The sequence below is a fragment of the Triticum urartu genome, chromosome 2A (assembly GCF_056163025.1).
Source record: "Triticum urartu cultivar PI428250 chromosome 2A, HENAU_Tu73, whole genome shotgun sequence".
In the NCBI taxonomy this organism is placed as follows: Eukaryota; Viridiplantae; Streptophyta; class Magnoliopsida; order Poales; family Poaceae; genus Triticum; species Triticum urartu.
This window is the reverse complement of record NC_141874.1, coordinates 55,033,899-55,105,987: the sequence shown is the minus strand read 5'-3', so window position 1 is coordinate 55,105,987 and position 72,089 is coordinate 55,033,899. Positions and strand designations below refer to the sequence as shown.

General features: G+C 45.3%; 3 protein-coding genes and 3 pseudogenes across 6 annotated transcripts; 2 read left to right on the top strand and 4 right to left on the bottom strand.

The window, feature by feature from the left end:
* Window positions 1-11,525: 11,525 nt before the first annotated feature.
* LOC147983688 (protein FAR1-RELATED SEQUENCE 5-like) lies at window positions 11,526-12,508 on the top strand (annotated as a pseudogene).
* Window positions 12,509-15,471: 2,963 nt separating this feature from the next.
* LOC125535506 (cysteine-rich receptor-like protein kinase 26) lies at window positions 15,472-22,131 on the bottom strand. 4 transcript variants are annotated; one of them, XM_048698567.2, is made up of 8 exons: window positions 21,973-22,130; window positions 20,825-21,033; window positions 20,441-20,690; window positions 20,079-20,301; window positions 19,730-19,850; window positions 19,290-19,331; window positions 19,079-19,169; window positions 16,332-18,955 (listed from the first exon to the last, which is right to left on the bottom strand). In XM_048698567.2, exons 2-8 carry the CDS (start codon window positions 20,984-20,986, stop codon window positions 18,933-18,935), a joined length of 912 nt encoding a protein of 303 aa, XP_048554524.1. In that variant the 5' UTR covers window positions 20,987-21,033; window positions 21,973-22,130; the 3' UTR covers window positions 16,332-18,932. The 4 variants fall into 4 exon arrangements, with proteins under 4 accessions (XP_048554530.1, XP_048554524.1, XP_048554527.1 ...); XM_048698570.2 differs by lacking the exon at window positions 19,079-19,169; XM_087543057.1 differs by lacking the exon at window positions 16,332-18,955 and having other exon boundaries at window positions 19,014-19,169; window positions 21,973-22,131.
* A 6,055-nt stretch (window positions 22,132-28,186) lies between these two features.
* On the top strand, window positions 28,187-30,612 carry LOC147983687 (putative kinase-like protein TMKL1 pseudogene; annotated as a pseudogene).
* A 6,258-nt stretch (window positions 30,613-36,870) lies between these two features.
* LOC125534902 (Nuclear transport factor 2 (NTF2) family protein) lies at window positions 36,871-37,335 on the bottom strand. Its single transcript, XM_048697952.1, has one exon. The coding sequence runs from the start codon at window positions 37,333-37,335 to the stop codon at window positions 36,871-36,873; it is 465 nt and encodes a 154-aa protein (XP_048553909.1).
* A 710-nt stretch (window positions 37,336-38,045) lies between these two features.
* LOC147983686 (uncharacterized) lies at window positions 38,046-67,825 on the bottom strand (annotated as a pseudogene).
* A 1,695-nt stretch (window positions 67,826-69,520) lies between these two features.
* LOC147983685 (ankyrin repeat-containing protein At2g01680-like) lies at window positions 69,521-69,784 on the bottom strand. Its single transcript, XM_087540831.1, has one exon. The coding sequence runs from the start codon at window positions 69,782-69,784 to the stop codon at window positions 69,521-69,523; it is 264 nt and encodes an 87-aa protein (XP_087396957.1).
* Window positions 69,785-72,089: the final 2,305 nt, after the last annotated feature.

Below are 72,089 nucleotides of genomic sequence, written 5' to 3'. Positions count from 1 at the left end.
TTCAACGATCCACCAGTAGAATTTGAAAAACACGAATGCATAGATATGATACACGAAGGAAGAAAACTCTTGAACGAACCACCGTCAGAATTGAAAATGACCGAAGTAAAGATAAAGAAACACCGGGAAGAATTATAAAATGAACGAAGATGCTTGAGAGGATTTAGATACCTGAGAACGAAGAGATCACGAGCCTATTAGAGATCACTTGAACGAAGCACCGGTAAGATAGGAGAATGATAACTGACAGCTGAGAATGAATAATCCTGAGTTGATGGACTCCGGATAACAGACTGAGAAGACTCTTGAATTGCTCCGGATAGGTGAAAAGAATACTCACAAACAAACTAAATTATGAGATGATGGCAACAAGCTAAAATCATGAAACATGAAGAGAATGGGGTAAGACATGGAGGGAAAAAAACTCTTCTTCGGTCTTCAAAATCTGAGAAATACGACGAGAAACACCACCAATAATTGTAGAGGCACTCCGGAAGAATCAAAAGCGAAGAGATTGAGCCAATGATGAAAAGAATTTTGAAAGATCTTGGAGAAAGACATTTGACTAATGGTAAATCATTCTTACGTCAAACTTCGAAAAGAATTTTTGAGGATAGCTCCAAGAGAATTAGAGGAGTCAGGTAAGATCCTGAGAAAAGACCTGTGGGTTTGGGCCCACTCAAAAGAAACATCGTAGAACGATTTAAAAGAGAGAAAGCAACGGTTGAATTAAAAGGCTTGAATGAGATAAACATCCTCAAAATAGGATTAACGGATCTTGAATGACAAGACGATCCTTCTGAGATATCTTCAGCACTCCGGAACAATTGAATAGCGAGAGGTGAATGATTAAGAATTGCACCGGCATGAGAAAACATTGAAACGAGGAAAGGATATGATCAACAAAGCTTGACTTGAAACCATCGGAGATGAAAAGAATGAAGAATGATGAACTTGAAGCTCTGTTAGAATCTTCATGAGAACCACTGGATAAGAACATTGACGGAAAAAATAATGGAGAGACTTCACATCAATAAAAGGATACTTGAAAAAGAATCTGAGTCCTCGAAGAAGAAGGGTGGGTGGGCAGGAACAACAAAGGCAACTTGGAGACAGATGAAACAAACACCGTTGAGAAGAAGTGATAATTGATCTTGCGGAAGTTGAAGTGATCGGATCCACTTAAAGAGAGACACACCGATTAAAAGGATTGACATGACACACTCGATGATCGAGAAAGGATTAGTATTCACATAGAAATATGAGAACACCGCTTGGAAAAAGGTATGGAATCAGCATTTGACTTCGAAGCAACTGGAATACCACAACACAAAACAAAACAAAGGATTGGCTTGCGGAACAAGCCGGAACAAACATATGATTGAGATTTCGTCCGAAGTTTTCATGGTGGGGCCTACACGGGCTCGATCGTACAGCACCATCATGTACAAGACAGTGCACATGACATACGAAGCGTCCTCGAGTCGGCATAGCCAAGGACTCTTTAAGACACAACGAGACCACTGTAAAACCAACCGTGAATAGGCGGACCACTAGACGTCGAACCCCAATTTCATATCATACATCCGTCGGAAAGATATCCTAAGAGCTACTTGAATTCCCACTTATAAACTCCTGAAATTTTCCCAGTTATGCAATCAGGTGTTGGGGATACAGGGGAAGCATAATATCTCACCCAAACTAGCAAATCCTACATCCAGCTGTATCCATCCTTCAACACATAACCAAGAAACCTTCGGAAATCGTCTACCTCAACCTTCAAAAAGCATCCGTTATACGAGTTATGGCAATACTCCCGAACTCCCGCCCCAGTACTGGGTGGCGTCGAGGTTAACTCACCAACAACTGCATAAAAGAGATTTTCGATGTCGGCGAACTAAACTCAGGTATTCCAGAACTGCAACGATATAATTGTGACGACAACACCTCAGAGCTCAACTCCCCGGGACACTGCCACAACCCCTAAATGACAGGAGGCACCAAGAACAATGTTCTCATCATGAATCGATCGGAACGATTCCATGATACCCGCGTGATCCTAAAAAAATTTAGTGAAATTTGAGAAGAGAAGAGTCAAAACTCTACGTCAGGATGCCTTACCAGAGCGATGAAGGGACTGGGGAGTAAAAAGAATTCCTAAACTCTCCGATATATAATTCCTAAATGACTCAAAACATTTTTCTAGACTCAACTTGTCAGCTAATTCGATTAAGCAGTGGGGGCTCCTAAGGTCGGGGAAGGCTCTGATACCAACTTGTAACGCCCTCGATGCTGCTATATCTCCCACGTGTCGAAGCATGACTTAGAGGCATAACCGCATTGAAAGCAATGTCGCAAGTGAGGTAATCTTCACACAACCCATGTAATACATAAGGGAAAGAGATACATAGTTGGCTTACAATCGCCACTTCACACAATTACATGAATAAAGCATTACAACATCCAAATACAATCAAGGTCCGACTATGAAACCAAAATAAAAGAAGAACCCCAAATGCGACAAGGTCCCCGTTCGACCCCAACTGGGCTCCACTACTGATCAACTAGAACGAAACAACACAAAGGGGCAAGATCTACATCGAGCTCCTCCTTGAGCTTGGTTGCGTCATCTGCACGATTCAACGGCACCTGCAAGCTGGTTTTGAAAGTATCTATGAGTCACGGGGACTCAGCAATCTCACACCCTCGCGATCAAGACTATTTAAGCTTATGGGTAAGGTAAAGGTATGAGGTGGAGCTGCAGCAAGCGACTAGCATATATGGTGGCTAACATACGCAAGTGAAAGCGAGAAGAGAAGGCAAAGCACGATCGAGAAACTATGATCAAGAAGTGATCCTAGAACAACCTACGTCAAACATAACTCCAACACCGTGATCACTTCCCGAACTCCACCGGAAAGAGACCATCACGGTTACACACACGGTTGATGCATTTTAATTAAGGTCAACTTCAGGTTTTCTACAACCGGACATTAACAAATTCCCATCTGCCCATAACCGCGGGCACGGCTTTCGAAAGTTCAAATCCCTGCAGGGGAGTCCCAACTTATCCCATCGCGAGCTCTCACGGTCAACGAAGGATAAACCTTCTCCCGAGACATTCCGATCAGACTCGGCATCCCGGTTCTACAAGACAACTTCGACAAAGATAAGACAAGTCCAGCAACACCGCTCGAATGTGCCGACAAATCCCGATAGGAGCTGCACATATCTCGTTCTCAGGGCACACCGGATTGTCCAAGGTACGGGTAGTGTCGTGGAATTGTCACGGCAGATGTCCTTAGTGTCAGGACTTAGTCGCGAGGCCAACGCATCTATGTGGTAGCTTGAGAGGGGTTGAGCGGGACGAGAGACGCGATGTTTTACCCAGGTTCGGCCCCTCACGGTGGAGGTAAAAGCCTACATCCTGCTTCATTGATATTGATGATGATGATCACGGTTACAAGAGTGCTCTATCTCGAGAGCTATTGTCTAAACCTAACTTGTCCCACTTGTGGCACTTGTGAATCTTGTCCCTCTTTGGGGAGCCCTGCCCCTCCTTATATATGTTGAAGGGGAGGATTACATGTGGAGTCCTATTAGGATTAGGACTAGTCTATCTCTAATATAAACCGGATATAAGTCCTGGTCTTAACTCCTTGTAAGGTAAATATTCCTCATGCCTTTCCTCTTAAACCGGCCCACCATAGTATGAACCGGCCTTCTGGGCCATGGGCCTCGTCATCCATCTGACCCGCCCGCCGGGTTACTAATGAACCGCCAAGACCGGGCGGTTAGCCGGTGAACCGCCAAGCTCCGGGCGGGTTACCAGTGAGTCATCTAGTCCGGCCGGTTTATACTTCCGGCCGGTTTACGCCACGGGGTATATCCCCGACATTAGCCCCCAGTTTAATTTGGATTTATCCATGTTAAACTGATCTGCAACATAAACTCAAGAGCAAATTTGACAGGTTATGCTCCGGGTTAAAAAACTTTGTAAACCGGTACCTGATCATTCTTAAGTCTTTGTTATTTCCTCCTTCTGGGAAATCCGGGTCAACAGACCAGCTTCATAATCAATTTGCCGACATTGGTTTGTCACCGAGAAATATTGTGAAGAATAACTCCTTTGACTCAGCTCCCAAAGCGTCGGTTTAAGAAATATGGGTCTTGGAATACTTATCTGATATTCAGCCGGTTTGAAGATGTAAAACTGGCCGGTTTAACATTACCAAAATGGCCGGGTTATAAAAACTGATGATCCCGGATTATGACCGTTGATAGACGCCGGGTTATGATTGCTGCCAACGCCGGTTCACAACGCCGGTTCATGATTATTGATGACGCCGGTTCTCCCCCCTCTACTCTCTTGTAATGGATTGAGTTTCCCCTTTGAAGTTATCTTATCGGATTGGGTCTTTATAGATTTGAGAACACTTGATGTATGTCTTGCCGTGCGTATCTGTGGTGACAATGGGATACCACGTGATTCACTTGATGTATGTTTTGGTGATCAACTTGCGGGTTACGCCCATGAACCTATGCATAGGGGTTGGCACACGTTTTCGTCGTGATTCTCCGGTAGAAACTTTCGGGCACTCTTTGAGGTCCTTTGTGTTGGTTGAATAGATGAATCTGAGATTGTGTGATGCATATCGTATAATCATACCCACGGATACTTGAGGTGACATTGGAGTATCTAGGTGACATTAGGGTTTTGGTTGATTTGTGTCTTAAGGTGTTATTCTAGTACGAACTCTAGGGCTGTTTGTGACACTTATAGGAATAGCCCAACGGATTGATTGGAAAGAATAACTTTGAGGAGTTTTCGTACCCTACCATAATCTCTTCGTTTGTTCTCCGCTATTAGTGACTTTGGAGTGACTCTTTGTTGCATGTTGAGGGATAGTTATATGATCCAATTATGTTATTATTGTTTAGGGAACTTGCACTAGCGAAAGTATGAACCCTAGGCCTTGTTTCAACGCATTACAATACCGTTTACGCTCACTTTTATCATTAGTTACCTTGCTATTTTTATATTTTCAGATTACAAAAACCTTTATCTACCATCCATATACCACTTGTATCACCATCTCTTCGCCGAACTAGTGCACCTATACAATTTACCATTGTATTGGGTGTGTCGGGGACACAAGAGACTCTTTGTTATTTGGTTGCAAGGTTGCTTGAGAGAGACCATCTTCATCCTACGCCTCCTACGGATTGATAAACCTTAGGTCATCCACTTGAGGGAAATTTGCTACTGTCCTACAAACCTCTGCACTTGGAGGCCCAACAACGTCTACAAGAAGAAGGTTGTGTAGTAGACATCAGTGTCATGGGAGGCGAGAAGTGTGTGAAGAGCGACGTTGTCAAACTCTTTTCCGTTATCAGTTTGGAGTGCGAGTATGGGGCGACCGAACTGGGTGGTGACATATGAATAAAAGGCGGTGAGTGTGGCTAAAGCATCGGATTTACAACGAAGGGGAAAAGTCCACACATAATGAGAATAATCATCTAAAATCACCAAGTAGTATAGATAGCCCGTGTTACTCGCAACGGGAGATGTCAAAACATCCCTATGAAGTAATTGAAACGGAAAAGTGGAAACGGAAGAAGACGCACTAAAGGGAAGACGAACGTGCTTTCCTAAGCGACAAGCCTCACAAGAGTGCTTGTCGAGCTTATCATATGAGAAAGAGAAACTCCTAATAATTTGACGTAAGACGGTGTGGTTGGGGTGACCCAAGCGAGCGTGCCAAAGGTCAACGCCGGCGGCAAGGGCGACGGGTGTGGAGGTGGTGGCGCCGGCGTTCACGGGATAGAGCTCATCGGGACTGTCACATCGGTGAAGGACCATCTGGGTATGGGCGTCTTTCACAGAAAAGCCAACACCGTTAAATTCAACAGTAAGTGGGTTCTCACAAGTAAGATGATGAACGGAAACTAGGTTCGTGACTAAATCAGGTGAAACAAGAACATTAGACATGGTGATGGGTGTGGAAGTGGAGGGAAAGCTAGTGGTACCGATATGAGTAATCGGTAAGGAGGAGCCATTGCCGACGGTGATACAAGTGGGTCTGTGAACGGGAGTGGAGGAGGTTAGGTTACCGGGATGATCTGCCATGTGCATAGTAGCACCTGAGTCCATGTACCAGTTGCCTCCACTGACAGAGCTACTCGGCGACGGCGCGGAGTGCTGGGCGGCGAGGAGAGTGGGGTCCCATGGCACAGGTACCGGCGGCGGCGGAAGGCTCCCATAGGGCGGCGCTGGGACGGGCGGTCCATAACCACCGAGGGGCGGCGACGCAAGGAGGGCCCCGTAACTAGTGCCAGTCGGCTGGAAGGGCGCGCCGATGAACGCCTGGTGGCCAGCGGGGAGAGCCTGCTGATAGTTCGCCCCCCCCCCCCCCCCGGCGTCCTGGGCCCGCTGCTGCTGCAGGTGGCGGCGACCGCCGCCACGCCAGTTGCGTCGGCCCCCTCCCCTTTGCGGGTGTTGCGGGGGAGGCGCTGGTGGCGACACCGGGTAACACCCGGCGGGTGCGGGAGGACGCGACTGGGTCGGCGCGGCCGGTGGAGCGGTTCCACCGCAGATGGTGAAGTAGCCTGGAGAGTCCATGGAAGGCGTCAGAAACGGCAGGAGGAGGAAGGGGGTGGCGGCGGCACGCGGGAGAGCGCAGCGGCGGCGCGTCGGGTTAGGGTTGCGGCGCGACGGGGCGGCAGCGGCACGCGGCGGTGGCAGCAAGTCAGCGCAACGGGTGGGAGCGGAAGCGGGGCGGCGGCGGCGTCAGAGGAGGACGCGGCGGCGGCGGCGACGCGCGTGAGGAGGCGCTGCGCGGCGGCGGCGGCGGTGGGGAGCGGCAGCGGCGTGCGCGAGGAGGCGTTGTGCGGCGGCGGCGGCAGTGGGGAACGGCGACGCGCGGGGAGGTGCTGCGCGGCGGCGGCGGTGGCGCACGGGGAGGCGCTGCGCGGCGGCGGCGCGCGCGGGGAAGCGCTGCGTGGCGGCGGCGACGGCAGTGGGGAGCGGCGGCGGCGGCGGCTTTGCCCTAGGTCAGGACCTTCAAGATGATACCATGTAGACGGAAAAGTTTGCAATACAATAGACGTTGTATTAATGAAGTGTTGGTACACATATATATAATACAAGGAAATGCCTCTACCTCGACTATAAAAGACTAGAAGATAGGCCACAACTCTAATACATATGCAATACAAAATAAATACTCAACATTGCGCACTGAGAGGCGATGGTTGTAGAACGCGTCGACATTATCCTTGGGTGGGCCGATGGGAACGTGGTCGGTGCACACAGCACTGACAATGCTGGGGATCCCATACAAGGCGTGGAATCTACAGGCGGCGTCCGCGGACGATCCAACTCCCAGCGGACGACCTCGGGCATGAGGACGTGGGTGAGGGTGTCGCAGACTTGGAGGACGATGTTGTGGCAGGTGGAAATGCCAAGGCCGAAGCGACGGGAGACCCCGCAGAGGGGCTCCCCGGTGGCGAGGCGCAAGAGGCAGACGGTGACACGCTAAGGCCAACTCCAGCACGTGACCCAAATCGACCTCAAATCGTCTGTTTATATCCGTTTGGAGTAAAACGGATAAATCGAACGACCCAACGTATGTGAGCATACGGACGTTTCGTCCGCTCTGTGTCCGCTTTTGTCTCATTTCTAGATCAAAATTGCTTTCGGTTTGGGGCCAAAGCGGATAGAAAGCGGACGTTTTCGCGTCCTCGTCGTCTGTCTATGTCCGCCCTCGACCCCACCTGTCACTCTTTTCTTTTCTGTACCTGACCCATCATACGGACAAAATTCGGATAAAATGGGTATAGATTTAGGATAGCAGCGTTGGGCGCAGCGAGTTTGTGTGGCCTCTGTCCGGCGTTTGTTCTTCCTATTTCTACCTCATACGGACAAAATCCAAACAAAATAGATATAGATTTAAGGTCGTGCGGTGGAGTTGGCCTAATGCACAGGGATGGCGGCTTGCGACAAGGTGTCCTCCTTGGTGACAGCGGCGCTGAGCTCATCACATAGATCGTTGAATATGGAGCGGCACATGCGGAAGGCCAGCCGGAATTCAGCTTCTGGGCATGCTGGGTCACTCAAGTGATCCCACCACTCCGTGCTCCGCCCTTGTGCCCACACCTGCCTTGCTGCCATCACTTCGTCCCCACCATTGTAGGCAGGCGAGGTGAGGGGATTATGTGATGAACTGTTGTTTGCAGTTTCTTTTTTCCTTTTCTTTGCAGGGAAGCTGATGGCAGTTTCTTCTGAATAGTCAGCACTTCTGTTTTATCAAGCATATCGACTATGTGTCTCGCTCTTCTTGGGGTCCGAGTTCATGCACTCTATCTTGGGGATTATGAGTCAGGATTTATTCCCATGATAGGTTATCTATAGCTTCTATAGAGAAAGGAGAGAACTCCAAAAGTAGTAATCTGATCATCTATTGAAAATACAGTCCCAATGCAAGTTCTTCAAAAGTTGAAACACTTGTATGTATAACTGCAAATTTTGGACAAAAAGGACATGTAAATTTGTACCAAAATTTCTAAGCTGCAGACTAAGGCATAGCCTACACGTGGAAAGGGGCTGATGCCTTCCCACCCACCCAGGTTCAAGGCATGATACTTGCAATTTGGGTTTGTTGCAACAATTATACTTTAAGGGGCCTCCCTTAAAATCTCTGTCAAAAAAAATTCTAAGCTTAAGAGTTTCGTATACTTGATCATCAAAGTCTTATATGATTTTGCATTCTCACCAACGCATTTATGCAGAGACTATACTACTCTTCCCAATTAGCTCCAATCTGCGTTGCAGATTAGAAGATATGCTCTTGGACACCTATTTCAAACTCCTAGGAGTATATGTGCACTCTCACCTTCTATATTCCACTTAAACAAACAAATTATATATACATACACTTTTAACTTCAATAATGATTCTAAAATAATCCTATATGAGTACCATGAAATTGAAGGCCCCTGCTTTTTGCTATGTATCCATATAAAATGGTATATCTAAAAGAAATATGATAAAATGTACCAAGTCAAATGCATACTTTGATGAGTCATGAAACTAGATTACTCCAGGTGGCTGCCGGGGAAATTTTCATTTCAGCTGAAATGTTTTCGTATAAGTTATATACACACCCCTTCCACGTATAGGGAAAAAGGCTATATAGCAAACTGAAAAAAACTACACTAACGGGTTTTACTGCATGTTAAAAAGCGTCAGTCAGTGGAGGGTCTATTTCCACAGAAGGGGGACTGCACGTGGCAAGGACCACCGGTCCGTCAATGGATCTATATATATATACAATATAGAGAAAATAAATTATTAACCTTTAATAATAGATCAGATTTTGATTAGGTTAATATGGGATTAGGTGGATAGGTATGCGCTTTTTATCTGAATAGTATTCACTGTTCACTAGGTAGGGCATTATTATCAGAAGTGCTTTACTATTCAATACACTATTTTGAATAGTATTATATTATTCACATCAATATTTAATTCTTTGGTATTATGGGCGTGTTTGGTTGCCCGGGTGACATTTCGCTGCATCGCATCTAGCATGCTGGCTGACTGTGGCCTGGCTGGGCTAATGCAATGATACAGTGAGATGTGTGTTTGGTTGCTTGTGTGCCGTGGGACTGGCCAGGCTGAATATGTGTTTGGTAGGTTTTATGAGATGCCACAGGATGAGCGAGATATTATTTGGTAAATTGGTCATACTGCTTGTAGCAAACAAGAGAAGCATGTCTGTTTCAGATAAAATTAACAAGCAATCTTTGTTTACAAATACAACAACAAACACAGGAGACATCAGCCATGGCGCTAGTCATCAGAATGTAGCTAAGAACTAAATTCAGTCAAAACTTTAGAACAGTTCAGAACTTCTTCAGAAAAATTGGCTGCCGCCAGCCCGCCATCGGCCGTTCCCTTCTTTTGCTATCGAGTGGTACTACTTCATACACAGCAAATAAATTCACAACCAACTGAATGGATCGTTGTTTACGAGGATGTTGACACGGGATCTCAGGCTGGAGATCAACACAGCAGAAACGAAGTATGGGCACAACAGGATCTGGTTGCTGTTGCCATTCCTTGATCTTGCGACCAACGCCGGCATCAGATCCAGATCACATGGCACTCACCACCGACCAGCGCCCCCACTGCAGCGGGATCGAGAAGCGACGACCGGGTCGTCGCGTCGCGGGATCCACTCACCGGAGATCGACGCCGAGCGCGCCCAGCTCGGCCTCAACCGCGCCGGGTCCGGCGACCCGTGCAAGGATTCATGGATGCCGCGGCAGATCGAGATCTGATCCTCCCATGTGTTATCTCCTGTTGACGGCAGCCAGCAAAAAGGGACGGCAACGGAGAGGAGGAGAAGGAGGCGACGGCGGCGAGGGTGGGGAGGCAGCAACAGCGGCGAGGGTGAGGAGGCAGCGGCGGCGAGTCTGAGGCCGGGCGGGGGTGGGAGAAGGACTGGGCGGACGAGGTGAAAAAAAAATGGGGAGTTGTGGCGGGACTGAGATCCAGTGACTTCAACTTTAGGCCTCCTTTGATTCATAGGATTGAAAAATCATAGGAATAGAAAAGTCATAGAAAATGAGATGACATGCATCTTAAATCCTATGCATAGAAATAGAAAAGGAGATGCCCTTTAATTTACACCATAGGATTTTTTCCATTAAATCTAGGCTAATGTTTATTTTCCTATGAAATGTGAAGGATAGGAAGAATTCCTCCATAGGAATAGGATTTCATTCCTACAAACCAAAGAGCTTTGAAAGAATTTTTTCTATAAAAATCCTATCCTATGAAAATCCTACAAAATTCCTCCAAACCAAAGGAGGCCTTAGGCTCTTCATCTCCATCCAAAACAGATCCAATGGTCCATATCACACAAAGACAAAAACCCTCAGCACTTGCAGTTTTGGACGAGTGCAGGCTGAAGAAAAGAGTTCGCGGGAATCTGCTCCGCTCTCCCGCGCCGCGCCGGCGTCTCGGATAGGGAGACGGCGCTGCTCCGCCGCATCGGAGAGGAAGGGGAATCGCACCACACCGCAACATCTGAGAGAGAGAGCAAGGGACTCGCGCCGGCCGCCGCATCGGAGAGGAGCCGCGTGGCCGCGCCGGCCGCCGCATTGAAGAGGAAAAGGAGCCGCGCGGCCGCACCGTCGCTGGAGGAGAGGGAGGGGCGGGCTGCCGCCGGAGGAGTGGGAAGGCCACGCGTGCCGCCGTCGCCGTCGGACCTCTGCCATCCCGCATCCGGTCGAGGTAATGTGTCCCCGATTCATACAAATACAGTAAGAGTTAGGTATGTACAGAGCAGTTCTTGTACAGGTTTAGTTGAGTTGCTTGGGTGCAGAATGGTAGTCAGTTTGGTTACTCATGATGCATGTACAATACAAATTGCTTGGAATAGTTTGCACGTACAATCTAATGAAATTTTGTCCTATGATTTTAGACTTTCATTTGGAATTTCTGAAATTGAGTGCTCTCTATTGTGCTATTTGACAGAATTCAGTGTTGTGCTTCACAATTGACTATTGTGAGATGGCAGAAATTGGCAAGGGAATACCTCAAGTTGGTATGAGATTCAGAAATGTGGATGAGGCTTGGGCATTTTGGGTTGCATATGGGGGTCACACAGGCTTTGATGTGAGAAGAAGATATGCAAACAAAAGCAGACTTGATGGTCAGGTTGGTTCATGTAGATTTGTTTGTTCCAACGAGGGTCATCGAAGAAAAGGGCAAACCGATCATGCAACAAAGCGTTTTAGAGCTGAAACAAGAACCAATTGCCAAGTTCGTATGTCTTTTCAATTGAATCGAGAGGCCGGAAATTATGAAGTAACCGAGGTTGTGCTGGAACACAACCACTTGTTGCAATTGCCACAAACTCGCCACTTGATGGTATCCCAAAGAAAGATTTCAGAAAGATAAGCTTTTGAAATTGAAACCGCCGATGATTCCGGCATTATGCCACAAGCTGCACATGAGTTTGCTTCTCATCAAGTTGGTGGACCGATTAACCTTGGATATACTTGCCGTGACCAAAAAAATCATTTGCGAATCAAGCGACAAAGGGAGTTGGCTTTTGGACAAGCTGGAAGTATGTTGAAATATTTTCATGACAAAACTGCTGACAATCCATCATTCCAATATGCACTACAGTTGGATTGTGAGGAGGATATAACCAACATATTCTGGGCTGATGCTAAAATGATCCAAATGTGCAGCAAGCCAATGACTTTCTTAGTTCTGCAAAACTGAAGAAAAAGAAGGTTTCATCTAAAAATTTAAGGAGAAAGCAAACTTGGTTTGATAAGTTACGCAAGGGGCGAAAAAGCAACCTAAATCAGCGGCAACAACAACAAAAAAAGCAAAGGTCAGCTGCAGTATGTATGTACTATTTGTTCTTATTCATTCCTAAACTAACAAAATGATTTTTCATTTACACTGGCAGCAACAACAACAAAAGAAAAAAGACAGTGTGCAGCCTCAAGTACAAGTGGAGAACAATGGCACAAACAAAGGAGGGAGTCCCATGGGAGGAAGTGAGAAGCGTCAAGAATACGATGCAATCGACAGCTTTACCAAGCTTTTGACAACTTCACGAGTTGACGATGATATCTTCATGATGATCTGATCTAGTATCTTCAAAGTTGCCAGGTAGTATTTTGGACAGGGTTAACTACAATATTTTGGGGATTAACTAGTCTTTTTTGGCCTAAGTGTACAAGTGAAATGGCCTACTTTTGTGTACTTGAATGATCACTCAACATTGGCATTTTTTGCTGTAGCATTTGGATATTCTATGATGCAGCCTTTCAATGTCAAATGCCACTCTATATCTGTTTCATGAGTATTGTCAGTCAAAAATATGTATGTGCATGTATGATCTTTTTAGTTCAGCTAAGTGGAAGGTATAGCCAAATGATAACCTTGCTTCATGTATGTTGAAACGGCTATAGACCTATAGTTTATATATTCAGAAATGAAGATTAGATAGTTGGCATGTAATCTGTTTTAACTGAATCCTACGATGAGTCTTCTGTCGCTGCTGGGCTGCAAAACTGACCAAGTGCTGAGGGCTTTTGCCTTTGTGTGATATGGACCATTGGATCTGTTTTGGATGGAGATGAAGAGCCTAAAATTGCAACGTAACTTCACCAAGTGAAGTCACTGGATCTCAAGCCGTTGTGGCGAGGGGGGCCGCGACCCTGCGCATGAAGCTGCACGCGTGATGCGGGGGTGGGTGCAGGCATTTTGCACAACTCGTGCATGCATCCAAGGAACGGCTAAATCAGGCATAGCTCTCAGCCTGGTTGAGAGGGTACTTTTTGCATGAGTTGGGCCAGGCCTATATGGCCATATAGTTTACCAACCAAACTGAAAATTACATCTGGGATGCCATGCAAGTGCAGCACGGGCAACCAAACACGCCCTATATGCTCGTTCTGTATTCACTAAGCAACTTATATCTTAGGTGGCCTTTGTTTGAGCTGTAGCCACTGATTTCAGATTCTAGGCCTCATAAAATCAGAAACTAAAACAAACACACAAATTCTCACACCAGCTTCCTAGAATCGCTTCTGGAAATCAACTACCAGGCACTCACACCAGCTTCCTAGAATCGCTTCTGGAAATCAAGCTACGAATCTGGTGATTCGGGCGATTCCCGAGCGGCCACTTACCCAAGTTAAAGTCCAGACCAAGTTATCCCCGTTATTACACCAGGAATGCCACTGCTGCCCTTATCCAAATCTCCCCACGACAGGTTCTCTCTCCCCTTGTTCTTTCTAGCCTGAGGGCACCTACAACGCGGCGCTAAGGATCTTAATCCTGGCCGTTTCGCTAATCCAGAGAATATTTCCCGGCGCCTTTCGGGCAGCGGTGCCAACTCTGACAGCGGACGCTTCAGTTCATTAGTAGTTGATTTGACCTGAGATTATTAGCGCTTTACACGTTCTGGGCATTGGAGGTTGAGACGCTTATGCAAACGCTAGACAATATCTTTTATATTTTTAATCCTTAAGCGTCTACACAAGCGGCTATGCAATGGAGATGCCTTGAACGAAAGCATGTATTCCGGTCACCGACCCCTGCCTCCTCCACCATCTTCCCCATGCCCGTCGACTCCAGGAAGGCCGGATCTGACGCCACCATGCCCGTCCCTCCCTGTATTCCGGTTACCGAGCTGCGTCTCCGCCGTTGCCCACGAGCTCCGCCAGCGATGCGCCGTCCCTGATCTCCACGTACACCAGCCTGCTCGCCTACAGGACGGCGGATCCTCCCACCCCGTATTCCGGCCAGCAAGCTCCGTCTTCGCCGCTGCCCATGAGCTCCGACCGCGATGCACATATGATACATCTCCGTCGTATCTACTTTTTCAAACACGTTTGCCCTTATTTTGAACTAACTTGTATGATTTGAATGAAACTAACCCGGACTGACGCTGTTTTCAGCAGAATTGCCATGATGTTGTTTTATGTGCAGAAAATAAAAGTTCTCGGAATGACCTAAAACTCCACGGAATATCTTACAATAAATAATAAAAAAATCATCAACAAAGATGAAGACCAGGGGGCCCACACCCTTTCCACAAGGGTGGGGGGCGCCCCCACCCTAGGGCGCGCTCCCCTACCTCATGGGTCCCCTGGAGACCTCCCGACTCCAACTCCAACTCTACATATCTGCTTTCGGGGAGAGAAAAATCGGAGAAGATTTCATCACGTTTTACGATACGGAGCCGCCGCCAAGCCCTAAAATCTCTCGGGAGTGCTGATCTGGAGTCCGTTCGGGGCTTCGGAGAGGGGGATTCGTCGCCGTCGTCATCATCAACCATCCTCCATCACCAATTTCATGATGCTCACCGCCGTGCGTGAGTAATTTCATCGTAGGCTTGCTGGACGGTGATGGGTTGGATGAGATTTATCATGTAATCGAGTTAGTTTTGTTAGGGTTTGATCCCTAGTATCCACTATGTTCTGAGATTGATGTTGCTATGACTTTGCTATGCTTAATGCTTATCACTAGGGCCCGAGTGCCATGATTTCAGATCTGAACCTATTATGTTTTCATCAATATATGAGAGTTCTTGATCCTATCTTGCAAGTCTATAGTCACCTATTATGTGTTATGATCCGTTAACCCTGAAGTGACAATAATCGGGATACTTACCGGTGATGAGAGTTCATGTATTCACTATGTGCTAATGCTTTGTTCCGGTTCTCTATTAAAATGAGGCGTTAATATCCTTAGTTTTCATTAAGACCCTGCTGCCACGGGAGGGTATGACAAAAGATGTCATGCAAGTTTTTTTCCATAAGCACGTATGACTATATTCAGAATACATGCCTACATTACATTGATGAATTGGAGCTAGTTCTATGTCACCCTATGTTATGACTGTTACATGATGAACCGCATCCGGCATAATTATCCATCATTGATCCGATGCCTACGAGCTTTCCATATACTGGTTTACGCTTATTTACTTTCCCGTTGCTATTGTTACAATCATTACAAAATACCAAAAACATTACTTTGCTTTCGTTACTCATTTGTTACCGTTACCATCACTATAATATTACTTTGCTACTAAACACTTTGCTGCAGATACTAAGTTTCCAGGTGTGGTTGAATTGACAACTCGGCTGCTAATACTTGAGAATATCCTTTGGCTCCCCTTGTGTCGAATCAATAAATTTGAGTTAAATACTCTACCCTCGAAAGCTGTTGCGATCCTCTATACTTGTGGGTTATCAACACACCGCCCCGATTTCTGCGTACGCCGCCCCTCTCCGGCGTCCTGCACTCCACAACATCAGGGGCGTTGTAGACACTTCACAACATTTTGTTTTTCCAAAACCGGGGTAAACAAACATTCAGATTTGGATTCTCAAAATCTACAGCTGTAGTGGATTTTCGGAATCCAAGTGGCAGCTGATTCTCAGCAATCTCTAGCCCAAACAAAGGGGGCCTTAATGCAGGATCTATTTAGGGGCTGGCGAGGCCAACAATACGTTTGATGATGTGCACAGAGGTGTAAAATTCTACTCGGTACTCACCATATTTTTCATTATGTTGTATCAGATGTAGCTAGTTACGTTCACTTAGTAGTTTTAATTACAAATTTACAGGATAAATTCCTATCGTCTTCCCAGGCAGTTCCACCCGAAAGGAACACTTCTCTACGGCCACAAGGTTCTCATTCAAACGCCACTTTGGGCTACACAGAGAACTACACACGCAGAGGTTTCTTCTATAGGATCCCTACCATAAGAACTCGTCCCATAAATTCATAAATAAAAATACCAAGTGAAACCAAGAAACTACATTATTTTCACAACATAACTTACATATGGATTTCCCTTTCGGGAGGCCCCGAAGGGATTACACAAGCTAAAGAAAATTACCTTCTAACTACCTTCTTGAGCCTTACAATACTCTAGATATTGTGACTCTTATTGCAGGATGAGGAACTACCACTACTACTACTACTGCTGCTGCTGCTGCTGAGCAACGAGCTTGCTAGCTGGGTCGCATCTCTTTGCTCTATCGGTGGCTGGTGGTTCTTCTCCATCTGGTGTCTCTCTTCGCAGCAAACGCCTCCTTTTATAGGCGAGAGATTGTGCCCCGACAAACTTCAATCTTCAGGAATCTTTCAAGTCATTGCTTTTTTCACGTGGGCATTGTCTCTCGGTGAATAATTGGCTGGCTCTTCTTTTCATCTTCGCTTTTCAGCGATGCAAATCTTCATGCCTTCAGATAGATTGCTTCTCCTTCAGGAATCCTTGTGCCAGTATATGCGTACATACATGCCAAGGCTGCTTAAATATTCAACATTGCTTATTCATTTATTTTTATTTTTTTACATGGTGTCTTCCCTGCCCATATGATTGATGATAATACCTTATCAATATTTAAAATATCTATTTTTAGAATTTCTATCAATATTCGGGTCGGGTATAGGTCCTCCACGCCCGAATAATTGATAGCAATATTAATATATGCAGCTTGGGCTTTATTCAGGCCGCTGTCCATGCCCTGCTATGTCCATATGATCATCGTCGTTTAACAGATTGAAATCATATTTTTGATCGCATTCTTTCTTTATTTTTTCAAATTTTTCATCCTTTTAATGCCTTAATTCTTTTAATATTTCTTTATTATTTTGAAAATTCTTCAAATCTTTTATCCATTTATTGATCCATGTATTCACTGTTTAAAGGGTCAAGTCCCTTTAGAAGGCATTCTTGATATGTTTGATATTTTGGAGACTCTTCATTCTTTATATTTTTCGAGCTTGATGCCTCCCCCTTTGTAGGAGTTGGTGAAGTAGGTATGCCTTTTCTCATTTGGATGTAGTCTTTAGCCTTTGTGTCAATATAATCATCTGGTCCGAATAACTTTCTTGCCCAAAATAAGGCATCATTTATACTATAATATATTTTGAATGTTAAATCTTCTTCTTTTCTTTTTGCATCTAATTTCTCAATCATAATGTTTTCCCATTCCAAATATATGCCGGGTTTATTTCCATCAAATATAATATATAATGTTTCTCTTTTTGGTATTTCAATCTTTTCTGGCTTTGGCAAATTTCTGTTTAATTCGTTAAAATATTCTGCCAAGCTATTGAGAATTGATAACAAATATCCTCTTTCATCTCTTTTAACGATTATATATCAATAGCTTGGCAGAATATTTTAACGAATTAAACAAAAATCTACCAAAGCCAAAAAAGATTGAAATACCAAAAGGAGAAACATTATATATTATATTTGATGGAAATAAACCCGGTATATATTTAGAATGGAAAAACGTTATGATTGAGAAATTAAATGCAAAAAGAAAAGGAGAAGATTTAACGTTCAAAAGATATTATAGTATAAATGATGCCTTATTTTGGGCAAGAAAGGTATTCGGACCAAATAATTATATTGACCCAAAGGCTAAAGACCCCAAATGAGAAGAGGCATACCTACTTCACCAACTCCTACAAAGGGGGAGGCATCAAGCTCAAAAAATATAAAGAAAGAAGAGTCTTCAAAATATCAAACATATCAAGAATGCCTTCTAAAGGTACTTGACCCTTTAGACAATGAATACATAAATCAAGAAATGGATAAAAGATTTGAATAATTTTCAAAAATAATAAAGAAAGAATTAAAAGAAGAAATATTAAAAGAATTAAGGCATGAAATGGATGAAAAATTTGAAGAAATAAAGAAAGAATGTGATCAAAAATATGATTTCAATAGGTTAAACGATGATGATCATATGGACATAGCAGGGCATGGGCAGCGGCCTGAATAAAGTCCAAACTGCATATATTGATATTGCTATCAATTATTCGGGCGCGGAGGACCTATACCCGACCCGAATATTGATAGACATTCTAAAAATAGATATTTTAAATATTGATAAGGTATTATCATCAATCATATGGGCAGGGAAGACCCCTTATAAAAAAATTTAAAAATAAATGAATAAGCAATGTTGAATATTTAAACAACCTTGGCATGTATGTACGCATACACTGGCACAAGGATTCCTGAAGGAGAAGCAATCTATCTGAAGGCATGAAGATTTGCATCGCTGAAAAGCGAAGATGAAAAGAAGAGCCAGCCAATTATTCACCAAGAGACAATGCCCACATGAAAAAAGCAATGACTTGAAAGATTCCTGAAGATTGAAGTTTGTCGGGGCACTATCTCTCGCTCTTATCAATACCCTAGAAAGTCACGCATGCATCCTACCAAATATAAAATAAAGAGGTGCATTCTCCCGGAAGCCATCCACAGAGCTGCTCTCTCGCCTCATCATGCAATAAGAGTCACAGTATCCAGAGCATTGTAAGGCTCAAGAAGGTAGTTAGAAGATAATTTTCTTTAGCTTATGTAATCCCTTCGGGGCCTCCTGAAAGGGAAATTCATATGTAAATTATGTTGTGGAAATGATGTAGTTTCTTGGTTTCACTTGGTATATTTATTTATGAATTTATGGGACGAGTTCTTATGCTAGGGATCCTAAAGGAGAAACCTCTGCGTGTGTAGTTCTCTGTGTAGCCCAGAGTGGTGTTTGAATGAGAACCTTGTGGCCGTAGAGAAGTGTTCCCTTCAGGTGGAACTGACTGGGAAGACGATAGAAATTTACCCCATAAATTTGCAATTAAAACTACTAAGTGAACGTAACTAGCTACATCTAATACAACATAATGAAAAATATGGTGAGTACTGAGTAGGATTTACACCTCTGTGCACACCGTCGGACGTATTGTTGACCTCGCCAGCCCCTAAATAGATCATGCATTAAGATATAAGCTGCTTAGTGAATAGAGAACGAGCATATAATACCAAAAAATTAAATATTGTTGTGAATAGTGTAATACTATTCAAAATAGTGTATTGAATAGTAAAGCACTTCATACGGTTGGGAGTATGTATTTCTAATTTTTCATATACAACTTAAACAATCTAATCATACATCTTTATTAGTTATGTAGAGTAATATTGTTAATTCATAAGCTCTACTTTTCTAGACTAGTGCTTCTCATTCACTACTCCCAAGTCTAGAAAAGGAAGGAATGTCATTTCTAATTCATAAGTTAGAGGGTAATATTGTTAAGAGGGTGATATTGTTAACTTATTATTTTATGCTTTAACTTGGAGAAAATGATTAAATTATTCTTACATTCTTATCTTCGGAGTAACCCTTTTGTCCAGTCATTATCTCCAGGATTATAACGCCAAGACTATATATGTCCGATGCAAATGTGACTTGCCCACTATAGAACTCAGGTGCCAAATATCCGCTGCAAGAAGATTTATAGAGTTACTTCTCACTTTCTGTAAAATACTCTCTCCGTCCCAAATTAGTTGACCTAGATTCGTCTAGATACGAATGTATCTAACGCTAAACGTGTCTAGATACATCTGTAACTAGACAAATTTGAGTTAACTAATTCTGGGCGGAGGTTCTAGAAATTAAATTCATCCTATACAAAATGAAATAAAGGAGAGCTCCCCAGAGGCTGGCTTACAGTGATCCACAAAGGTTTGAAGTAAAAACGTGGGTTTGCTCTTTCTCGAGGCACCTTGTAAGGCCAAAATCAGCAATTTTGGGTACCATGTGATCATCTATTAGAATATTAGCGGGTTTCAAATCTAAGTGCAAAATGCGCTTCTCATGAAGATGACATAGACCGTCACATGTTCCCTTAATTATCTCAAAACGCTCCCTCCATTCAAGTCCATGAGATGCATCTGTAGAGATAGGCAGGTAGAGATTGTATAATGTGAGTAATAAACTTACAAACGTCAGGCAACATAAGCATAGTTTACGTGGGATCCTTGGGCTCTATAATAAAGCAAATAAAGATGGAAATGAATGTCTTGATCTTACCAGTAATATACTTATCAAGACTGCCGTTGGGTACATACTCAAAACAGAGCAACCAATTTCGTATATCCGCCATGACCATCTTCCCCTCATAGTCCATAATTTTCCCTTGCGTGTCAGAACAATATCCTAGAAAACGCACTATGTTTTTGTGCTTGGCCTTCATCAAGCACTCGACCTCTTTGTGGAATTTACTCTCATGCATATTCCTGGATAGCCTCTTCACAGCAACTATCTCATTTCCGACCATTCCCTGCGGTCACAAACAAGTATTGTCATTGCAAACCTTTTCGGGCTTGTGGCGGTGTGACTTATGTCACGTGACCATATGCCAGTTTAGTTTTTAGACCAATTGTGATTAGATGGAAGCTTATTAGAGTTGTGTACCTTATAGACCACTGCAAACCCGCCACTGCCGATTTGCTGATCGTCAGAGAAACAATTTGTGATGTCTTGTAAAAGTGATAACGGCAGATCCATTGGCTCCGCACTTCCATCAATTAACATGCGCTCCAGAGCATTGTGTCCAGTACTAATTTCGTACTCCATTTGCAGATACGTAATATGGTGCAGTGCTCTTTAAATAAGAGCATTCACTATACCAGATGATGCAAATGTCATGAATTATATAGAGCAAGAGAATGAAGATCACATGCATCCCAACTCCCTAGTTACTTACAGGTATAATCATCAAAGACACAACAGGTTTGATAATTCTCACCTTAAAAAAATCTCAGTCACTTCAAAGTAGACAGCAAGTAAGCTAAAAACTGTAGCACAAAGAAGTGTTCAAATTTGGTATGTGCTTTACTACAATTAAGCTCTCCCATCTTGTTGCTAACGACAGTTCTCCAAATTTTGACTTGACGATGACTGATCCTATCTCTAGCGTCAACCTGTACGTCAGTTATTTTAAACACTCATTTGTGCTCTGATTTCTCAAAAGCAAGCGATGAGCTGGATTTCAGCAATAACCTTAGACCCCAAACACCAGCGGCAGAAGACAAAGGAGCTGCATCAGACACTTCAAATTCCAGCCTTCGCTCAGGAGGTCTTGTTTTTCCAGTAGAATTATATTCCTTAGATTTACTTACATCACACATGGTTGAATCTTAACAGTACCAGGTTTAGGATACAGAGTCACACTTTCCTTAACAGTTGATTTGGTACTAGCTAGCACATACACATATGGAGATCAAATTGAACATCTAATCCGGATAATATGTCTGAAACTCGAATTTATAGATTTATCACAGATGCTAGTAGCTAGTAATATTGTTTTCTGATTATTCTAATCTGACTTCCTTTACCGACGCTGATGGGTGTAAGGTAACAGAACGATAGTTAGCCTGATTTGATCTGGGCCATGTCGCAGGCACAAGACCGACTAGTTATCTTGGGAGTACTAGCAGGCAACAAGAAATTAGTAAACTCGGAGGAGGGGAGTTGGAGGTAGCACCAAGTTAACTAGGATGAATCAAATGAAAAGAGGGAGGATGGAAGAGATTTACAGAAAGAAAAAGGAACATCCGTACCGCGGCAGTCGGCCGGCCGGCCGGCCGACCGGTGAGCGGAGAGCGGAGACGAGATCTGGATGTCGATGGCCTGCGCCTCCAGGAGGACGGCGACCCCTGGCTGCCGCTTCCAGTGGGGGGTTGGATGGCTTCCAGGCTCCGAGTATGTTGACCTGCAATTATTGGTGGTCATTGCGTCAACAGTCAAGGTAGACCCTACTTTTTCTGAAGGAAAAAAAATAACTGATGGAGTTTATTGTGGAGTTGTCGATAATCCATCATTTCAAATTTTTAGGGAAATGCATATGCCGAAAGGTAAATATTTTGAGGATTCCCGACGAATGTATTTGTTGCCATTGGGTCATATGCACATATTTTTTTTTGAGGTAACAGATGTGCAGATGTGTTAAAGCAAAGGAAAGAGACACTCCAGCAAAACTAGATATCATCGCAAACGCCCAACTGGCTGAATTTCTTCTCCCACTCTGCTTTCTCTCTCATTGACGCTCCCCATTCCGCACCTCATCTAGTTGTGCCGCTTTCAATTTCGGCGGCAAGGCGGGTTGCGCCGGTGTCTAGGTGGGCGAGGGCAGAAGCGAGGCGGGCGGCGGCGGAGATAAGCTAGAGGCGGGCTGCGTAGGCGACGCCATCGACGAGGCGCGGGAGGAGGTGCGTGCCGCCACCGCTACCTCCATCGATATCCTCAGCGAGTGGCCCTTGTTGGGTCCGTGGTGATGCTCGGTGACCCAGGCCCTGCTCTTCTCGCTGGCTTGCGTTGCTGATACAACAGACCTCGAGCGGACACGCCCTGCTTTGTGCGTCCCTGGAGCTCTCGCGCCTCACCGACTATGCGGCTCACCCTCTATTCGTCTTGAGCTCACCTCCGGGCCACATATGTGAGCCGTCCCCAAGTCTCTTGTCCAGCACCGCCATCGCCAAGCACGCCGACAGACAGCTCCTCCATCATCACATGCGATCCCATGCCTAGATCCCGCCCCTCGCACATCATCATCGTTCACCAATGCCGGCAAGAATCACGACAACCCATTATTCAGCCATTTTTTGAGTTGGTTACAAGTTCGCGAGGTGCAAGATGGCAATTTTTTTGAAAGGAGGATGACCCCCGACCTCTGCATCTTGGTGATTCATGCATCTATTTTATTAATTATTCATAAAGACCTTATAAAGCAATACATCAGTAAGTCTAAATCCACCATCTTAGCAACACATGTTGCTACTCCTATCCACTTGACGAAGGGGTGTCGATAGTCCGAGCCGAGTACTAAACAGACCTTGTAGCAAAGCCTAACATCTAAAGCCGGAGACTCCACATCGTCAATGCATGACATGAAACGCCGCTCCATCGCTAAAACTGTCCAATGGTCCCTCGAGCCAATGCACACCTCCAAGAATGACGCCCCCAAGAAGGAAAAGATACAAGAGCGCCGCCATTATCCGATCAACTGATCAAGGGTTTCCCTCGGAGGTAGCGGGGTAGTTGGGAGCTTGACCTCGATGATGCCTTCATAAAGGAAACGATGCCAAGGGCATCACTATCGCCGGTTCCGGCCACCGTCCGAAGACCAGGTTTTCACCCGGATTTGTGCCAAGAAATCCATCCGACAACCTATGCGTCGTCCCGACCGCCTTCAAAGCCCCAGATCCAGCCGCCTAGATCCCGCGACCATCCATCGCAACACTGCCACCATGGGAGCCCTGTCACACCAGACACTGCATGTGTGTGCCACCACTGGAGCCTGGGAGGAGGGCCGCCACCCTACCACGCCAAACCACGAGAGCCACCGAGAGGGATCCCGCGCACCCGTCACCATCTCTCATCCAAATCACTCCGGAGCCAAAGCCACCAGATTGTCGGCGCAGATCCACCTTGGACAGGAACAACACCACGCCATGCCGCCACAGGAAGCCCGAGCTTCACCTGCCCCCTCCTTCCAGGGCCTCCACCTCGGGATCCATGCCGAACGACGCCACCGCCGCCGTATCGCCGAGACGCCATGGCAACCGTGACCACGTGGACGCGCTGAGCGGCCAGCACCACCCGATCTTCCACGTCGTCCTGCAGCTCCGTCGCTGCCGCGGCGACTCAAATCAGGGAGAAACGCCCCGGCTGTTGGGTAACCCGCCTCACCCGATCCCGACGCGGGAGGGAAGAGGTCCTTCGTCACCGTTGTCGGCTTCCTCCAACAGCGACGGAGAGGAGGACGGGGATGGAGGCTGCCCGACGGTGCGGTTTCATGGTCTCCACCATCCTCGCCCTAGCGGGGGGTGACGCGGGGGCTACGGACGGTTCCCATCAGGCCTCCGTGCAAGACCCCAAGTAGAAAACACTATGGTTACTAGTAGGGCATTGCGGCAAATATAGCTAGCTAAATGGAAAGCATGTGGCAACTATGAAGCATGTCTACCTAGACAACTAGGGGTTGTTTGGATTGTGCCCATGCTGACCCTGCCAACGCATGAGCGAGCCCAAAAATTGGCGATGCTGCACAACTTGCCAACGCGTTGGTGAGAAAATGAACCAAAGAGTTGAATCAAGGCTTGGGGAGCCCAATAACGGGCTTCAATCCAAACGCTGCCCATGTAGATGGTCAACGCCATATCTAGTGCTACCGTCAATTAGGTGATACGGTGCTACAGGTCTGCTGGGGCCGTTAGATCTGTAGGGAATGGTCTTGATCAACTCATCCTGCTGTTTACCTGTGCCCCTAGAACATTTGCATCCTGCCCCTCAAAAGAAGCATGTGTTTGCAAAATCTACTATATCTCATTCAAGCTGTGGTCTGGCTAAGTGCAGTACAGTATCGGTACATGTTGACCGACTAGGTGCTTGATAACTACTTCCTCCGTTCCAAATTATTTGTCGCAAAAATGAATATATTTAGAACTAAAATACATCTAGATAATTCGAAACGGAGGGAGTAATAAATACATCAAATATTCAATCGGCAACTCCAGAGGAGGTGAGAATCATTAACAGAACTGGTACATAAAACCAACGAAATCAAACTTACGCACTTTCAACACCTACAAGCGAGAATCAGTGTTTAATTCATACAGAGTTGAGTTCCAAAATGCTAGAAAAAACATTCCTGCACAATTTTGCCACATACATCCTTCCACGTCAAGACCAGGCAACAACGAATATTAAGTGAAGCAAATAAAATCCTACAAGCAAAACTAATCATGCTGCTTTGATTCAACTCAAATATAAGCAACAAGAGCATGCAAAACAGAGGAGATTATACAACACTAATAGCACCTTCAGGAAGCACGTAGGTGTCCAGTAAAGCAAACCACAGGCCTGGCCCAAAACCGCCAATACATTCAGCACCGCTGCTGGAAGATGCGGAATGAGCTCCAACCTCCGTGGCTGGCGCTGAGAAATTGACTTGTAACTCTAGATTGAGCGTGGTTGGCGGCGGCGACTGGAAATGTCCTATGGTGGCCGCCCGTGCCGGCAAGGTCGTCACCGTGGTACACTCGAGTGGCTCGGACAGGAATCGACCGAACGACACCGACTTCCGCAGCGCAAACATCCAATCCAAAAATCAAATAAGAAAAATCACGAAATCGAACACGAGAAAACGCCCCAGATGCGTACGACGAAGGAGGCGATGTCTCTTACCCGATCGTTGTTGCGTAGGGTCTCCGGCCCCCGCGATGCGGTCGGCTCCAGCGACGGCTCCCATAAAAATGACCGGATGTGAGCGAAGGAATCAACACGCGCGAGAGCCGAGAGAGCCCTATAATCTGCGCTGGATCGGAACTAGCAGGGTGGATGGGGGCATGCCATGGTGGCCGGCGGCGATGCAAATCGATTGAGGAAGAGGCGAACAGGGAAGGAGGATTTGCAGCTCGTCACTGGTTTGTAGAATAAACGAGGGTGCCTTCTGCATAATTTGCAACGCGAAGTGAGCCTACTCAATCCTGTTCCTCCAGTTCAGATCCAACGCTTACCATGCTCTCGGATCAGGGGAGCATGTACTGTAGCCGTATCACCAGATGTCTACCCTGGCCTCGGGCTCCCATCCAAACAGCCTCCTAGTTTCACCAATCCATAAAGCTTGACATTATGTTCATTTTTGTTTGTGCAAACGTAAATGGGTTAAGCTATGGTTACTTGTATTAATTTTGGCAAATTTAGGAAATGTTTTGTATTGCTCATATGGAAATTCATCACAAAGAATTGTCCAGCGAATGATGGCAAATTCTCACACATGCTACCATGCTTTTTGCCATGGCAAATTTGTTCTATTTCTATTGTAGGTACCATGGCATTTTTACTTTTCAGAGCGCAACAACTTTACTTACTAGAGCATGGCAGATTTATTAACTAGTTCATGGTAGCTTTATCGTAGGTAGCATGGCAATAAAGGTTTTCCCAAAGTTCAATTCAAGTTTGAACTATTTTATTTCTAAACATAGTTGAATTGAAATATTTATATTCAAGCTATTGTTATATTTTAATATTTTTCACTCCTCAAAGATTCCTGCCATCATTTGGAGTGTTGCACACTTACAAAAAACAGCACCGGGCGACGGGGGACAGGTTTGGATGACCGGCTCGTATCCGTATCCGAACCATTTCGCGAACAAATATTGTGTCTGTTTTAAATGTCGGTGTTGGATATGCCCTTAGCTAGGATATTAAGTTAGGTATAAAGAACATTTTTCTACTCCCTCGCTAGAGACTCCCATGCATCTTGTGTTTCCCTGCCTCCCCTTCGCACCGTCGTCAATCTGTCTTGTCTCCTGTGGTTTTACCGGAAAAGGCTTTCATCCCACTTTATATATAAAGCACCAATCAACAAGCACCCGGTACAAACACACGCCACACCACCGCAACACACGCACACACCCAGGGCAGGATACAAAGACGTTGAGCGCGGCAACACCACCCCTAGCACTACCACCATGCAGAGATGAAGCTACATATGACGAACCATGCGCACCAAGGCGGCGCCTTCAAGAAGGGAACGACACTGGCGCGCCGCCACCGCCCGATCCAAGGATCAGAGTTTTCCTCGGAGCCGCATGACGGGCAATGAGAGCCGCGACGACGCCTTCAAGAAGGGAACGATCTCTGTCGCCGGTCCGTCTGAAGATACAACAAGCTTTAGGACCATAGAGGCGTGGTGGATCTCAGACTTTGTCGGTGGGAGGGCTCCTACTTTATTTTTAGGTGTTTTTTTAGTTTCTTTATGATTTGTGTCCTGCTTAGGATGGCGAGACGGCAGCGGGTCCCTGAAGATGGAATAAGGTCCTCTCCACTTAGCATTGCGTGCAGGCGGTGCAACTTGCATTGTCGGAGGGCATGCAAAGGTGTTTCTCTAGCAGATCTTGCAGGATTCGATTGGTGTTTGTCTTCGTGGATCCGGTCTTCATTCGTCTATGTTTGTGTGTCTATGGATTGTTGATGTGGTGTGCTGGTCCTTTGAGGCTTTTTTGCATGGCTCCTGTGATGGAGAGGCGATGTTGACCGTGTTTGTAGTCGTTGCTAGATGGTCTATGGACATAGGTATAATAATTTTTATTACTCTTGAATTCCTGATGTTTTTTAACTGATATGATGGTTGATGAATAGATCATAAGTTTTTGTAAAATGAAGCTTGGATCGTAAGTTTTTTTCCTGCATTTGTAGTTTGTACTGTGTTAATTAATTGGCAAGCAGGAGCACGGGATGGAAGCACCGTGCAATTATGCGGTCGACACGGGAATCTTATCGTGGTCGGTTTGTTTGACTAATGGACAAGAGCAAGAACATAGATAGATCTTGATACAAGTAAATTACTCGCTTAAATCGGCGTGCGTGCGTGCACACTTGACTCTCGGCAACGTAGCTGCTGGATCACATGCTCCCATGCTCGTGTCGGAGCCACTCATGCATGTCTCGTCCTAACTAGCAATCCGTCCAGCGTAGTAGTACCACTACTACACGTGAGTCGAGTGTGATACTCGTACTGTTCCCCGGGCATTTCACACGCACGCACGAACGCAGCCGCGACTGTAGAGCGCGTAGCGGCTGCCGCCCACGCCCACGCCCTCTGCGCCTGCGATGCTGACCTTCGCCCCAAGGACGACCAAAGTGTGCCGTGGACGCCTCCGTTCCCATCACCGAAAAGAAAAGAAAAGAAAATTGTGCGTCTGTCAGTCAGCGCACTCAGCGCTCAGCAGGCCCGCTCGCCACTGGCAGCAGCAGCTGGTGTGCGTGGAAAGCCAGAGCCAGCCCGCCGTCTAAAGCGAGAACATTCACAAGGACGAGACGAGACGAGACGACCGACCAAGCTGCTCTGCCTCGCTTTCTTCTTTCTTGCTCCACTCCACTTCACTTGCCCACTCCAGCTCCAGCTCCAGCTCCATTCAGATTCAGCTAGCCGCTAGCTAGCTCCCCCTGCACAGAGTTTGTACGATGCGCACCACAGCGCGCGCACTGCCGCGCTGCCTCCTCCCCCTCCTCTTCGCCGGCTTCTTCTTCCTGCTACGCTCCCCGTTACCCGTCCTCGCCGCTGGGGACGTCGCCCTCGTCATCGACAAGCTGAAGCCGGCGCTGCAGGGCGCGGCGGCCGCCAACGCGCAGCTCGCCACCTGGAACGCCTCCACGCCGCTCTGCCTCTGGCGCGGCCTCCGCTGGGCCACGCCCGCGGGCCGGCCGCTCCGCTGCGACGCCCCCGGCGTGCGGGCCAACCTCTCGCTCGCCGGGGACGCCGCCCTGCTCCTCACCTCCATTCGCCTCCCCGCCGCCGCGCTCGCCGGCCGCCTCCCGCAGGAGCTCGGCGCCTTCGCGGCACTCGAGACCGTCTACCTCGCCGCCAACTCGCTCTCCGGCGCCATCCCGCTCGAGCTCGGCAACGCGCCCGCGCTGGCCGAGCTCGACCTCGCCGGCAACGCCCTCTCCGGCGCGCTCCCGCCCTCCATCTGGAACCTCTGCGACCGCCTCGCCGAGCTCCGCCTCCATGGTAACGCTCTCACCGGAGCGATTCCCGCGCCGGCGGGGCCTAACGATACGTGCGACCGTCTCCGGATTCTTGACCTCGGCGCCAACCGCTTCTCCGGCGACTTCCCGGCGTTCCTGACGGGCTTCCGTGGCCTCCAGCGCCTCGACCTCGGCGGCAACCGCCTCGAGGGACCCATACCGGAGTCCCTCGCCGCGATGAGAGGCCTCCAGATGCTCAACCTCTCGTACAACAACTTCTCCGGTCAGACGCCCCCGGGCTTCGCGGCCTCGAGCTTCACCGCGGAGTCGTTCCTCGGAAACAGCCCGGCGTTGTGCGGCCCGCCGTTACAGCAGCCGTGCGTGTCCCCTTCGGGCCTCAGCTCCGGCAGCGTCGCGGGGATGGTCATCGGCCTGATGGCCGGCGCCGTCGTGCTGGCGTCGGTGTGCATCGGGTGGGCGCAGGGGAGGTGGAGGAGGAACAGGGTGAGGCGAGCGGCGGAGGAGGGGGTGGAGACGGAGGAAGGCGGCGAGGGGAAGCTGGTGGTGTTCCAGGGCGGGGAGCACCTCACGCTGGAGGAGGTGCTGAATGCGACGGGGCAGGTGGTGGAGAAAGCGAACTATTGCACGGTGTACAAGGCGAAGCTGGCGGACGCCGGCGGCAGCATCGAGCTCCGGCTGCTGCGCGAGGGGAGCTGCAAGGACGCGGCGTCGTGCGGGCCGGCCGTGCGGCGCATCGGGCGCGCGCGGCACGAGAACCTGGTGCCGCTCCGGGCATTCTACCAGGGCCGGCGCGGCGAGAAGCTTCTCGTCTACGATTACTTCCCGCACCGGACGCTCCATGACCTCCTCCACGGCGGCGGTCTTGAGAGCAGGCCGGCGCTGACTTGGCCGCGGCGGCACAAGATCGCGCTGGGCGCGGCGCGCGCGCTGGCGTACCTGCACGAGAGCCGACACGGGGACGCGCCGGTGGTGCACGGCAACGTGCGGTCGTCGAACGTGCTGGTGGACGAGTACTTCGTGGCGAGGGTGACCGAGTACGCGGTGGTGGGCAGGCTGCTGGTGCCGTCGGCGGCGGAGGCCGTGCTGTCGGCGGCGAGGGCGGACGGGTACTGCGCGCCGGAGCTGCAGACGATGAAGCGGTGCGCGCCCCGGACGGACGTGTACGCGTTCGGGATACTGCTGCTGGAGCTGCTGATGGGGAGGAAGCCCTCCCCGGCGGCGAACGGGGGCGACGGCCTGCCGGCGCTGGTGAAGGCGGCGGTGCTGGAGGAGACGGCCGTGGAGGTGTTCGACCCGGAGGTGGCGAAGGGCGTGCGGAGCCCCGCGGAGGAGGGCCTGGTGCAGGCGCTGAAGCTGGCGATGGGCTGCTGCGCGCCGGTGGCGGCGGCGAGGCCGAGCATGGCGGAGGTGGCGCGGCAGCTCGAGGAGAGCCGGCCCAAGGCCAGCCGGTCGGCGCTGTACAGCCCCGCCGAGACGAGGAGCGAGGCCGGCACGCCGACGACCGCTGCGTAGCTGTATGGCTAGCTTTTACGATGCCCGGTGAATTGTCCATGATGCATGCTGGTCGATCGCCATGCCGACAACATTGATGGGTTTGTTTCTGCTTTGATGGATCAGTCAGGAATCCTAGGTGTTCCTACTTCAAGATGTGTAGGAGTACAACTCACAATTAATTAGAGAGAGAAATGCCGTGGCATGGTTATGTTCGTGCATTGACCAATTGCGCCCGAGATCACTGCACTGGCCGACAGTGGTAGTAGATTCGTAGAATGAAATGAAACCTTTTTTCTTTTGACACAGAAAAAGTATGTTTCTGTTCCTCAAATTTACCGATAGTCTATACTCTCTTCGTCCCATGAAAAGCGTACGTTTGACTTTAAAATATGTTTAAAAAAAGTGTACATCTATCTTACCAATGCACATTAAAATAGAAAAAACTGCTTCTCTCATCAGACGATAATCAAGACCAATAGCATTTTATGTATAGTCTTTTTAATTTTCCATGCACCTAGGTCTAGGGGTAGGATAATTAAAAAGGAGAGGGATATGATAAAAGGAGAGAGATGGTGGCTTCCACCTTTTTTTCACGGGACGAAGGGAGTACTTAGTCTCTTAAAAAGTTGGAACCTGATAAATCCCTAACATTCGGATTTTAAGCATGTCATCCCAAATGTTTTTTCATGGCAATTTTAGTTGACGCTAGGTGGCAACTTTAGTTCTTAAAACATGACCACTTTGTCCCATTTTGTTTTTTTTTGTCAGAAAATTGTCATGTTCGCCAAACTCGCATGAACTAAAGTTGCCATGAAAAATGTTTGGATTGCCATGCTTAAAATTCAAACGTTCGGGATATATCATTTCCGTAAAAGTTTTCCCTGCAATTAGTCGCCCATGTCTCAAAACTGAACAACTTTTGTCAAAAATCAGATTAGATTGGAAAAACTGGCCACGTGTCCACTTAAAATGACGTGAGCCTGGGCTGTCAGTTGCTTACCCCTTCACCTCTCTGGCTTACGGAAGGGGTCCATTGGCTGACTCCAGTCATCTTCAATCTCCAGCTCGGGGCACGGAACGGATGAGTTAAGGGTACCTGCATTACTCCGCTGCACGACAGCGCCCGTCGATGAAGATGTACTGACCGTCGCAGCTCACCGCATGCGGGGGAGGCGGGCTCGACACACAGTAGCCACGAAAAGAGGCAGCCCTGCACACAAGAGGTGTGGCTATGGCAGGGCATCGCCTGGCAAAGGCAAGCATCGCTTCCCCACTGAAACTGATGATGAGCGATTGTTTGGTCGGACCTCCTGGTGATATTGCCGTGAGGAATTGGAGGAGGATAGCCACAAGCACTCGCCATGGCTGGGGAATTGCCGATGGGTAATTTTGCCGGAGGGGAACAAGGGAAGCTTCCCTGCTAGATTCCTCTGACTAGGAGGTTGCTGGAGGATGTAGAGGAAGAATAGGAGGGTCAGTGGGTCACTACGGCTCAAGGTGGCTGGGAGGAATCATCTCTAGATCGTGTGCTAGGAGCAGAAGAGAAGGTGGTGCGCGACACCAGCCGCAAAGGGAGAATGGGAAGAAGTGCCCTCGTTGCAGGTGACTAAGGGGCAGCAGGAACACGGTGGTGCGGAGAGGCACACAACAAAGGTCGGGAGAGGTTGCTCGGGCGGCAGCCACATGATGCAGGCAAGATGCACAACAAGGGGATCTGGAGCTCGGGGAGAAAACCATAGACACGTGGCCGGTTTTCCTAGCAAATCTGATTTTGTATCCGGGTTTGAGACATGGGGACTAAATATCATCCAGAAAAAACTTGAGGGTCCAAATGTAGATTTTTGGTGAACTTGAGGGGCCAAAAACATACTTTTCTCTTTGGCAAATTACAGTTGTAGGTGTTTTTTTTGGACCGCACCTCCCATTTTCTATTACCCGACATAACGGAAATACAACCCTGGGCGGAAGATATGCGAGGCGAGAAAGGTATATAGAGAGAGTTTGAGTATTGCCTATAGACAACAATGCTACATCCACCAAATATTATGTTTTGTTATGGAGTGATAGTGACTTGCCAGGTTGGATTGGATTAAGGGGGAAAGAGATGGGCCCCACCCACCATGAAATTCGGGGGGTGAGGATAATTTTGAGGAATGGCCCGTAATATTCCCGTAACAAGCCCATTAGTTCACCATTTTTTTATGCACACCATAATCAGTTCATGCATTACGGAGTGAAAACATGACATCACTATCAGATTTTGCAAAGTGCAATGACCAACATCCAAAATAAAAATGTGCTCTGTTGTTTAAAGTTGATTTTGAAAAAGACTATGACAATGTTAAATGGCTTTCTGTTTTTTAAATGTTAAAATTAAAGGAATTATTGGTAAATGGATTGATTGGATTATGGGGACCATCAGAGGGGGTAATATGCGTATTAAAGTAAATGATAATCTTGGACCATATTTTCGAACTCATAAAGGGTAAGGCAGGGGGGTTCCTTGTCTCCTTTGATCTTTAATCTTGCAGCTGATGCACTGGCAATGCTTACGAATAATGCCAGGAAAAATGGTCTGATCAAAGGCCTGTTACATGATAATTTGGTGGGTGGTGTTAACATGCTGCAGTATGTAGATGACACCATTTTTCTTCCGTGAGGTGATTTTGATAGTGCACATAATTTGAAATAAATATTATGTTTGTTTGAGCAGATGTCTAGGCTGAAAATCAATTTTCATAAAAGTGAATTGTTCTTGTTTGGAAAAGCCATTGATAAACAAGAGGGGTATTCTGAAATCTTTACTTGCCCTCCGGGGGAGCTCCCTTTGAAATACTTAGGCCTCCCCATAGATAAAAAAAAATTAGGAATAAACATTGGAAACCTCCAGAGGAAACAATAGAGAAGAAATGTGGTACATGTTAGGGGAGGTTTTTAGCTAGCGCTGGTAGGATTACTCTGATTCAATCCTCGCTGACTGGTATTCCCTATTACATGATGCCATTCTATGGATTGGCTGTTGGGGTGAATAAGGGAATGATTTTTTTAGGGCTAAGAGGAAATACCATCTAGTTAAATGGTCTGAAGTGTGTAAACCTAAAAACATGGGGGGTTGGGGATTCAAAATCTGGCTTTGATGAATAAAGCCTTGTTATGTAAATGTTGGTGGAAAATTTACATTTCTCAGTTCTGGTCTGAGCTATTAAAACATAAAGAGTTCTTCTTTTCTTTGTGTAGATTTATTGTGGGGAATGGGAGAAATGTCAAATTTTGGGAAGATTAGTGGTTGGGGCCAAAGTCTCTGAAAGATAGCTTTCCTAGGCTGTACAATATTTGTTTAAAAAAAAACAAATCAGTTGCTGATGTGCCGGGGGAGGGTTTAGACACATTCCACTTTAGAAGAACCTTATATGGTGAGTCTTTGGAGCTATGGGAACACATCAAAGAGGCTTGTGGGGCATTTAGATTGAATGAACATTGACTGGAATGGAAAATACACTATGAAATCTTGCTACAGGTTTATGATACAAACTGGGATAGTTATCCACATAAATTATTGTGGAAAATCAAGATGCCCCCGCGCGTCAAAGTCTTTATGTGGCTAACCTTGAGGGGGATCATTCTTACTAAAGATAACTTGATTCATAGGGTTTGGATTGGAAATAATAGCTGCTCTTTTTGTGGGAGGGAAGAAAATATTAATCATCTCTTTTTTCATTGTTCTGTTGTGAGGATGTTGTGGATGGTTATGAAATGTGCTTTTAACATGCATGATATTCCTGATAACATACAACAGATGTTGGGAATATGGATAAATTTTTTAACAAAAATGATAGAGATCTTATGGCAGTTGGTGTTTCTGCTATAGTTTGGACTCTTTGGAAACTTAGAAATAAAGTGGTCTTTGAGAATAACAGGGTTTTCTGATCCCTGTGTTCCAGTTAATCTGATTGTGAAAATATTTACATGATTAAAATGTCTTGCAGAAAAACCCAGAAAGAATAAAGGAAATGACGGCGGGCGTAAGACAAGTTGAACAGGTCGCTGAGGAGGTCCTCAGAGTACACACGGCTAGAGAGCGGGGTTAGCAAGAATAGAAGGCCGAACATTTTTCAAATCCGTGAACATTTTTTTGAAATCCTGAACATTTTAAAATTCATGACAATCTTTTTGAAACTCATGAACATTTTTTTTGAATCGGTGAACATTTTTGAGTCAACGATTTTTTTTTGAAATTTGGGATTTTTTTTGAAATTAACGATTGTTTTTTGACTTTCGCGAACATGTTTAAAAAAATCGTGAACATTTTCTGAACAGGGGTACTTTTTCCTTTCACGATTTTTCTGTCATACTATGAACATTTTTTGAATAAGCAAGCATGTTTTACCATTCATGAACATTTTTGAAATTCACAAACAATTTTTAAATATATGATGTTTTTTATAATCACGAGATTTTTATATTACGAACATTAAAAAAATCACATTTTTCGAAATTTTACAACTTTTTTTAATCCTGAATTATTTTATAGAAGAATAAAACAAAAACAGAAACAAAAAGAAAAAAGAAAAAAGAAAAAATAATGGCGCATCCAGATCCGCAAATGAGCCGGCCCAAAGTGGTGCGCCGGTGGAAGGGAGGCCAGCTCGCAGGGTGCTAAATAGGAGGTCCCAATGGAGAATTTTTTTTGAGAAATACGTAGGTCCCAAAGGAGATAACGTGGACATGGTTGGCAGGTAGGCCAGTAGATGATGACAACGATGCGAGGCCACGTGGGCCAAACATCATGGGCATAGTCACACACTTGTCTCCGAACTGATAGATCATGAGAATGCACGCTGGAACACAGACCTCATTGAGCAAGTTTTCTTACCGTATGATGCAGCGGCCATATTGAGAAATCATGTGTGTACTCGGGCCATGAATGATTTTTGCTCATGCGGTTTTTGAAAAGAATGGAATATTCTCAGTTCGGTCGGTGTATAGGATGACCGTGGAAACGAAAAAGAGGAGGGAGGATTGGTTGGAGGAATGAGCTGGGTCCTCAAATAATTCTGAAAACGAGCGTTCCTGGAACACTTTGTGGAAAGTGACAGTCCCGGCAAAGCAAAATTCTTGTGGCGTTTGTCAAAAAATTCACTACCAACAAAGGATGTATGCAAGGACAGAAATATGCCGAATCACGAGGGGTGTTTTGCGTGCGGAGCACAAGACACTTGGAGACACAGTTTACTCGAGTGCAATATGGCGAGGTGTGTTTGGGCATTAGAGGACCATGACCTCCTGGAGCATATGATAGCCACGTCAGAACCTTCTGCCCGTGCTTGGTTATTCTCAATGATGGATGTGTTGAATCACGATTAGTTAACAAGGATGACAGTCATTTTATGGGCTATTTGGTATGCGAGGAGAAAACTCATTCACGAAGGTATAAACCAAAGTCCATATGCTATGCACAATTTCGTTATTAACTTCATAGCTGAATTGGATCAGTTGAGTGCGCGGCCAGAACCTCCACTACAGACGGTTCCTGCACAAGCAAACCAAAATTTCAAGTGGATCCCGCCAGTTTAGGGTTCCATAAAGATTAATGTTGACGTTGCAGTTTCCACCAACCATAATGTTGGTACGGCCGCTCCCGTGTGCGGGACAGTGATGGCGCTTATTTGGGCTCTTCCATGCTGGTCATTCACAGGTTTGTTGGATCCACCGATGCTAGAAGCTATTGCGTGCAGGGAAGGCCTTTGTTTGGCGCAAGATCTTGGGATGGTTCACCATGTCGCTTCAGATTGCAAACAGACAGTACATCATATACATCAGAGAGTTGAGGGGGACTACGGCATCATCATCAGAGAGATTTTAGATATTTCTCATTCCTTTGCATCTTGTAATTTCTTTTTTGAACCTCGAGCTGCGAATTATGAAGCTCACAGGCTAGCTAAGTTTGGTGTTTCTCTCCCGGTTGGGAGGGATCTTTGGCTGGGTACTCCTCATGACCCAGTTGTAATTCATGCAACCATTTTAGCTAATCAATAAAGCTTAGCAAGCTTTTCTCAAAAAAAAAAAACTTGTCCGCGTATTTGTGCTTTTTTTTAGAAACTTGTGTGCTTGCCCTTCCTTCTTTTCTCTTCCCCAAGCCCGCCCGGCCGCCCGCCCACCCAAATAGATGTTTCTTGTAATGTCGCGGTCCCTCTCGCTTCCTTCAAGTTTTACGGGTGGTCTGTTGGGTTAAAGACCTTTCGAAGAAACGAAGAAAATGTCTTATAAAACTATTATAGCTGCTTGAAATTTGCACTCATTCACAAAGAACATGCTAGCAAGTAAAAAGACCAACTCTCAAAAGTAAAACCATGATTTACATCATTTGTACACCATATCTTGCATGGTCAAAAACCAACTACCCGTTGTCCGGGTAAAAACAATATTTTTCTTTTTACAAAATATGTACATCACATACAAACTATGTAATGTCAGATGGCGAGCACTAGACCCGGCATGGAGCGGCTCTTGGGCCTGGGCGATTGGCTCTCCCATATGGCCCACACCACGTCTTCCTTAGCCGTCTGGCCTAGATTCCTGACGGTGACAGACGTGTTGAAGTACTCACGGAAGTTGGTGATGATGCCGTCGCGGAGGCACCACGCGTGCACCCAGTAGTCGTGCTCGCCGGCCCACCCCTCCGCCACAACCCACTGGCCATCCATGGCGCTGCCGACCTCCGCAACCCGCGTTGGCGTGAACCGAAACGCCACAGCACCCGCCGCCTCGCCGGTCAACAGGCGTCGCATGTGTTGGCACCGGCGCGGCCCATGGAACCACCAGTCCAGGTCCGCTGCCAGCAGTGCCGTCACGGCCGCCGCGTCGCCACGGGCCAGGGAAGCGTACAGGGACTCTACCACCTCGCGGTTGGACTTGGACGGCGCGTGCTTGCCCATGGTTAACTACAGTGCGAGTGCAAACATGAAAAATGATGAGTAGCCTAGTGTCCTGTACCTGAGATGAGAACTTGAGAGAGCTGAGTGTGTGTTGAAGAAGAAGGTAGGCATACGTATATATAGGCTGGTGTGTGCAACCTGACTGGCCGGCCGGGTAGTAGAGGGCATGAAATTACGTGTATACCCATTCTCTCGCTTTTATGCACGCACTGACGCACATGAACAATCTCTGGTTCGGTGATATCTATGAGTTGCTATTTGGTTTTTAATTTGCTGAACTGTAAGTCGTTCTCTCGATGGAGGACTGTGGGACGAGTACAGTATCAGAACGCCATATTTGATCTTCACAACCGAGCCATTTGCAGTTAATTATTCGGAATTTGATTTCAAAATTGTGCCAGCACGCAAGATGTAGTAAATGATGTGTATGTCTTGTACAATGCTATTCATAATTTTTATTGTATAGGCCTGTAAAAATATTTTGTTTTTGGTTTGGAGTGGAACACAAGACGCCTCGCGGCAGATATCCCTGTCTGTCGTTTTCTTTTTGAATAGAAAAAGTAAATGTCCCTGTATATGTCTATACACTTCCAACTAAAGCATGGGAGATTAGGGGTAAGAATCACGGTACATTTGCACATGCCACGCATACACAATATATGCCCTTTGTCATTTCACTAATCTTTCTTTTTTTCGGAAAAACTTCCAACCTATTCATCTTCAATCATGGCAGTACAACGAATACCAGAAATAAAAATTACATCCAGATTCGTAGACAACCTAGCGACGACTACAAGCACCGAAGCGAGCCGAAGGCGCGCCGCCATCATCGCCCCTCCATCGCCGGAGCCGGGCACAACTTGTTGTAGTAGACAGTCGGGAAGTCGTCGTGCTAAGGCCCCATAGGACCAGCACCCCAGAACAGCAACCGCCGCCGATGAAAAATAACGTAGATCGAAAGGATCCAAACCGAAGACTCACGAACGTAGACGAACAACGACGAGATCCGAGCAAATCCACCAAAGATAGATCTGCCGGATACACATCTCCACACGTCCACCAACGATACTAGACGCACCGCCGGAACGGGGGCTAGGCGGGGAGACCTTTATTCCATCTTCAGGGAGCCGCCGCCGTCTCGCCTTCCTGAGTAAGACACAAACCCTAACAAGATTGAAAAAAACGACTAAAAACGAAGCCCTCCCGCCGGCACTTGCCAGGATCCACCGCGCCTTCATGGCCCTAGGGCCACCGGAGACGAGGCGGACCTGCGCCGGCGCCGGCGAGAGGCACGGACCCTAACTTTCTTTCTTGAAGGAGGAGGAGGAGGAGGAAGGTCGGCTTATCACTTTCACTAATCTGCATAGTAAAACAAACAAGTTAGACTCACCGTCTGTTCGAGTTAGGAATTGACAAAGTGGGATGTAATTGTCATGGACGAAGCAGTGAATACTACGATATTAAGGTATCTCCAACGGCAACCTGCAAAAAAAAACCTGTATCCGTCTGCAGACAGGAGGGGACCAGTCCGCGAACACGGATGCGGGAGGCATCCATCCAACGTTAGCCACATAAATTTCAAACCGCATTTTAACTAACCGGACGGAATTCATGCAAACCGACCGATATTCATCAAAATTTGGATAGAAAATAGCATGAATCATCCACACATAGAATGTAAACTAAGTCTAGTACAACAAGGTCTCGAATTCGACTAGATCCCGGATATTCAACAAGTTTTTCAACGGATCATGTCCTCCCGCACATACTCTCCTTTCAACTTCATCCAACAGTGTGTGCATGTAAATGGCCGTCCCGTTGACCTGTGGTACAGCACGGCGACGCATGCGGGCTACATATAATGTGTAGATCAACATTGAGTGAATGAATCAATCAACAAGGTTAGCAAGAGGAAGTAAAATTTACCATCTCCTCCGCGTGCAATGGCCACCTTGCCTCGAGCTGACTGACCAAGTTGCAGAACTTGATGACGCTGACATGGATAGCGTGCCAGTGATAAGACAATACGACATGACGTTGCATGGTTGCATGATGTACACATTGTATGAAAATATATATTAGAGCACATGCACCCTGGCCCTCTCTATCTAGCCATCCATTTCCTGCTTTAAGATTCGCGCAAATACATTTCTCTTTTTTGTTTCTCTCACATAGAACATATCTTGAAGTTCAAATCTATGCAGCGTGGCAAAGCAAAGTAGAATCTAGGATAAATCTTTCAGATTTTTTTGTCAAATATAAATATACAAAACATGTATTGTTTGATTAAAAAAATCATATTTTTAGTATTTATGTCGGACAAAAAATTCTGAAAGATTTATCCTAGATTCTAGTTAGAAAGCTTTGCCACGCTGCATATGTTTGAACTTCAAGATATGTTCTACGTGGGAGAAACAAAAAAGAGAAAATTTCATATAGAAAGTTAGTTGTGTCGCACGAATCTTAAAGCGATTATGAAGAGTTAGGATAGCAGGGCCTGGGTGCAAGTGCTCTAAAAATCCATGTCCACAAATTGTAGGGCGCAATGTGCTTTCCCGCGTGAAACTTTTCATGCACTTGCTCCCAGAAGGGCGGTCCTCTGTTCCTCCTATGAAATCCACGGATACAGCCAGCCACGCATCGGACAAAACTCATCCTCCATGGTCGAGCAGCACACCATCTTTTGTACTCTAAAAAACGACATAGCATTTGAAAATAAGCTCAATGACATTTGACCGAACACCTGCCGGGCGTGGTGTCTGCCACGGAGGTCGTTGACAGGGGGCAGATCATACTTGGGTACAAACGGCTCCAGGGCTGAAAGCTCCGTCGGAATGGCGAGCGGGTGTGTTGGTGCTGGTTGCGGACGTTCGACAATGCCTCTGTGGCGGTCAGAGACGAACAACAGCGGTGGCGAAGGTGGAGGGTGCGGATGCAAAGCAAGGGGGAGAAGGGGCAGAGTGGAAGGCAATGGGACCGGGAGGGGGATTGGGTGGGCCGGGGGTGTTGGAGTCCTACGTTTCGGGTGTTCGGACGCCCGCAAACCTCCCACACTTTTGTCTTCAATATGTGGTTGAAATCGCGTCCGGACCATCCCACGGACCGATACATATCGACATTGGATGGCTTCTGCGGTCCAGATGATTGCGGGAGGTTTACGGGTCCGCCTTGGAGATGCCCTTAGTAGTTATGGGGTGATGCCATGTCGGGTTACCACCATCTCCCCCCACCCCTCCCCCTAAAGTTTCATTGAAATAAGAATACACCGATAGCAAGGAATGCTTGGTTTGTTCGATGAAAATTGAGCGAGAACATGTATTTTTTTTAGAAAAGGGGGACATCCCCGGCCTCTGCATCATAGTGATGCATACGGCCACCTTTATTAGCAAGCAAATAGGTTCAACAATAGTCTTAAAGTCTCAAACAAAAGCTGCTCACAAAGAGCTGGGGAACAAAAATAAAAGCCACAAGTGGCTGGCAAAAGAGAGATAGGAAAACTAATTGCCTATCCTATTACATGACCGCCATCCAAATCGGCTGAAAATATCCCGCGCTACCATCTCCCAACGGATAGATCCAGTAACCAAACGCTCCCTGGCCTCCGTCCGAGTGAGTAACGACCACATACGGATCAACGCAGTGGCCCGGAAGATAACCTGCAAAAAGTGAGTATTTGTTGTTCTGTTAAAGACCAAATCATTTATGCAATTACAGATAGCCCATAATAAAGCACATACTCCTACACGAATGTGTCTTGCAGTTTGGGACTCAATCCCATCCAACCACGTCCCAAATAACGTGTTAATATTATTCGGATGGGTAATATTGAAGGCTATGTTAACTGATTGCCAAAGAATCTTTGCCAAAGGACAATTGAGAAAGAGGTGTTTGATTGTTTCATCCCTGTCACAAAAGCTACATCGAGAGGATCCAATCCAGTTGCGTTTAATCAAGTTATCCTTAGTTAAAATGACTTGTTTGTGTACAAACCACATAAACACTTTAACTCTCAAGGGAACTTTGACATGCCAAACATGTTTCGAAGTATGAATAGAACTAGAATTAATAACATCCAAATACATGGATTTAACTGTAAATTCTCTATTCCTAGTAAGCTTCCAACACAACTGATCCAGACGTTGAGAAAGTTGAACATCCATCAATCTTCTTACAAGATGGAGCCAAGATTCCCAACGGTTACCGGCTAACGCTCTCCTGAAGCTGATATTTAGAGGCGTGGACTGACATACTGACTCAACGGTTGCATCTCTCCGTTGAACAATACTATAGAGAGAAGGATACTGAAGCGCGAGAGGCGTGTCCCGTAGCCAAGTATCCTCCCAGAATCTCGTAGAAGTACCGTTAACGACAACAAACTTGGTACGATTAAGAAACACCGATTTAACTCTCATCAGTCCTTTCCAGAAAGGCGAATCCATCAGCCTCGCTGTCACCTAGGGTAAAGTTTTGGATTGAAGGTACTTATTACGCAGAATCTGTGCCCATGTGGCCTCGGTCTCTCGAGAAAGCTTATACAACCATTTGCTAAGAAGACTTTGTTCTTCACCTTAAGATTTTCGATACCTAGACCCCCTTGGTCCTTCGGTCGACAAATAATGTCCCATTTAGCTAGTCTATACTTCCTCTTCAGCTCATCACTTTGCCAGAAGAAACGGGATCGATAGAAATCAAGTCTTTTCTGAACTCCCACTGGTACCTCGAAAAAAGACAAAAGAAACATGTGCATACTTGTGAGAACCGAATTAATGAGAATTAAACGGCCTATATACGACATCAATTGCCCTTCCATCAGCCCAATTTCTTCTCAAATCGATCCTCAATGCACTTCCATTCTCTATTTGTTAGCTTACGATGATGAATGGGTATACCTAAATACGTGAAAGGTAAAGCCCCCAATTCACAACCAAACAATTGCTTATATGCCTCTTGTTCCTCATTGGCTCTTCCAAAACAGAACAATTCGCTCTTGTGGAAATTGATTTTTAGTCCAGTCAATTGTTCAAATAAGCATAACACCAGCTTCATGTTTCTCGCTTTTGCCAAGTCATGGTCCATAAAGATGATTGTATCATCTGCGTACTGTAGGACAGATACACCTCCATCAACTAGATGAGGTACCAAACTACCTACTTGGCCAACATCCTTAGCCCCCCCTATTAGAATCGTCAACATGTCGACTACAATGTTGAATAGAATATGTGACATTGGATCTCCTTGTCTCAAGCCCTTATGTGTTTGGAAATACCGACCTATATCATCATTCACTTTAATACCAACACTTCCTTTTTGTGTGAAAGATTCTACATGTTGTCTCCAGGCTTGATCAAAACCTTTCATCCCCAACGCTTGTTGGAGGAATGGCCATTTGACTTTGTCGTAGGCTTTTTCGAAATCCACTTTGAAAACAACCCCATCTAGTTTTTTCTTATGGATTTCATGGAGCGTTTAATGCAGAACCACCACCCCTTCAAGGATGTTCGGTCTGGCATGAAAGCAGTTCGGGACGGCTACACCACAGAATGCGCAATCTGCGTGAGTCTATTTGTCCCAACCTTGGTGAAATTTTTGAAACTTACATTCAGAAGACAGATAGGCCTGAACTGCTCAATTCGCACCGCCTCTGTTTTCTTAGGAAGCAAAGTAATGGTTCCAAAATTCAGATGAAATAAGTGAAGCTGTCCAGCGAATAAATCCTGGAACATTGGAAGCAAATCCCCTTTAATAATGTGCCAGCACCTTTCATAAAACTCCGCTGGAAATCCATCCGGCCCCCGAGCTTTATTATTCTTCATCTGAGAAATAGCTTTAAACACCTCTTTCTCCGAGAACGGAGCAGTTAAAATATCGTTTGAAGCAAGCTGAGGGACATCTTCAATCCACGACTCATCCAGAGATACGAAATTATCCTCCGGAGGCCCAAAAAGCTGCTTATAATAATTAGTGATGTATAATTTTAGATTCTCCTGTCCTACAATCGTCCCTTCGTCTTGCTCAAGCTGAAAGATCCTTTTCTTTCTATGCTTGCCGTTTGTGATCATATGAAAGAATTGAGTGTTGGCGTCCCCCTGGACCACTTTGCGAACCTTCGCCCGCAATGCCCACTTCAATTCCTCTTCTCGCAAGAGCTCTTTCAATCTCATCTCCGCATCTAATTTAACATGAAGTTCCGTTGAATCTAGGACAATGGACTCGGCTTTTACATCTAAGGCCTGAATAAGGGTAAGGAGCCTTTCCTTTTCAACCTTATAAATCCCACTGAGATGCTTAGCCCACCCACGGAAGAAACTTCGCAAGTGACGTATCTTATTCTGCCATCTCTCAATTGAAGTCCTTCCTCCTGAATCTTTAGCCCATTCCCTGGCTATAAGATCAAAAAAGCCTTCTCTCTCAAACCACGCTAATTCGAAAGAGAAGGTATTCTTATTCCCCACGTGTGTTGCCTCACCAGAGTCAACCAGTAAAGGGGTGTGGTCTGAGATTCCGCGCGATAATGCCTGGACGGTAGCCAGAGGAAACTTCTGTTCCCAGTCAGCGCTCGCGAGGACACGGTCTAGCTTCTTGATACGTCTCCAATGTATCTATAATTTTTGATTGTTCCATGCTATATTATATTCTGTTTTGTACATTATTGGGCTTTATTATACACTTTTATATATCTTTTAGGACTAACCTATTAACCGGAGGCCCAGCCCAGAATTGCTGTTTTTTGTCCGTTTCAGTGTTTCGCAGAAGAAGAATATCAAACGGAGTCCAAACGGAACGAAACCTTCGGGAACGTGATTTTCGGAACGAACGTGACCCAGAGGACTTGGAGTCCACGCAAAGCAACTAACGAGGAAGGCACGAGGTAGGGGGGCGCGCCTACCCCCCCAGGCGCGCCCTCCACCCTCGTGGGCCCCATGTTGCTCAACCGACGTACTTCTTCCTCCTATATATACCTACGTACCCCCAAACTACCAGATACGGAGCCAAAAACCTAATTCCACCGCCGCAACTTTCTGTACCCGAGAGATCCCATCTCGGGGCCTTTCCCGGAGCTCCGCCGGAGGGGCCATTGATCACGGAGGGCCTCTACATCATCTCCAAGGCCTCTCTGATGAAGTGTGAGTAGTTTACCTACCTTCGGGTCCATAGTTATTAGCTAGATGGCTTCTTCTCTCTTTTTGGATCTCAATACAATGTTCTCCCCCTCTCTTGTGGAGATCTATTCGATGTAATCTTCTTTTGCGGTGTGTTTGTCGAGATCCGATGAATTGTGGTATGATCAAGATCATCTATGAACAATATTTGAATCTCATCTGAATTCTTTTATGTATGATTGGTTATCTTTGCAAGTCTCTTCGAATTATCAGTTTTGTTTGGCCTACTAGATTGATCTTTCTTGCAATGGGAGAAGTGCTTAGCTTTGGGTTCAATCTTGCGGTGTCCTTTCCCAGTGATAGTAGGGGCAGCAAGGCACGTATTGTATTGTTGCCATCAAGGATAAAAAGATGGGGTTTATATCATATTGCATGAGTTTATCCCTCTACATCATGTCATCTTTCTTAATGCGTTACTCTGTTCTTCATGAACTTAATACTCTAGATGCATGCTGGATAGCGGTCGATGTGTGGAGTAATAGTATTAGATGCAGAATCGTTTCGGTCTACTTGTCTCGGACGTGATGCCTATATATATGATCATACCTAGATATTCTCATAACTATGCTCAATTCTATCAATTGCTCGACAGTAACTTGTTTACCCATCGCAAATACTTATGCTATCTTGAGAGAAGCCACTAGTGAAACCTATGGCCCCCGGGTCTATTTTCCATCATATTAATCTTCCAATACTTTGCTATTTCTATTGCCTTTTATTTACTTTGCATCTTTATCACAAAAATACCAAAAATATTATCTTATCATCTCTATCAGATCTCACTCTCGTAAGTGACCGTGAAGGGATTGACAACCCCTTTATCACGTTGGTTGCGAGGTTCTTGTTTGTTTGTGTAGGTGCGAGGGACTCGTGCGTGGCCTCCTACTGGATTGATACCTTGGTTCTCAAAAACTGAGGGAAATACTTACGCTGCTTTACTGCATCACCCTTTCCTCTTCAAGGGAAAACCAACGCAGTGCTCAAGAGCTAGCAAGAAGGATTTCTGGCGCCGTTGCCGGGGAGTCTACGCAAAAGTCAAGCCATACCAAGTACCCATCACAAACTCATCTCCCTCGCATTACATTATTTGCCATTTGCCTCTCGTTTTCCTCTCCCCCACTTCACCCTTGCCGTTTTATTCGCCCTCTTTCCGTTCGCTTCTTTTTTGTTTGCTCATTGTTATGACTAGTCCTTTATCTTCTCCGTTGTCTCCCAAGAATGAAGTTCTTAATTTTAAGCAAAGGGAGGGAGAAAATCTAAAAGATGCTTGGTATAGAATTTGCAATGCTCAAAATAGATCTACCAGGAAGCAATCTACTTCTGTTCTTCTTCGCAATTTTTACGTAGGTGCCACCCCTTGGTACAGATATATCCTTGACACCATTACCGGAGGGAATTTCTTGGGTAGCCATACTTTTGATTCTTATAATGCCATGATAGATTTGTTTGGCTCACCACCTCTTTTGGTTAATGGTACTATGTTAACTTTGGAGCATGTAATGCAAAGACTTGAAATTATTGAAAATAAAGTTACTACCGTAGAGTTAATTGAAAGTTTGGATAAAAAGACCCACAAACAAATCACCCAATATGTATCTAAAGTAGGAGTCACTTTGAAAAATATTAAAGAGAAGGAACCCATAGTTAATGAAAGAATAAATCAGGATTCCACTAGAATCGATAAACTAGAGGGTATCATTACCAATTTGGGAACCGCTTTTTCTTCCATAAAGAATACTCCTAGTCCTCCAACTAAAATTGCCAAGCTTATGTATGTTCCTAAAAATAAGGGTGAATCCTCTAGTAAGGAAGCTGCGGATCTCAAATCTATAAGTATTCATCCCAATCTTTTTGCTACCATTAAGGAACCATTTGCTACGAATGATTTTCTCGGTTATGTGCCTAGATGTTTGATAATTAATAAAAAGAAATAATCTCCTAAGAATGATAGATGCTTCATTGAAAAATTACCTACCAACGATGACACTTAGATCTATCCTTGCTTTTATGCCTAGCTAGGGGCGTTAAACGATAGCGCTTGTTGGGAGGCAACCCAATTTTATTTTAGTTTTTCACTTTTTGCTTCTGTTTAGGAATAAATAATATGTCTAGCCTATGGTTAGATTCGTTTTTGTGTTTTAATTAGCGTTTGTGCCAAGTAAAACCGTTAAGATAACCTACGGTAATAGTTATTTGATTCTGCTGCAGAAAACAGAAACTTTGCGTGCACGAGATTAGTTTTCATAAATCATAGGAACGTGATTTTTAGTTGATTCTTTTTGCTTTAGATCAATAAACAAATTATCTAGAACTTCCTAATTTGGTTGAATTTTTCACGCTCCAGAAGTTTGCATTAGTTACAGATTACTACAGACTGTTCTGTTTTTGACAGATTCTGTTTTTCGTGTGTTGTTTGCTTATTTTGATGATTCTATGGCTAGTAAAATAGTTTATGAACCACAGGGAAGTTGGAATACAGTAAGTTTAACACCAATATAAATAAAGAATTAGTTCATTACAGTACCTTGAAGTGGTTTTGTGTTTTCTTTCGCTAACGGAGCTTATGAGATTTTCTGTTGAGTTTTGTGTTGTGAAGTTTTCAAGTTTTGGGTAACAGATTTGATGGATTATGGAACAAGGAGTGACAAGAGACAAAGCTTGGGGATGCCCATGGCACCCCAAGATAATCTAAGGACACCTAAAAGCCAAAGCTTGGGGATGCCCCGGAAGGCATCCCCTCTTTCGTCTACTTCCATCGATAACTTTACTTGGAGCTATATTTTTATTCACCACATGATATGTGTTTTTCTTGGAGCGTCTTGTATTATTTGAGTCTTTGCTTTTTAGTTTACCACAATAATCCTTGCTGTACACACCTTCTGAGAGAGACACACATGATTCAGAATTTATTAGAATACTCTATGTGCTTCACTTATATCTTTTGAGCTATATAGTTTTTGCTCTAGTGCTTCACTTATATCTTTTAGAGCACGGTGGTGGATTTGTTTTATAGAACTATTGTTCTCTCGTGCTTCACTTATATTATTTTGAGAGTCCTACAAAACAACATGGTAATTTTCCTTAATCACGAAATTAATCCTATTATGCAAAGTATTCAACTCTAGAAAAAAAATTCTCTTATGAGTGCGTTGAATACTAAGAAAAGTTTGATGCTTGATGATTGTTTTGAGATATGGAGGTAGTAATATTAGAGTCATGCTAGTTGAGAAATTATGAATTTGATAAATACTTGTGTTGAAGTTTGTGATTCCCGTAGCATGCACGTATAGTGAACCGTTATGTGATGAAGTCGGAGCATGATACATTTATTGACTGTCTTCCTTATGTGTGGAGGTCAGGATCGAGCGATGGTTAACTCCTACCAACCCTTCCCCTAGGGGCATGCGTGTAGTACTTTGTTTTGATGACTTGTAGATTTTTGCAATAAGTATGTGAGTTCTTTATGACTAATGTTGAGTCCATGGATTATACGCACTCTCACCCTTCCACCATTGCTAGCCTTTCTAGTACCGCACAATTTTCGCCGGTGCAATACACCCACCATATACCTTCCTCAAAACAGCCATCATACCTACCTATTATGGCATTTCCATAGCCATTCCGAGATATATTGCCATGCAACTTTCCACCGTTCCGTTTATTATGACACGCTCCATCATTGTCATATTGCTTAGCATTATCATGTAGTTGACATTGTATTTGTGGCAAAGCCACCGTTCATAATTCTTTCATACATGTCACTCATGATTCATTGCACACCCCGATACATCGCCGGAGGCATATACATAGAGTCTTTGTTCTAAGTACCGAGTTGTATTTCTTGAGTTGTAAGTAATAAAAGTGTGATGATCATCATTATTAGAGCATTGTCCCATGTGAGGAAAGGATGATGAAGACTATGATTCCCCCACAAGTCAGGATGAGACTCCAGACTAAAAAAAAGAAAAAAAATATGAGAGAAAAAGAGAGAAGGGACAATGTTACTATCCTTTTACCACACTTGTGCTTCAAAGTAGCACTATGGTCTTCATTATAGAGAGTCTCCTATGTTGTCACTTTCATATACTAGTGGGAATTTTTCATTATAGAATTTGGCTTGTATATTCCAATGACGGGCTTCCTCAAAATGCCCTAGGTCTTCGTGAGCAAGCAAGTTGGATGCACACCCACTTAGTTTCTTTTGTTGAGCTTTCATACATTATAGCTCTAGTGCATCCGTTGCATGACAATCCCTACTCTCTCACATTGATATCTATTAACGAGCATCTCCATAGCCCGTTGATACGCCTAGTTGATGTGAGACTATCGTCTCCCTTTTTGTCCTCTTCACAACCAGCACGCTATTCCACCTATAGTGCTATATCCATGGCTTGCGCTCATGTATTGCATAAGAGTTGAAAAAGCTGAAGCGCGTTAAAAAGTATGAACCAATTGCTTGGCTGAAACCGGGGTTGTGCATGATGGGAGTATTTTGTGTGATGAAGATGAAGCATAGCCTAACTATATGATTTTGTAGGGATAAGCTTTCTTTGGCTATGTTATTATGATAAGACATGATTACTTGTTAGTATGCTTGAAGTATTACTATTTTTATGTCAATATTAAACTTTTGTTTTGAATCATTTGAATCTGAATATTCATGCCACAATTAAGAGAGTTACATTGAGAAATATGGTAGGTAGCATTCCACATCCAAAGTTCTGTTTTTATCATTTACCTACTCGAGGACGAGCAGGAATTAAGCTTGGGGATGCTTGATACGTCTCCAATGTATCTATAATTTTTGACTGTTCCATGCTATTATATTATCTGTTTTGGATGTTTAATGGGCTTTATCATACACTTTTATATTATTTTCGGGACTAACCTATTAACCGGAGGCCCAACCCAAATTGCTGTTTTTTTGCCTATTTCAGTGTTTCGCAGAAAAGGAATATCAAACGGAGTCCAAACGGAATGAAACGTTCGGGAACAAGATTTTTGGAACAAACGTGATCCAGAGGACTTGGAGTGGATGTCAAGCAATCAACGAGGAGGCCACAAGGCAGGGAGGCACGCCTGCCCCCCTGGGCGCGCCCCCCACCCTCGTGGGCCCCTCGTAGCTCCATCGACCTACTTCTTCCTCCTATATATACCTACGTACCCCGAAAACATCCAGGAGCACCACGAAACCCTATTTCCACCGCCCCAACCTTCTGTACCCGTGAGATCCCATCTTGGGGCCTTTTCCGGCGCTCCGTCGGAGGGGGCATTGATCACGGAGGGCTTCTACATCAACACCATAGCCTCTCCGATGCTGTGTGAGTAGTTTACCTCAGACCTTCGGGTCCATAGTTATTAGCTAGATGGCTTCTTCTCTCTCTTTGGATCTCAATACAAAGTTCTCCTCGATTCTCTTGGAGATCTATTCGATGTAATCTTCTTTTGTGGTGTGTTTGTCGAGATCCGATGAATTGTGGGTTTATGATCAAGATTATCTATGAACAATATTTGAATCTCCTCTGAATTCTTTTATGTATAATTTGTTATCTTTGCAAGTCTCTTCGAATTATTAGTTTGGTTTGGCCTACTAGATTGATCTTTCTTGCAATGGGAGAAGTGCTTAACTTTGGGTTCAATCTTGCGGTGTCCTTTCCCAGTGACAGTAGGGGCAGCAAGGCACGTATTGTATTGTTGCCATCAAGGATAAAAAGATAGGGTTTATATCATATTGCATGAGTTTATCCCTCTACATCATGTCATCTTTCTTAATGCGTTACTCTGTTCATCATGAACTTAATACTCTAGATGCATGCTGGATAGCGGTCGATGTGTGGAGTAATAGTAGTAGATACAGAATCGTTTCGGTCTACTTGTCTCGGACGTGATGCCTATATACATGATCATACCTAGATATTGTTGGAAATATGCCCTAGAGGCAATAATAAAATGGTTATCATTATATTTCCTTGTTCATGGTAATTGTCTATTATTCATGCTATAATTGTGTTACCCGGAAATCGTAATACATGTGTGAATACATAGACCACAACACGTCCCTAGTGAGCCTCTAGTTGACTAGCTCGTTGATCAACAGATAGTCATGGTTTCCTGACTATGGACATTAGATGTCATTGATAGCAGGATCACATCATTAGGAGAATGATGTGATGGACAAGACCCAATCCTAAGCATAGCACAAGATCGTGTAGTTCGTTTGCTAGAGCTTTTCCAAATGTCAAGTATCATTTCCTTAGACCATGAGATTGCGCAACTCCTGGATACTGTAGGAGTGCTTTGGGTGTGCCAAACGTCACAACGTAACTGAGTGACTATAAAGGTGCACTACGGGTATCCCCGAAAGTGTCTGTTGGGTTGGCACGAATCGAGACTGGGATTTGTCACTCCGTATGACGGAGAGGTATCTCTGGGCCCACTCAGTAATGCATCATCATAATGAGCTCAATGTGACCAAGTGGTTGATCACGGGATCATGCATTACGGTACGAGTAAAGTGACTTGCCGGTAACGAGATTGAACGAGGTATTGGGATACCGACGATCGAATCTCGGGCAAGTAACGTACCGATTAACAAAGGGAATTGTATACGGGATTACTTGAATCCTCGACATTGTGGTTCATCCGATGAGATCATGGAGGAGCATGTGGGAGCCAACATGCGTATCCAGATCCTGCTGTTGGTTATTGACCGGAGAGTCGTCTCGGTCATGTCTGCCTGTCTCCCGAACCCGTAGGGTCTACACACTTAAGGTTCGGTGACGCTAGGGTTGTTGAGATATTAGTATGCGGTAACCCGAAAGTTGTCCGGAGTCCCGGATGAGATCCCGGACGTCACGAGGAGTTCCGGAATGGTCCGGAGGTGAAGAATTGTATATAGGAAGTCCAGTTTCGGCCACCGGGAAAGTTTCGGGGGTCACCGGTATTGTATCGGGACCACCGGAAGGGTCCCCGGGGTCCACCGGGTGGGGCCACCTATTCCGGAGGGCCGCATGGGCTGAAGTGGGAGGGGAACCAGCCCCTGGTGGGCTGGTACGCCCCCCTTGGGCCTCCCCCTGCGCCTAGGGTTGGAAACCCTGGGGGTGGGGGGCGCCCCACTTGGCTTGGGGGGCAAGCCACCCCCCTTTGCCGCCGCCCCCCCATCTAGATGGGATCTAGAGGGGCCGGCGCCCCCCTTGGCCCCTATATAAAAAGGGGGGGAGGGAGGGCTGCGCACCCTAGCCCCTGGTGCCTCCCTCTCCCCTCGTAACACCTCTCCCTCTCGCTGAGCTTGGCGAAGCCCTGCCGAGATCCCCGCTGCTTCCACCACCACGCCGTCGTGCTGCTGGATCTCCATCAACCTCTCCTTCCCCCTTGCTGGATCAAGAAGGAGGAGACGTCTTCCCCAACCGTACGTGTGTTGAACGCGGAGGTGCCGTCCGTTCGGCGCTCGGTCATCGGTTATTTGGATCACGATGAGTACGACTCCATCAACCCGTTCTCTTGAACGCTTCCTCTCGCGATCTACAAGGGTATGTAGATGCACTCCTCTCTCTCGTTGCTAGATGACTCCATAGATTGATCTTGGTGAAGCGTAGAATTTTTTTATTTTCTGCAACGTTCCCCAACAGTGGCATCATGAGCTAGGTCTATGCGTAGTTTCTATGCACGAGTAGAACACAAAGCAGTTGTGGGCATCGATTTTGTCAATTTACTTGCCGTTACTAGTCTTATCTTGATTCAGCGGCATCGTGGGATGAAGCGGCCCAGACCGACCTTACACGTACGCTTACGTCAGACAGGTTCCACCGACTGACATGCACTAGTTGCATAAGGTGGCTAGCGGGTGTCTGTCTCTCCCACTTTAGTCGGATCGGATTCGATGAAAAGGGTCCTTATGAAGGGTAAATAGAAATTGGCATATCACGTTGTGGTTTTTGCGTAGGTAAGAAACGTTCTTGTTAAGAAACCTATAGCAGCCACGTAAAAATTTGCAACAACAATTAGAGGACGTCTAACTTGTTTTTGCAGCATGTGGCGTGTGATGTGATATGGCCAAAAGGATGTGATGAATGATATATGTGATGTATGAGATTGATCATGTTCTTGTAATAGGAATCACGACTTGCATGTCGATGAGTATGACAACCGGCAGGAGCCATAGGAGTTGTCTTAATTTATTTATGACCTGCGTGTCAACATATAACGTCATGTAATTACTTTACTTTATTTCTAAACCGTTAGCCATAGTAGTAGAAGTAATAGATGAGGAGACAACTTCATGAAGACATGATGATGGAGATCATGATGATGGAGATCATGGTGTCATGCCGGTGACGACAATGATCATGGCGCCCCGAAGATGGAGATTATAAGGAGCAAAATGATATTGGCCATATCATGTCACTATTTGATTTCATGTGATGTTTATCATGTTTTACATCTTATTTGCTTAGAACGACGGTAGCTTAAATAAGATGATCCCTCGCAATAATTTCAAGAAAGTGTTCCCCCTAACTGTGCACCGTTGCGAAGGTTCGTTGTTTCGAAGCACCACGTGATGATCGGGTGTGATAGATTCTAACATTCGAATACAACGGGTGTAAGCCAGATTTACACACGCAATACACTTAGGTTGACTTGACGAGCCTAGCATGTACATACATGGCCTCGGAACACGGAAGACCGAAAGGTCGAGCATGAGTCATATAGAAGATACGATCAACATGAAGATGTTCACCGATGATGACTAGTCCGTCTCACGTGATGATCGGACACGGCCTAGTTGACTCGGATCATGTTTCACTTAGATGACTAGAGGGATGTCTGTCTGAGTGGGAGTTCATTGAATAATTTGATTAGATGAACTTAATTATCATGAACTTAGTCTAAAATCTTTACAATACGTCTTGTAGATCAAATGGCCCACGCTAATGTTGCCCTCAACTTCAATGCGTTCCTAGAGAAAACCAAACTGAAAGATGATGGCAGCAACTATACGGACCGGGTCCGGAACCTGAGGATCATCCTCATAGCTGCCAAGAAAGATTATGTCCTAGAAGCACCGCTAGGTGAAGCACCCATCCCAGAGAACCAAGACGTTATGAACGCTTGGCAGTCACGTGCTGATGGTTACTCCCTCGTTCAGTGCGGCATGCTTTACAACTTAGAACCAGGGATCCAAAAGCGTTTTGAGCAACACGGAGCATATGAGATGTTCGAAGAGCTGAAAATGGTTTTCCAAGCTCATGCCCGGGTCGAGAGATATGAAGTCTCCGACAAGTTCTTCAGTTGTAAGATGGAGGAAAATAGTTCTGTCAGTGAGCACATACTCAAAATGTCTGGGTTGCACAACCGCTTGACTCAACTGGGAGTTAATCTCCCGGATGACGCGGTCATTGACAGAATCCTTCAGTCGCTTCCATCGAGCTACAAGAGCTTTGTGATGAACTTAAATATGTAGGGGATGGAAAAGACCATTACTGAGGTATATTCAATGCTGAAATCAGCGGAGGTGGAGATCAAAAAGGAACATCAAGTGTTGATGGTGAATAAAACCACTAAGTTCAAGAAAGGCAAGGGTAAGAAGAACTTCAAGAAGGACGGCAAGGGAGTTGCCGCGCCCGGTAAGCCAGTTGTCGGGAAGAAGCCAAAGAATGGACCCAAGCCTGAGACTGAGTGCTTTTATTGCAAGGGAAGTGGTCACTGGAAGTGGAACTACCCCAAGTACTTAGCGGACAAGAAGGCTAGCAACACCAAAGGTATATGTGATATACATGTTATTGATTTGTACCTTACCAGCACTCGTAGTAGCTCCTGGGTATTTGACACCGGTGCGGTTGCTCATATTTGTAACTCAAAGCAGGAGCTGCGGAATAAGCGGAGACAGGCGAAGGACGAGGTGACGATGCGCGTCAGGAATGGTTCCAAGGTCGATGTGATCGCCGTCGGCACGCTACCTCTACATTTACCTACGGGATTAGTTTTAAACCTCAATAATTGTTATTTAGTGCCAGCTTTGAGCATGAACATTGTATCAGGATCTCGTTTAATTCGAGATGGCTACTCATTTAAATCCAAGAATAATGGTTGTTCTATTTATATGAGAGATATGTTTTATGGTCATGCCCCGCTGGTGAATGGTTTATTCTTAATGAATCTCGAGCGTAATGTTACACATATTCATAGTGTGAATACCAAAAGATGTAAGGTTGATAATGATAGTCCCACATACTTGTGGCACTGCCGCCTTGGTCATATAGGTGTCAAACGCATGAAGAAGCTCCATGCAGATGGACTTTTGGAGTCTCTTTATTACGAATCATTTGACACGTGCGAACCATGCCTCATGGGTAAAATGACCAAGACTCCGTTCTCCGGAACAATGGAGCGAGCAACCAACTTATTGGAAATCATTCATACTGATGTGTGTGGTCCAATGAGTGTTGAGACTCGTGGTGGCTATCGTTATGTTCTCACTCTCACTGATGACTTGAGTAGATATGGGTATGTCTACTTAATGAAACACAAGTTTGAGAACTTTGAAAAGTTCAAGGAATTTCAGAGTGAGGTTGAGAATCAACGTGACAGGAAAATCAAGTTCTTACGATCAGATCGTGGGGGAGAATATTTGAGTCACGAATTTGGCACGCACTTAAGGAAATGTGGAATAGTTTCACAACTCACGCCGCCTGGAACACCTCAGTGAAATGGTGTGTCCGAACGTCGTAATCACACTCTATTAGATATGGTGCGATCTATGATGTCTCTTACCGATCTACCGCTCTCATTTTGGGGCTATGCTTTAGAGACTGCCGCATTCACTTTAAATAGGGCTCCGCCGAAATCCGTTGAGACGACACTGTATGAATTATGGTTTGGGAAGAAACCTAAGCTGTCATTTCTAAAAGTTTGGGGATGCGATGCTTATGTCAAGAAACTTCAACCTGAAAAGCTCGAACCCAAGTCGGAAAAATGCGTCTTCATAGGATACCCTAAGGAAACCATTGGGTATACCTTCTACCTCAGATCCGAAGGCAAGTTCTTTGTTGCTAAGAACGGATCCTTTCTGGAGAAAGAGTTTCTCTCGAAAGAAGTAAGTGGGAGGAAAGTAGAGCTTGATGAAGTACTGCCACTTGAAGCGGAAAGTAGCGCAGCTCAGGAAAATGTTCCTGTGGTGCATGCACCGACTAGAGAGGAAGTTAATGATGATGATCAAGGTACTTCGGATCAAGCTCCTACTGAACTTCGTAGGTCCACAAGGACACGTTCCGCACCAGAGTGGTACGGCAACCCTGTCTTGGAAATCATGTTGTTAGAAAACGGTGAACCTTCGAACTATGAAGAAGCAATGGCAGGCCCAGATTCCGACAAATGGCTAGAAGCCATGAAATCCGAGATAGGATCCATGCATGAAAACGATGTATGGACTTTGACTGACTTGCCCGATGATCGGCGAGCCATAGAAAATAAATGGATCTTTAAGAAGAAGACAGACGCAGATGGTAATGTGACCATCTACAAGGCTCGACTTGTTGCTAAGGGTTATCGACAAGTTCAAGGGGTTGACTACGATGAGACTTTCTCACCCGTAGCGAAGCTGAAGTCCGTCCGAATCATGTTAGCAATTGCCGCATTCTATGATTATGAGATATGGAAAATGGACGTCAAAACGGCATTCCTTAACGGCTTTCTTAAGGAAGAATTGTATATGATGCAGCCGGAAGGTTTTGTCGATCCTAAGAATGCTAACAAGGTGTGCAAGCTCCAACGCTCAATCTATGGGCTGGTGCAAGCATCTCGGAGTTGGAACATTCGATTTGATGAGATGATCAAAGCGTTTGGGTTTACACAGACTTATGGAGAAGCCTGTGTTTACAAGAAAGTGAGTGGGAGCTCCATAGCATTTCTCATATTATATGTGGATGCCATACTGTTGATGGGAAATGATATAGAATTCTTGGAAAGCATAAAGGCCTACTTGAACAAGTGTTTTTCAATGAAGGACCTTGGAGAAGCTGCTTATATATTAGGCATCAAGATCTATAGAGATAGATCGAGACGCCTCATTGGGCTTTCACAAAGTACGTACCTTGACAAGATATTGAAGAAGTTCAATATGGATCAGTCCAAGAAGGGGTTCTTGCCTGTATTGCAAGGTGTGCAATTGAGCACGGCTCAATGCCCGACCACGGCAGAAGATAGAGAAAAGATGAGTGTCGTCCCCTATGCCTCGGCCATAGGATCTATTATGTATGCCATGCTGTGTACCAGACCTGATGTAAACCTTGCCGTAAGTTTGGTCGGAAGGTCACTACAAGAAATATGTCAACTTATGACCACCACTATTGGTCACTGAAAGGTCACAAATTTCCATTTATGACCTTTTTGTGACCAAAAAAATAAGGTCAAAAGCTGGGCGTCGTAAACTGACTATAGCGACCTTTCTTCCGGAATGGTCGCCAACGTTTATGACCAAAATACGTCTACTGTGGCGTTTTGGTCACTAGCAACCTCCCCAGGCCACGTAGGCATCCAGCGTGGCAATCTAACGTGGCACACGATTCAGCCCGGTCCAATTCGATTTTCTACATGGGCCTAGCCCAACAATTCGGCCTTTTCAATATATATTTATTTCTGTTAATTTTCACTAGCTACATGGGCCTGGCCCAGTAATTCGGCCTTTTAAATTTCTTTGCCTATCCCTTTTGACAGATTTTTTTGGTCTTGTTTTTTCTGGGCCATTTCTTTGCTGGGCCTCTCAAGTTTTCCCCTCAAAAATAATTGTTCAATATATCTGGGGCTGGGCCAAAATAATTGATCCAATCCAACTTCTTTTATTCTGCCATTAACATTACAACACATCACACTACAAGTTATCTTGGGCCTAGCCCAGTTCCGATACATTTTCAAAGTAACATGAAATATTATAGGAGCCCAAAATATAGTTACATGCATTCATTCTAGCAGTACATATCTTTACATCCAACCAGTAAGTGCCAAACAGAACTATTCTACAACAAAGAAAAGAAAATAGATGACAAGACATCACAGAAGTTCCTATTGTCCTCCTCCTTCAACATTTGAAAACCTTCACCTGGCAGTAGATCAATCATGAGTGATAAACAATACAGCAGCAAAACAATACAGAAACAATACGGTTGATTATTCAAAGAAATTAAACTAAGTGCAGGTCACCCAAAGCTGAATTTCTTGCAATCCAAACAACACAAACAGTAGGAAGATGGTTGCATAGATACAAATCCATGTGGTAGCAGCAAAATTGGCCAATTTGGACAGCATCTTCTCTGTTTGGTACTAACTAAAAAAACTGGACTTGTTCATACAAATCCCCCTTGAATTCCTTACACAGCCAGGATTTGCATCAAATATTCCTTAATTTAGCGGCATTTGTAAGCAGAGAAAGAGAGGGAGGGAGATGGGGATGCTACGTACCTTGTCCTGAAGTTCGAACGACCAGACCAGAGAGAAGTTGATCCTCGTCTTCTTTCCTCAGCCCCAAATTTTCCTGCAATAACCACAATTCATTGCATCAACCAGTGATCTGATCTCACAAGCGATCTGATCTCACAAGCCCCACCCAGGTGGTGGACTGGTGGTAGTACAGCAGCTAGAAGGCTCTGTTGGGGAACGTAGCATACATTCAAAATTTTCCTACGTGTCACCAAGATCTATCTATGGAGTCATCTAGCAACGAGGGAGGAGTGGATCTACATACCCTTGTAGATCGCGCGCGGAAGCGTTCAAGAGAACGGGGTTGATGGAGTCGTACTCGTCGTGATCCAAATCACCGATGATCCTAGCGCCGAACGGACGGCACCTCCGCGTTCAACACACATGCGGAGCAGTGACGTCTCCTCCTTCTTGATCCAGCAAGGGGGGAGGAGAGGTTGATGGAGATCCAGCAGCACGACGGCGTGGTGGTGGAAGTAGCGGGATTCCAACAGGGCTTCGCCAAGCACTGTGGGAGGAGGGAGATGTGTCATGGGAAGGAGAGGGAGGCGCCAGGGCTTAGGTATGGTTGCCCTCCCTTCCCCCCACTATATATAGGGCCAAGGGAGAGGGGGAGGGCGCAGCCTTGCCCCTTCCTCCAAGGAAGGGTGCGGCCAAGGGGGGGAGGAGTCCATCCTCCCCAAGGCACCTCGGAGGTGCCTTCCCCTTTTAGGACTCTCCCCTCCTCTTGTCCCTTTGGCGCATGGGCCTCTAGGGGCTGGTGCCCTTGGCCCATATAGGCCAAGGCGCACCCCCTACAACCCATGTGGCCCTCCGTGGCAGGTGGCCCCACCCGGTGGACCCCCGGGACCCTTCCGGTGGTCCTGGTACAATACCGGTGACCCCGAAACTTGTCCCGATGGCCGAAATAGCACTTCCTATATATAATTCTTTACCTCCGGACCATTCCGGAACTCCTCGTGACGTCCGGGATCTCATACGGGACTCCGAACAACATTCGGGTTACCGCATACTAATATCTCTATAACCCTAGCGTCACCGAACCTTAAGTGTGTAGACCCTACGGGTTCGGGAGACATGCAGACATGACCGAGATGACTCTCCGGTCAATAACCAACAGCGGGATCTGGATACCCATGTTGGCTCCCACATGTTCCACGATGATCTCATCGGATGAACCACGATGTCAAGGACTTAATCAATCCCGTATACAATTCCCTTTGTCTAGCGGTACGATACTTGCCCGAGATTCGATCGTCGGTATCCCGATACCTTGTTCAATCTCGTTACCGGCAAGTCTCTTTACTCGTTCCGTAACACATCATCCCGTGATCAACTCCTTGATCACTTTGTGCACATTATGATGATGTCCTACCGAGTGGGCCCAGAGATACCTCTCCGTCACACGGAGTGACAAATCCCAGTCTTGATTCGTGCCAACCCAATAGACACTTTCAGAGATACCCGTAGTGTACCTTTATAGCCACCCAGTTACGTTGTGACGTTTGGCACACCCAAAGCACTCCTACGGTATCCGGGAGTTGCACAATCTCATGGTCTAAGGAAATGATACTTGACATTAGAAAAGCTTTAGCATACGAACTACACGATCTAGTGCTATGCTTAGGATTGGGTCTTGTCCATCACATCATTCTCCTAATGATGTGATCCCGTTATCAACGACATCCAATGTCCATGGTCAGGAAACCGTAACCATCTATTGATCAACGAGCTAGTCAACTAGAGGCTTACTAGGGACATGGTGTTGTCTATGTATCCACACATGTATCTGAGTTTCCTATCAATACAATTCTAGCATGGATAATAAACGATTATCATGAACAAGGAAATATAATAATAACTAATTTATTATTGCCTCTAGGGCATATTTCCAACAGTCTCCCACTTGCACTAGAGTCAATAATCTAGTTCACATCGATATGTGATTAACACTCAAGGTCACATCCCCATGTGACTAACACCCAAAGAGTTTACTAGAGTCAATCATCTAGTTCACATTTACCATGTGATTAACACTCACAGGTCACATCGCCATGTGACCAACATCCAAAGAGTTTACTAGAGTCAATAATCTAGTTCACATCACTATGTGATTAACACTCAATGAGTTCTGGGTTTGATCATGTTGCTTGTGAGAGAGGTTTTAGTCAACGGGTCTGAACCTTTCAGATCCGTGTGTGCTTTACAAATCTCTATGTCATCTCCTAGATGTAGCTACCACGTTCTATTTGGAGCTATTCCAAATAGCTGTTCTACTTGGAGCTATTCTAAATTGTTGCTCCATTATACGTATCCTGTATCTCTACTCAGAGCTATCCGGATAGGTGTTAAGCTTGCATCGATGTAACCCTTTACGACGAACTCTTTTACCACCTCCATAATCGAGAAAATTCCTTAGTCCACTAGTTACTAAGGATAACTTTGACCGCTGTCCTGTGATCCATTCTTGGATCACTCTTGTACCCCTTGACTGACTCATGGCAAGGCACGCTTAAGGTGCGGTACACAACATAACATACTGTAGAGCCAATGTCTTAAGCATAGGGGACGACCTTCGTCCTTTCTCTCTATTCTGCCGTGGTCGAGCTTTAAGTCTTAACTTCATACCTTACAACTCAGGCAAGAACTCCTTCTTTGACTGACTCATCTTGAACACCTTCAAGATCATGTCAAGGAATGTGCTCATTTGAAAGTACCATTTAAGCGTTTTGATCTATCCTTATAGATCTTGATGCTCAATGCTCAAGTAGCTTAATCCAGGCTTTCCATTGAAAAACACTTTCCAAATAACCCTATATGCTTTCCAAAAATTCTACGTCATTTCTGATCAACAATATGTCAACAACATATACTCATCAGAAATTCTATAGTGCTCCCACTCACTTCTTTGGAAATACAAGTTTCTCATAAACTTTGTATAAACCCAAAATCTTTGATCATCATCAAAGCATACATTCCAACTCCGAGATGCTTACTCCAGTCCCTCGAAGGATTGCTGGAGCTTTGCATACTTATTAGCATCTTTCAGGATTGACAAAACCTTCCGGTTTGTATCACATACAACCTTTCCTCAAAAAAAACGTTGAGGAAACAATGTTTTGACATCCTATCTGCAAGATTTCATAAATAATGCAGTAATCGCTAATATAATCCCAACAGACTCTTAGCATCGCTACGAGCGAGAAAGTCTCATCGCAGTCAACTCCTTGAACTTGTCGGAAAACATCTTAACGACAAGTCGAGCTTTCTTAATGGTGATACCTACCATCATTGTCCGTCTTCCTTTTAAAATCCATATGTACCTAACAGCCTTACGACCATCAAGTAGTTCTCCCAAAGTCTACACTTTGTTTTCATATATGGATCCTCTCTCGGATTATATGGCCTCGAGCCATTCTGGAATCCAGGCCCACCATCGCTTCTCCATAGCTCGTAGGTTCATTGTTGTCTAGCAACATGACTTCCAAGACAGGATTACGTGCCACTCTGAAGTAGTACGCATCCTTGTCATCCCACGAGGTTTGGTGGTGACTTGATCTGAAGTTTCATGATCACTATCATAAGCTTCCACTTCAATTGGTGTAGGTGTCACAGGAACAACTCCTGTGCCCTGCCACACACTAGTTGAAGAGATGGTTCAATAACCTCATCAAGTCTCCACCATCCTCCCACTCAATTCTTTCGAGAGAAACTTTTCCTCGAGAAAGGACCCGATTCTAAAAACAATCCCTTATTGCTTTCGGATCTGAGACAGGAGGTATACCCAACTGTTTTGGGTGTCCTATGAAGATGCATTTATCCGCTTTGGGTTCGAGCTTATCAGCCTGAAACTTTTCACATAAGTGTCGCAGCCCCAAACTTCTAAGAAATGACAGCTTAGGTTTCTCTAAACCATAGTTCATACGGTGTCATCTCATCGGAATTACGTGGTGCCCTATTTAAAGTGAATGTGGTTGTCTTTAATGCCTAACCCATAAACTATCGTGGTAATTCGATAAGAGACATCATGGTATGCATCATATCCAATAGGGTGCAGTTATGATGTTCGGACACACCATCACACTATGGTGTTCTAGGCTGTATTAGTTGTGAAACAATTTCCACAATGTCTTAATTATGTGCCAAACTCGTAATTCAGATATTCATCTCTATGATCATATCATAGATATTTTATCCTCTTGTCACGATGATCTTTCAACTTCACCCTGAAATTACTTGAACCTTTCAATAATTTAGACTCGTGATTCATCAAGTAAATATACTCAACATCTACTCAAATCATTTGTGAAGTAAGAACATAACGATATCCACTACACGCCTCAGCACTCGTTGGACTGCACACATCAAAATGTATTACTTCCAACAAGTTGCTTTCTAGTTCCATTTTACTGAAACTGAGGCTTTCAGTCATCTTGCCCATGTGGTATGATTTGCATGTCTCAAGTGATTCAAAATCAAGTGAGTCCAAACGGTCCATTTGCATGGAGTTTCTTCATGCATATACACCAATAGACATGGTTCGCATGCCTCAAACTTTTCAAAAAACGAGTGAGCCCAAAGATCCAACAACATGGAGCTTCTTCATGCGTTTTATACCGATATGACTTACGTGGCAGTGCCACAAGTAGGTGGTACTATCATTACTATCTTTTGGCATGAACATGTGTATCACTACGATCGAGATTCAATAAACCATTCATTTTAGGTGCAAGACCATTGAAGGTATTATTCAAATAAACAGAGTAACCGTTATTCTCCTTAAATGAATAACCATATTGCGATAGACATAATCCAATCATGTCTATGCTCAACGCAAACACCAATCTCGATGGTAGAGGGAGCGTGCGATGCTTGATCATATCAACATTGGAAACACTTCCAACACATATCGTCAGCTCACCTTTAGCTAGTCTTCGTTTATTCCGTAGCTTTTATTTCGAGTTACTAACACTTAGCAACCGAACCGGTATCTAATACCCTGGTGCTACTAGGAGTACTAGTAAAGTACACATCAACACAATGTATATCCAATATACTTCTATCGACCTTGCCAGCCTTCTCATCTACCAAGTATCTAGGGTAATTCTGCTCCAGTGGTTGTTCCCCTTATTACAGAAGCACTTAGTCTCGGGTTTGGGTTCAACCTTGGGTTTCTTCACTAGAGCAACAGCTGATTTTCCGTTTCATGAAGTATCCCTTTGTTCCCTTGCCCTTATTGAAACTAGTGGTTTCACCAACCATCAACAATTGATGCTCCTTCTTGATTTCTACTTTCGCGGTGTCAAACATCGTGAATATCTCAAGGATCATCATATATGTCCCTGATATATCATAGTTCATCACGAAGCTCTAGCAGCTTGGTGGTAATGACTTCGGAGAACCATCACTATTTCATCTGGAAGATCAACTCCCACTCGATTCAAGCGATTGTTGTACTCAGACAATCTGAGCACAAGCTCAACAATTGAGCTTTTCTCCCTTAGTTTGCAGGCTAAGAAAATCGTCGGAGGTCTTACCTCTTGACGTGGGCACGAGCCTGAAATCCCAATTTCAGCCCTCGAAACATCTCATATGTTTCGCGACGTTTCAAAAACCGTCTTCGGTGCCTCAATTCTAAACCGTTTAACTGAACTATCACGTAGTTATCAAAATGTGTATGTCAGATGTTCGCAACATCCATAGACAATGTTCGAGGTTCAGCACACTGAGCGGTGCATTAAGGACATAAGCCTTCTATGAAGCAATGAGGAAAAACCTTAGTTTACGGACCTAGTCCGCATAATTACTACTATCAACTTTCAACTAAATTTTCTCTAGGAACATATCTAAACAGTAGAACTGAAGCGCGAGCTACGACATAATTTGCGAAGACCTTTTGACTATGTTCATGATAATTAAGTTCATCTTATGAACTCCCACTCAGATAGACATCCCTCCAGTCATCTAAGTGATTACATGATCCGAGTCGACTAGGCCGTGTCCGATCATCACGTGAGACGGACTAGTCAACATCGGTGAACATCTTCATGTTGATCGTATCTACCATACGACTCATGCTCGACCTTTCGGTCTTCTGTGTTCCGAGGCCATGTCTGTACACATGCTAGACTCTTCAAGTCAACCTAAGTGTTTCGCGTGTGTAAATCTGTCTTACACCCGTTGTATGTGAACGTTACAATCTAACACCCGATCATCACGTGGTGCTTCGAAACAACGAACTGTCGCAACGGTGCACAGTTAGGGGGAACACTTTCTTGAAATTATTATGAGGGATCATCTTATTTACTACCGTCGTTCTAAGTAAACAAGATGCATAAACATGATAAACATCACATGCAATCAAATAGTGACATGATATGGCCATTATCATATAGCTCCTTTGATCTCCATCTTGGGGCTCCATGATCATCTTGTCACCGGCATGACACCATGATCTCCATCATCATGATCTCCATCATCGTGTCTTCATGAAGTTGTCTCGCCAACTACTACTTCTACTACTATGGCTAACGGTTAGCAATAAAGTAAAGTAATTACATGACGTTTATGTTGACACGCAGGTCATAAATAAATTAAGACAACTCCTATGGCTCCTGCCGGTTGTCATACTCATCGACATGCAAGTCGTGATTCCTATTACAAGAACATGATCAATCTCATACATCACATATATCATTCAACACATCCTTTTGGCCATATCACATCACACAGCACACCCTGCAAAAACAAGTTAGACGTCCTCTAATTGTTGTTTGCATGTTTTACGTGGCTGCTATGGGTTTCTAGCAAGAACGTTTCTTACCTACGCAAAAACCACAACGTGATATGCCAATTGCTCTTTACCCTTCATAAGGACCCTTTTCATCGAATCCGATCCGACTAAAGTGGGAGAGACAGACACCCGCTAGCCACCTTATGCAACTAGTGCATGTTAGTCGGTGGAACCAGTCTCACGTAAGAGTACGTGCAAGGTCGGTCCAGGCCGCTTCATCCCACGATGCCGCCGAATCAAGATTGGACTAGTAACGGTAAGCATATTGAACAAAATCAACGCCCACAACTACTTTGTGTTCTACTCGTGCATAGAAACTACGCATAGACCTAGCTCATGATGCCACTGTTGGGGAACGTAGCATAAATTCAAAATTTTCCTACGTGTCACCAAGATCTATCTATGGAGTCATCTAGCAACGAGGGAGGAGCGGATCTACATACCCTTGTAGATCGCGCGCGGAAGCGTTCAAGAGAACGGGGTTGATGGAGTCGTACTCGTCGTGATCCAAATCACCGATGATCCTAGCGCCGAACGGACGACACCTCCACGTTCAACACACGTACGGAGAAGCGACGTCTCCTCCTTCTTGATCCAGCAAGGGGGGAGGAGAGGTTGATGGAGATCCAGCAGCACGACGGCGTGGTGGTGGAAGTAGCGGGATTCCAACAGGGCTCCGCCAAGCGCTGCGGGAGGAGGGAGATGTGTCATGGGAAGGAGAGGGAGGCGCCAGGGCTTAGGTATGGTTGCCCTCCCTTCCCCCCACTATATATAGGGCCAAGGGAGAGGGGGAGGGCGCAGCCTTGCCCCTTCCTCCAAGGAAGGGTGCGGCCAAGGGGGGAGGAGTCCATCCTCCCCAAGGCACCTCGGAGGTGCCTTCCCCTTTTAGGACTCTCCCCTCCTCTTTTCCCTTTGGCGCATGGGCCTCTAGGGGCTGGTGCCCTTGGCCCATATAGGCCAAGGCGCACCCCCTACAGCCCATGTGGCCCTCTGGGGCAGGTGGCCCCACCCGGTGGACCCCCGGGACCCTTCCGGTGGTCCCGGTACAATACCGGTGACCCCGAAACTTGTCCCGATGGCCGAAATAGCACTTCCTATATATAATTCTTTACCTCCGGACCATTCCGGAACTCCTCGTGATGTCTGGGATCTCATCCGGGACTCCGAACAACATTCGGGTTACCGCATACTAATATCTCTATAACCCTAGCGTCACCGAACCTTAAGTGTGTAGACCCTACGGGTTCGGGAGACATGCAGACATGACCGAGATGACTCTCCGGTCAATAACCAACATCGGGATCTGGATACCCATGTTGGCTCCCACATGTTCCACGATGATCTCATCGGATGAACCACGATGTCAAGGACTTAATCAATCCCGTATACAATTCCCTTTGTCTAGCGGTACGATACTTGCCCGAGATTCGATCGTCGGTATCCCGATACCTTGTTCAATCTCGTTACCGGCAAGTCTCTTTACTCGTTCCGTAACACATCATCCCATGATCAACTCCTTGATCACTTTGTGCACATTATGATGATGTCCTACCGAGTGGGCCCAGAGATACCTCTCCGTCACACGGAGTGACAAATCCCAGTCTTGATTCGTGCCAACCCAATAGACACTTTCGGAGATACCCGTAGTGTACCTTTATAGCCACCCAGTTACGTTGTGACGTTTGGCACACCCAAAGCACTCCTACGGTATCCGGGAGTTGCACAATCTCATGGTCTAAGGAAATGATACTTGACATTAGAAAAGCTTTAGCATACGAACTACACGATCTAGTGCTATGCTTAGGATTGGGTCTTGTCCATCACATCATTCTCCTAATGATGTGATCCCGTTATCAACGACATCCAATGTCCATGGTCAGGAAACCGTAACCATCTATTGATCAACGAGCTAGTCAACTAGAGGCTTACTAGGGACATGGTGTTGTCTATGTATCCACACATGTATCTGAGTTTCCTATCAATACAATTCTAGCATGGATAATAAACGATTATCATGAACAAGGAAATATAATAATAACTAATTTATTATTGCCTCTAGGGCATATTTCCAACAGGCTCATCACTCACCGGTTGAAAAGCTCGACCCGGTACTCCATCTCCTTCTCCGCCACCCCGAACATCTGCATCGCACAACCACCACCATCAATTGACCTCAATCACAAGCTCTAAATCGAAGAGGAAGGCATATACGCACAAAAAAAGTACATGAAAATTCCAGAAAAGGGCGACTTGTAGCTGCCAGCAGCAACTTGAGAATGAATGATTGATATCCTGGAAGTTGTAAACTAGAAGCCAGAGAAGCTACTAGTCAGGTTAGTTTCCACAGGTTAATTAGTTTCAAGTTCTGAAACTGAATGCATGGGGTCGAGTATCAGTATTCTGTGTAAATTAGTCATATGATGTACCTGTAGTTACGCAATGATTTTGCTCACGTTAGATAGCATGTACTTCTATACGAGAGAAAGAAGGATTGCTAGCAAATCTGCTACATTTTATTGTGCAATGTCAGTCAGTTTGTGTAGCTAAACTGCCAACAATGAACCAACCAAGTGCATATATACTGCTCGTGAGCATGACCAATTTTTTAATCAGACAAAACCAAATATGTTGCAGAATAAAAAAATCTACAAGGTGAATAGTAGAAGCCGAGTTTTCAAAGAATGTATCACTTTCAGCTATACAAGATTGCCCATCCTCAAGAAAACAATTACAATTTCGAGTCATGGCCTGAGCAGCCCCAGTAACTCATCCTCAAGAAAACAATTATAAAAAACTAATCTTAACCCACTGGTAGCAGTCGAACACTAGCAACTAGTGAGCACTGAAGAAACAACAGAATGAAATAGCTTACCCTGATGGTGTCAGCGTAGTTCCATCTGTCCTCCTTGGAGAGCTGGCCGAGGAGGCAGTACCTGTGCGCAGGCTGCAGCCTCAGAACCCTGCAAAGCCACAAGCAACGTCAACATCAAACACACATACAAGACACACGCCAAGATCTAGAAGGCAGTCCAACGCTGACGTACTTCAGCGTGTCGGGGATGACCATGCGCTTGGTCCTGTCATACGGTGGTGGTGCGCCCTCGTATGCCTTAGCCTGGGCGTCGTCCTCGAGGCCACCAGCGGCCCCGGGCGCGGCATCCGGCGCAGACGACTAGCAGGCGAAGCTGAAGCTGCTGCATTGGGACAGTACGAACAGTGAGCCATATGCCTGGACCCTAAACCTTGAAGAAAGCAGTACAAAATTGCACTTCGTATAGGACTGTCATGCAGACCAAAGTAAGCATGAACCGAGTAGATCCCACTAGCATTGTGCTTTCTAAAAGATTGCTCGACTAGCATTTTTAAAATTGTCGTGTTGTAGAAACTGAATTGAGGGTAGTGAAAAGGTCCAGAATGTATGAAGATAAGAAAGAAGTTCTTCCCTGGACTGGTTAGTTTTAGAAGCTCTAGCGCAAAATCGACTCCAGGAAAGATCGACGATCCAATTCAAAGATGTAGAGAAAAGTAATACTTAAAAACGGGAAAATGTCTAAACAGCAAGCTAGCTGCACGTTATACAGCGTCAGCTTATTTCACTGCTCCATGGATGGAGCTTACAATACACTAACCACTTAGACGCACTAATGCAGATTAAAGGGATATGCATGTTTTGTGCCTGTTGGTTTAGGTAGATCTATTCTGGATACCAATGTTTATCTCCTTAGACCATAGGCATTCCATCAAACTGGTATGTTACAACAGACTGAATAATTCAAGGAATCACCTAGTAGTGGCAAGAATATACAATTGTACAAATGCAGTGCAAGAAGACTAACTACACGACAGTAACTTCCTAGAGCAGGCAATGTAAAAAGATGTGAATCTCAAATCTATAGCAGCTGTAGTGGTTCAATATAGTTTATGAAATATAATTTAAAGAGAGAGCAGACTGCCTTTATACGATTTTGGTTACTACCAATTGTCAGTACGATTGCATTAGTGCGTCAAGACGCTGAACAATTTATGCTATCGTTCCAACAGTTTATGCTACAAGCCAACAATATATAAGCCCGTGCCAGTGCTGCTGTTCCGCTGCTCTGCTCCCTGTGCTGCCGCCAGAGATCCCCCGATGGCCTAGAAGAAAAATACTGTTAACTGACAATTTCTCAATAAAGTTTCTGTACAACAGCACAAGGTGGTTAACACAAAGGGGAAACAAAGAATTAACATGGCAGCAGAGCAAACCAATACAGCTTGCAACTAATAAGCACATGATATTGCTTGGCAAAAGAAGCCACCAGGATCCAAGTAGATCTAGATTTACAGGTGCAATCTTCAATAACTATTAAAGCCATAATTACCACTACAACGAACACAAACAGAATTATGTACAGATGGAGCAACGGAGTCTATCGACTTGCCCAAAAAGTACTTGTAAGAAAAGAAGGAACGCCAGTATCATCATCCATACAAAATAATCACTAGCATGGACCTAGCAGTAATCATCAGCATGCAACCCATCGCCTGACGCGACTAGGGAATCCAAAGCACTGGATCTAACAGGCAGTGCCTAAATCCACTCGAAAACAACGTAACTGCTAGAACCAAGCAGATCAAAGCACAGCGCGTACGGATGACATATCCTGCATCGGATAATGCTCAGGAGAGAACCTACTGCGAAGTTTAAACATGCAGCTAGCACGGGCGGGACAATGCTCGGGCAACTCACCCCGCAGGCGAACTTGAAGAAGACCCCGAGCTACTAATCGAGCGAGAAGAGGGGCTCACTGGTGTGCCCTTGCTTGGCGGCGACGTGGAAGGCGTCGAGGTCGAGGCGGGAGCGGAGCTTGGCGGCCTCGAGGTCGTAGAGCGGGAGGAGGAGGTGCACGACCTCGAGCGCGCCGGCCTCCGCCGCGACGTAGAGCGCGGACTCCTCGGCGACGGCCAGGAGGCGGCGCACGGCCTCGGCGTCCGCGGATCGGACGGCCGCGAAGAGCGCCTGGTGGGAGAGCGGCAGGAGATCCATCGTCGGGCGGGCGGCCAACCGGAGAGCCGGCGCGGAGCTGACCAAACGGAACCCTAGCGCGTCGGCCGACCTGCTCGACTCGATCTGGGGCATAGGGTAGGGAGAGATGGCGAGGGGAGGGAGGGACGAGGTCGGCGGCGGTGGTGAGGAGGGCTGCGAGGTCGGCGGTGGGTGGGAGCGGCGGGGAGAGAACTGGATCGGGGAAAGGAGGCCGGGGAGAGGACTGGATCGAGGGAGGAGGTGGCGGCGGCTGCGAGGACAGGAGGGGTGCGATGGGGGGAGTCCATGGGATCTGACCTAGGGTTTGGGCTGCGGGTGGGGGTATCTCTTTTTCATTTTATTTTCCTTTTTTTTCTGTAGATGGATGGATGGATGGATGTGGGATGGAGAGATGGATGGATGGATGGATGGGCGCCATGTCATCGATCCGTGGGAAGAGTCCTGATTGGTTGAAAAAGCAGTGATTTAAAAAAGTGTCTAAGTACTAAAAATAGAGGGATTTTGTGAAGTAGCTATTCAAAATATTTTGCAAAATGGCACCACACAAATTTTCACTAGAGTTAGACCACATTTTATGGATAAGGACCAATTTCTATGCATTTCTGATCTTTCTAGCTATTTTTAATCATTTTCTGAGTGCCCGAAAGGAGGTTTTTTTGTGAAGGAACTACCAAATAATTGTTGCAAAATTGGACCGAATCATTTCTATAAAATACTAGGCCATATTTAATGCAGAATTGACAAAATGGTTGGGTCTAAAAAATTTTGATCCACCTCTCGTGAAAAAGGCAAATTTCCGCCGATTCAGTTGGAAGCGGGTCAAATTTGAACTGCAGCTGCCTCATAGTTTGCTATTTATTTTTTTCAAAAATCATTTCTAGGTACATAAGTATCTATTTAATCAGAGAAACACCAAAAAAATTCCAAGATTCAACCACTAGCTAGGAACGGTCATTCCCGCCGTTTTGACCGCATTTTGAAACGGGCATAAAAAATTCAAAAAAAATCAAAAAATTGGGAAACCTTCGCATTGTGTCATCATATGTGGCCAAGTTCCTATGAAAAATAACAAACTTGTAATACGGCAATTATTTTAAAAAAGTGTTCTCAGAAACGAGCTATCACGTGTGGAGATCAATGGCTTTCAAGCCAAAATGATCAATCTTATGGCCACATTCATGGCATAGTTTGTTCAAATGATCTCATATTGTGCACAAGGGTGCATATTGGAATGGCAAACAATGTTGCCTAAGGAAGTTTTCATTTTCGTTGGACGAAAAAACCATTTTCCATTTTTCGAGTGCCCGAAAGGAGGTTTTTTTCTGAAGGAACTACCAAATAATTGTTGCAAAATTGGACCGAATCATTTTTATAAAATACTAGGCCATATTTAATGCACAATTGAAAAAATGGTTGGGTGTAAAAAATTTTGATCCACCTCTCGTGAAAAAGGCAAATTTCCGCCGATTCAGTTGGAAGTGGGTCAAATTTGAACTGCAGCTGCCTCATAGTTTGCTATTTATTTTTTTCAAAAATCATTTCTAGGTACATAAGTATCTATTTAATCATAGAAACACCAAAAAAATTCCAAGATTCAACCACTAGCTAGGAACGGTCATTCCCGCCGTTTTGACCGCATTTTGAAATGGGTATAAAAAATTCAAAAATAATCAAAAAATTGGGAAACCTTCGCATTGTGTCATCATATGTGGCCAAGTTCCTAGGAAAAATAACAAACTTGTAATACGGCAATTATTTTTAAAAAGTGTTCTCAGAAACGAGCTATCATGTGTGGAGATCAATGGCTTTCAAGCCAAATGATCAATCTTATGGCCACATTCATGGCATAGTTTGTTCAAATGATCTCATATTGTGCACAAGGGTGCATATTGGAATGGCAAACATTGTTGCCTAAGGAAGTTTTCATTTTCGTTGGACGAAAAAACCATTTTCCATTTTTCGAGTGCCCGAAAGGAGGTTTTTTTGTGAAGGAACTACCAAATAATTGTTGCAAAATTGGACCGAATCATTTTTATAAAATACTAGGCCATATTTAATGCACAATTGATAAAATGGTTGGGTGTAAAAATTTTTGATCCACCTCTCGTGAAAAAGACAAATTTCCGCCGATTCAGCTGGAAGCGGGTCAAATTTGAACTGCAGCTGCCTCATAGTTTGCTATTTATTTTTTCCAAAAATCATTTCTAGTTACATAAGGACCTATTTAATCATAAATACATGGTTTGGTGGCGATACGTCGAGGTTTGGGCGGTGGCCGAGGGCCTCAACTCTAGAGCGCGTAAAC

What these genes read in the sequence shown, in the direction of transcription:
- LOC125534902 (XM_048697952.1), bottom strand. Translation starts at nt 37,335, where the DNA reads ATGGGCAAGCACGCGCCGTCCAAGTCCAACCGCGAGGTGGTAGAGTCC.
- LOC125535506 (XM_087543057.1), bottom strand. Translation starts at nt 20,986, where the DNA reads ATGGAGTACGAAATTAGTACTGGACACAATGCTCTGGAGCGCATGTTA. An exon ending in TCTTGATAAGTATATTACTG is followed by an intron (nt 20,302 to 20,440) that starts GTAAGATCAAGA and finishes CTATCTCTACAG; the next exon opens with ATGCATCTCATGGACTTGAA. An exon ending in GTTACTCCGAAGATAAGAAT is followed by an intron (nt 19,332 to 19,729) that starts GTAAGAATAATT and finishes TGATCTATTTAG; the next exon opens with GGGCTGGCGAGGTCAACAAT.
- LOC147983685 (XM_087540831.1), bottom strand. Translation starts at nt 69,784, where the DNA reads ATGGATCTCCTGCCGCTCTCCCACCAGGCGCTCTTCGCGGCCGTCCGA.